General features: G+C 42.5%; 1 protein-coding gene and 1 long non-coding RNA gene across 5 annotated transcripts; one reads left to right on the forward strand and one right to left on the reverse strand.

Annotated features, from left to right (window-relative positions):
* Positions 1–2,574: 2,574 nt before the first annotated feature.
* LOC144015604 (uncharacterized) lies at positions 2,575–50,978 on the reverse strand. Of its 3 annotated transcripts, none has more exons than XM_077515736.1 (4): positions 50,815–50,978; positions 14,089–14,147; positions 13,681–13,998; positions 2,575–13,635 (listed from the first exon to the last, which is right to left on the reverse strand). In XM_077515736.1, exons 2-4 carry the CDS (start codon positions 14,129–14,131, stop codon positions 3,929–3,931), a joined length of 10,068 nt encoding a protein of 3,355 aa, XP_077371862.1. In that variant the 5' UTR covers positions 14,132–14,147; positions 50,815–50,978; the 3' UTR covers positions 2,575–3,928. The 3 variants fall into 3 exon arrangements, with proteins under 3 accessions (XP_077371862.1, XP_077371863.1, XP_077371861.1); XM_077515737.1 differs by having other exon boundaries at positions 2,575–10,017; positions 10,927–13,998; XM_077515735.1 differs by having other exon boundaries at positions 2,575–13,998.
* Positions 41,798–43,165, forward strand: LOC144015609 (uncharacterized). 2 transcript variants are annotated; one of them, XR_013282768.1, is made up of 3 exons: positions 41,798–42,211; positions 42,579–42,665; positions 42,747–43,165. It is a non-coding gene; the product is annotated as an uncharacterized LOC144015609 (long non-coding RNA). The 2 variants fall into 2 exon arrangements; XR_013282767.1 differs by having other exon boundaries at positions 41,798–42,665.
* Positions 50,979–72,089: the final 21,111 nt, after the last annotated feature.

Consider the following 72,089-nt stretch of genomic DNA (forward strand, 5'->3'; position numbering starts at 1 on the left):
ATTCAATTCGATTACGATTTTTGGGTCTACTATTCCATTCAGAATCAATTTTCGATTCAAAATTATTTGATTGACAAATGACTTCTGCTTCAATTTACAGATATGCACAACATTGTCATGATCTACTCCAGTCTGCTTTGCAAGACTAAATGACAAATAGACATTAAAGTGTTTTTTTGTTGTTGTTGTTTTTTTTGTTTTTGTTTAAACATTTATTAATTTTGTATTGTAAGTGCCTTTTTTCACAAAACAGCATGTGGGCTACAACTGCCTTTTCCCCTTCTGCTTAATTTCTAATTTAAATAAAATCGATTTTTGGATATTAAATATCGATTCGATTAATAAATGAGAATCTCGATTCTTTTATTAGTCGATTTTTTGGCACACACTGAGACTTAGACTTAGAATTTACTTTATTGATCCCTTTGGGATGGCTCCCTCTGGGAAATTTACATGTCCAGCAGCAATGAGAACAGTTAATAAAATAAAAAAAATAATTCAATCAATCAATAATTAATTAAATAATTAACAGAAATTGATGGGCTAACCTAATGTTGTTTTACTTCAGGAAGAAAAAATACAGTAGATATGTGTGTGAAACAAGCCAATTTCACAACAAACAATAGGCTGCATTTGAAGAGCAAATTAAAAAATTTAAAAAAAATTAAAATTATTAAAAAAAAAAAAAAAAAAAAAAATGAAGAGCAAGCAAGCAAAATGTATTTAATCTTACCATATCATGACTTTGGGTATTGACTCGCACCAGTCTACTACACAGGCCTCCAATTGACAAGGATTTGTGACATCTGTAGCGTAAATTGTTATTAAATTAAGTGACTGATTCATTAACTCATTTCCTCCCAAATCCGTATAATATGTTCTATTTTAAATAGGGATGCACGATAATTATCGGCAATTATAGACCAATTGGACGTCAAACAGATAATAAAGAAATCCACTGATAATTATTGGCAATTATTTAATGCTGCATTCACACCAAAACCGAAAAGACGATCTGGAACACTTCCTTCGCGAGCGTAGAGTTTTTTGGAACGATTACGTGTTTTCGTGCACACTGGAGCGGAGGAGGCGTGTCCTTTGGTCAACAATGACTGTAGAGCACTTAGGCGAGTCAACAAAAAGTGAGCACCACCGACTACTTCCATTCAATCAAACGTGGTCTCCCAGGCGGGGAAGCGAACCCTCTACCCAGACAGAGATCTGTTGCGCTCGGGGTGACGACAGACAGGACGCTGTGTGTGACGTAGTCCGTACTCGAAGCCAAGTGGCTACGGCGAGGCGAAATGTGAAAATGTTAAATATGCAAGTGTGCGGATTTTCGTCACGAATATGCAGATTTCGCTGCTGCGCACCGTGTCCGAGCGCTCCAAACGTGTCTTCTGCGCTGCCCCATGCACTTTCATTCTGGTCTGCGCGAAGTCCATTGACTACAATGCAAATGCGCCGCCGAAACGCCTTCCCCCGCTTTTGGTGTGAATGCAGCATAAGACGTCATAGAGATAAACCAGGTAATAAAGAAATCCACCGATAAAAATAATCTTGCCACGTTGGTCCATCTGTTGTGGTTATGGCTCAAGTTGTTCCCAACTCCTCAGCCCCTCCCCTCTCTTATGGTAGTGTTGCATATTTGTGACGTCTCCAACTCGTGTTCACAGAAGATCCATCATGGCGACATGGCAGTTGCCAATGTGGGCTTTCTTTAATGTGTCTCCCGAAAATGTTACCCTCACAGTTATCTGTTGCATTTTTAAAACATGATTGTTTTGTTTTGGTAAACTCAAAATAAGTTACTGGTTGTCTTTGAAGCAGAGATATCAAGAAAATTCTGTTTCATGGTGCTTTACACAATGTTTTCATGTATTTGTACATGTTAAGGCTTATAGTAGGACCCTAAAGTATATTTGCATTCAAATTAATATTGCAAACAATTATCGGCTTACTTCTCAGTTATCGACATTGGCACTTTCTAAATTATTGGTTTATCAGTATCGGTTGAAAATAGCATTATCGTGCATCCCTAATTTAAAATATTATCATGCTCCCAAAGACGTATTTGCACATTTTTTTTTAATGTTGTTTTTTATTTTTTATTTTTTTTTTTATTATTTTTTTTTTTTATGCTAGAGCTTTCTTTTGGTAGGTTCTATATTTTTATTGCAATAGGACACAATATTCTGTGGGCCTTGCAAAATCAAAAATCAGTCAAAATCAGCCCGGAGCGAAGGGCTGGGAGTGAATTAATTTGAGGAGCCTCAAGTTTAATATTGAAGTTAAACTTGAGCCCGTTTTTTGGAGCATCACATCAGTGTTTAGATAGTTTTATCAGGATAACAGATGATAACCTTGGTAAATCAGTCATTCAAGTAAAATATGCTAGATTTGAATAGTTTATGAGTTTGTTTTTCAGCTTAGGAGGTTAAAATAAATGGTTAAAACAGACAGTACACGATCAGATTTTGGTTATATGCATGTTTATTTTCTAATCTACCTGGGAACTTAAAAAGGCAAAACTCTAATTATTATCACAGGAATTAGAGTTTTGCCTTTTTTTTGCCAGGTTATTAATAGGAACAAATAAGAATGTGAATCATTAAAATACACAAAAATAACAATCAGCAAAAGAGGAACAATCTTAAATAAGGTCATGGAATTTCTCGAATCAAACATGGGACCAGTAAAGTTAACCTGACCACTCAACCCAATGTTCATGTCTGATATGGTTTAGCTCTTGGGGCCAAGACGTGAGAAGGGCTGCCTGGAGTTGAAGTGAGCAGGCAAGTAGACCAGTTAAAGAAGAGATGGGAAAAAAACAAACAGTTGAGCAGGGAGAGAGTTCGTCAAAACAAAAATTGTTCCCGTGGCCCAGATTGCAGTTTGCAATCCTTCCAGAGTCTGATCTGCTGGCTTTGGACTTGCCCTTTTGTCGGGCTTCGAGCGCACCTTGGAGGTCAACCTGATGTGCTGTTTGCCTGGCAGAGACAAAAAAGCGTTGTCCGCGCTTAGCCTGTTGCTTTGCGATGGCTGGGGGAGGGTGTGTGTGGGTGTTGTCATAACCAAGGAAAAAGTCCACCACCAAAAGGGAAGAAAAAATGGCGGGAAGAAGCTGGTAGCATTGTTCTGGCTTTCAGCTTGGTGGTGGTTGGTGGGAAATTGCCATTATATCCCTCTTTGAAAAAGGAAATTTTGTGAAAAATGTTCAGATTAAGTTTTGGTCCAATCTTTGATAAAAGATTTTGAAATCATCCTAAATCCTTGAGGTCAAAAGTCAATCAATTCACACACAACTAATATTCACAGAAACTAACCAAGACCTTCCAACTCTTACTCATCTATACATGCACTGATAAAAAGTTAGATTAATTAAGATTAAGATAATGCCAAGTGAGGAAATGCACACACATCAACATTTTAGAATGGCATGAACATAACATTTCATAATTCATTGTTCTGCTACAAAAGAAGACATTCTGAAAAGAGTTCCTTTGTTATCTTTGGGGGTCTTCTGTAAGATTCTGCATTCCAGAGATAGTGGAGATAGTCATCGTTGGAGGTGAACCAGTCTCTTTGGGTGAAGAATTGAGCTCTTGAGGTTGCAAGAATGAGCAACCCGACGATGTTCACTACACATCCAAAAATTCAAATCCCCAAACGGGCAAGGGAAAACTCAATATGACAATTTTGAGAAAGAAACCAAACCCGAGAAGAGAGCACCAATGAGTGTCCATGCGTGAAAACTAGGAAAATGCAAAACTTAATGACAGGTGGCTGCACAAATGTCTGTTAGTGGCTATTTGTGCTATAAATTACTTAAAATGTGTTCCAATGGTCCAGCTTTGCAAGGCGGTGGTCCAGATGGGTAGTTGTCATCTGGAGGAACAGGTTCTCTGGGTGCCCCTTGTTGTTAAGTTTATGGAGCAGCTATTCCTGTTTTTGATGGCCGAGGTGGTGGTAGCTCAGGGGGTGGTGGCCAATATGCCCTAGGTGGTGGTCGCTGGCGCTGTGGCCAAGGTCGGTGTAGCTGATAATGCCAACGTGGTGCCCTAGGTGGTGGTAGTGGGGGCTGTGGCCAAGGTGGGGGTGGCTCATAACTCCATTGTGGTGGCGACCAATATGGATACTGTGGTGGTGGCCAATATGGTCCAGGTGGACTAGGTGGTGGCCAGTATGGTCCAGGTGGACTAGGTGGTGGCCAGTATGGTCCAGGTGGACTGGGTGGACTAGGTGGTCCTGGTGGTCCAGGTGGTCCTGGAAGACCACGTAGACCCTGCCGACCAGATAAACCAGTAAATCCACGTAATCCCCTTAGACCATCGGCTCCTGATGGACCAGGAGGGCCTGATGGACCCTCTGGTCCAACTGGTCCTGGTGGCCCTTCAGATCCTGGTGAACCATCAGGTCCAGGTGGACCTTCTGGTCCTGGTGGACCCTCTGCTCCATCTGTTCCTGGTAGCCCATTTGGTCCTGGTGGGCCCTCTGGTCCATCTGGGCCTGGTGGGCCCTCTGGTCCTGGTGGACCATCTGCTCCATCTGGTCCTGGTGGACCCTCTGGTCCTGGTGGACCATCCGCTCCATCCGGTCCTGGTGCACCATCCGGTCCTGGTGGACCATCTGGTCCCGATGGACCATCTGGTCCTGGTGGACCAGCCTGTCCTGGTGGACCCTCTGGTCCATCTGGTCCTGGTGCACCTTGTGTTCCATCTGGGCCTGGTGGACCCTCAGGTCCTGGTGAGCCATTTGTTCCATCCAGTCCTGGTGGACCTTCGGGTCCAGGTGGACCTTCTGGACCATCTGGTCCGGGTGGACCATTGGGTCCTGGTGGACCTTCTAGCCCGGGTTGCCCATCTGGCCCTGGTAGTCCATCTGGTCCTGGTGGACCAGCTGGTCCTGGTGGACCCTCTGATCCATCTGGTCCTGGTTGACCATCTGGTCCTGGTGGACCAGCTGGTCCCTGTTGACCATCTGGTCCTGGTGGACCCTCTGGACCATCTGGTCCTGGTGAACCATCTGGTCCAGGTAGACCGTCTGGTCCTGGTAAACCATCTGGTCCATCTGGTCCTGGTGGACCCTCTGGTCCATCTAGTCCTGGTGACCCAGCTAGTCCTGTTGGACCACTAGGTCCTGGTGGACCCTCTGGTCCATCGGGGCCTTGTGGACCCTCTGGTCCTGGTGGACCCTCTGGCCCATCTGGTCCTGGTGGACCCGTTGGTCCATCTGGTCCTGGTAGGCCATCTGGTCCTGGTGCACCATCTGTTCCTGCTGGACCTACTGGTCCTGGTTGCCCATCTGGTCCTGGTAGACCATCTGGGCCTGGTGGACCCTCTGGTCCATCCGTTCCTGGTGTCCCATCTGGTCCTGGTGGACCTTCTGGTCCATCAGGTCCTGGTAGTCCATCCGGTCCAGGTGGACCTTCGGGTCCAGCTGGCCCTGATGGACCTTCTGGTCCTGGTGGACCATCTGGTCCAGGTGGACCTTCTGGTCCATCAGGTCCTGGTGAACCATCTGGTCCTGGTGGACCGTTTGGTCCTTCTGGTCCTGGCGGACCCTCTGGTCCTTCTGGTCCGTGTGGACCATCTGCTCCTGGTAGACCATCTGGACCTCGTAGACCATCTGGTCCATCTGGTCCTGGTGGGCCAGTTGCTCCATCTGGTCCTGGTGGACCCTCTGGTCCACTTGGACCTTCTGGTCCTTCAGGTCCTGGAGGACCTTCTGGCCCTAGTGACCCATCTGGTCCTGGTGGACCCTCTGATCCCTGTGGTCCTTGTTGACCAACTGGTCCTGGGGATCCATCAGGTCCTGGTGGACCCTCAGGTCCTGGGGAACCTTCTGACCCTGGTAGACCATCTGGACCTGGTAGACCATCTGGTCCTGGTGGACCCTCTGGTCCATCAGTTCCTGGTGGACCAGAGGGTCCTTGTGGACCCTGTATTCCATCTGGCCCTGGTTGACCATCTGGCCCTGGTTGACCATCTGGTCCTGGTGGACCCTCGGGTCCATCTCGTCCTGGTGGACCATCTAGTCCTGGTGAACCCTGTGGTCCAGTTGGTCCTGGTGAACCATCTGGTCCATTTAGTCCTGGTGGACCCTCGGGTCCAGGTGGACCGTCTGGTCCATCTGGTCCTGGTGGACCATCTGGTCCTGGTGGGCCCTCTGGTCCATCCGTTCCTGGTAGCCCATCTGGTCCTGGTGGACCATCTGGTCCTGGTGGACCTCCTGGTCCTTCTGGTCCTGTTGGACCATCTGGTCCTGGTGGACCTTCAGGTCCATCTGGTCCCGGTGGACCATCTGGTCCTGGTGCCCCATCTGGTCCATCAGGTCCTGGTTGACCATCTGGTCCCGGTGACCCTTCTGGTCCATCTGGTCCTGGTAGACCATTTGGTCCTGGTGGACCCGTTGCTCCGTCTGCTCCTGTTTGACCATCTGGTCCACGAGGACCTTCTGGCCCATCTGGCCCTGGTGGACCCTCTGGACCTTCTGGCCCTGGTGGACCATCTGGTCCTGGTGCACCATCTGGCCCTAGTAGACCATCTTGTCCTGGTGCGCCATCTGGTCCATTTGGTCCTGGTGGACCGTCTGGTCCTGGTGGACCCTCTGGTCCATCAGGTCCTGGTGGGCCACTTGGTCCTGGCGGACCCTCTGGTCCATCTGGTCCTGTTGCACCATCTAGTCCTGGTAAACCATCTGGCCCTGGTGGACCTTCTGGCCCTACTGCTCCTTCTGGACCACCAGGTCCTGGAGGACCCTCTGGTCCACTTTGTCCTGGTGGACCCTCTGGTCCACTTGGTCCCTCTTGCCCATCTGGTCCTGGTAGACCCTCTGGTCCAGCTGGTCCTGGAGGACCCACTGGTCCATCTGGTCCCGGTGGACCCTCTGGCCCATCTGGTCCTGGCGACCCATCTGGTCCAGGTGGACCATTAGGCCCATCTGGTCCTGGTGCACCATCTGGTCCTGCGAGACCATTTTGTCCATCTTGTCCTGGTGGACCCTCCGGTCCTGTTGGACCCTCTGGTCCTGGTGGACCCTCTGGTCCATCTGGTCCTGGTGGACCCAAAGGTCCATCTGGTCCTGGTTGACCCTCAGGTCCATCTGGTCCTGGAGAACCATCTGGTCCATTTGGTCCTGGTGGACCCTCTTGTCCATCTGGTCCTGGTAGCCCATCTGGTCCAGGTGGCCCCTCTGGTCCATCTGGTCCAGGTGGACCCTCTGGTCCTGGTAGACCATCCGGTCCTGGTGGACCTTCTTGTCCATCTGCTCCAGGTTGACCATCTGGTCCTGGTAGACCATCTGGTCCTGGTGGACCCTCAGATCCATCTGGGCCTGGTGGCCCATCTGGGCCTGGAGGGCCCTCTGGCCCATCTGGTCCTGGTGCACCCGCTGACCCATCTGGTCCTGGTGGGCCAACTTGACCATCAGGTCCTGGTGCTCCATCTGGTCCTGGTGCACCATCTGGTCCTGGTGGACCCTCTGGACCAGCTGGTCCTGTTGGACCATCTGGCCCTGGTGGACCTTCTGGTCCACCTGGTCCGGGTGGCCCCTCTGGCCCATCTGGCCCTGGTGACCCATCTGGTCCTGGTGGACCCTCTGGCCCTTCTGGCCCTGATGATCCATCCGGTCCTGCTTGACCATCTGGTCCATTTTGTCCTGGTGGACCCTCTGGTCCCGGTGGACCTTCTGGCCCTGGTGGACCCTCTGGTCCATCAGATCCTGGTGGACCCACAGGTCCCACTGGTCCTGGTGGACCCTCTGGTCCATCTGATCCTGGTGAACCATCTGCTCCATCTGGTCCTGGTGGACCCTCTGGCCCATCTGGTCCTAGTGGTCCCTCTGGTCCAGGTGGACCTTCTTGTCCATCTGGTCCAGGGAGACCATCCGGTCCTGGAGGACCTTCTGGTCCTGATGGACCGTCTAGTCCATCTGGTCCTGGTAGACCATCTGGTCCTGGTTGACCATCTGGTCCTGGTGGACCCTCAGATCCATCAGGTCCTGGTGGTCCTTCCGGACCTGGTGGACCCTCCGACCCATCTGGCCCTGGTGCACCATCTGGTCCTGTTGGTCCTGGTGGACCTTCTGGTCCTTCCAGACCTGGTGCACCATCTGGCCCTGGGGGACCATCTGGACCATCTGGTCCTGGGGGACCATCTGGGCCTGCTGGTCCAGGTTGACCATCTGGTCCTGGTGCGCCATCTGGTCCAGGTTGACCATCAGATCCTGGAGGACCCGCTTGTCCATCTGGCCCTGCAGGACCCTCTGGACCCTCTGGTCCTGGTGGACCCTCTGGTCCTGGTGGACCCTCTGCTCCATTTGGTCCTTGTAAACCATCAGGACCAGCTGCACCCTCTGGTCCATCTGGTCCTGGTTGACCATCTGGTCCTGGTGGGCCTTCTGGTCCATCTGGTCCTTGTGAACCATCAGGACCTGGTGGGCCTTCCGGTCCATCTGGTCCTGGTTGACCATCTGGTCCTGTTTGACCTTCTGGTCCCACAGGTCCTATTGGACCAACTGGTCCATTGGGTCCGGGTGGACCCTCTGGCCCTTCTGGTCCTGGTGCACCATCTGGTCCTGATGGGCCCTGTGGTCCATCTGGTCCCGGTGGACCCTCTGGTCCACGACCACCTTGTTGTCCATCTGGTCCTGGTAGACCCTCTGGTCCTTCTGGTCCTGGTGGACCAGCTGGTCCTTGTGCACCGTCTGGCCCTGGTAGACCATCTGGTCCTGGTGGACCCCCTGGTCCAGATGGTCCTGTCTGACCATCTGGTCCTGGCGGACCCTCTGGTCCTTCTGGTCCTGGTGGTCCCTCTTGTCCTGGTTTACCATCTGATCCTGGTAAACCTTCTGATCCATCTGGTCCTGCTGGACCCTCAGGACCATCAGGTCCTGGTGGACCCTCTGGTCCATTTGGTCCAGGTAAACCATCTGGTCCATCTGGTCCTGGTGGACCCTCTGGCCCATCTGGTCCTGGTGGACCTTCTGGTCCACGTGGACCTTCTTGTCCATCTGGTCCTGGTAGACCATCTGGTCCTGGTTGACCATCTGGTCCTGGTGGACCTTCTGGTCCATCTGGTCCCGGTAGACCATCTGGTCCTAGTTGACCATCTTGTCCTGGTAGACCAGCAGATCCATCCGGTCCTGGTGGCCCTTCTGGACCTGGTGGACCCTCTGAACCATCAGGTCCTGGTGGACCTTCTGGTCCCTCTTGACCTGGTGGACCCTCTGGTCCGTCTGGTCCTGGTGCACCATCTGGCCCCGGTGGACCTTCTGGACCATCTGACCCTGGCAATCCATTAGGACCAACTGGTCCTGTTTGTCCATCTGGTCCAGGTGCACCATCGGGTCCTGGTGGACCCTCTTGACCATCTTGTCCTGGTGGACCTTCTGGTCCCTCTGGTCCTGGTGGACCTTCAGATCCATCTGGTCCCGTTTGACCATCTGGTCCTGGTGGACCCTCTGGACCATCTGGTCCTGGTGGTCCCTCTGGTCCTGGTGGACCCACTGATCCATCTGGTCCTGGTGAACCATCTGGACCACCTGGCCCATCTGGTCCTGGTGGACCCTCTGGTCCAGGTGGACCCTCTAATCCATCAGGTCCTGGTGGACCCTCTGGTCCTGGGGGCCCCTCAGATCCATCTTGTCCTGGTGCACCTTCTGGACCTGGTGGACCCTCTGATCCATCAGGTCCTGGAAGACCCACTGGCCCTTGAGGTCCTGGTTGACCATCCGGTCCATCTGGACCTGGTGCACCATCTGGTCCTGGCGGACCATCTGGACCTCCTGCTCCTGGTAGACCATCTGGTCCTGGTGGACCCTCTGGACCATCCGGTCCTGGAGGTCCATCTGGTCCAGGAGCACCATCTGGTCCTGGGGGACCCTCTTGTCCATCTTGTCCTGGTTGACCCTCTTGTCCCTCTGGTCCTGGCGGACCCTCAGCTCCATCTGGTCCTGGTGGACCCTCTGGTCCTGGTAGCCCATCTGGTCCTTGTACACCCTCAGATCCATCTGGACCTGGTGGCCCTTCCGGACCTGGTGGACCCTGTGATCCATCTGGTCCTGGCGGTCCCTCTGGGCCATTTGGTCCTGGTAGCCCATCTGGTCCATCTGGTCCTGGTCCACCATCTGGTCCGGGTTGGCCAAATGGACCAGCTGGTCCTGGTGGACCAATTGGGCCATCAGGTCCTGGTGGGCCAACTGTTCCAGGTGAACCATCTGGTCCTGGTGGCCCCTCTTGTCCATCTGGTCCTGGTGGGCCCTCTTGCCCATCTGGTCCTGTTAGACCATCTGCTCCTTGTGCACCATCTGGTCCTGGTGGACCCTCTGGCCCATCTGGTCCAGGTGCACCGTCGGGTCCTGGTGAACCATCTTGACCATCTGGTCCGGGTGGACCTTCAGGTCCGGGTTGTCCCTCTGGACCATCTGGTCCTGGTGGACCATCTGGTCCTGCTGGACCTTCTTGTCCATCTGGTCCTGGTGGACCCTCTGATCCATCTGGTCCTGGTGGTCCCACTGGCCCATCTGGTCCTGGTGGACCCGCAGATCCATCTGGTCCCGGTAAACCATCTGGACCTGGTGAACCATCCGGTCCTGGTGGACCGGCAGATCCATCTGTTCCTGGTGAACCTTCCGGACCAGGTGGGCCCACTGATCCATCTGGTCCTGGCGGGCCTGCTGGTCCATCTGGTCCTGGTGGACCATCTGGTCCATCTGGTCCTGGTGCACCATCTGGTCCAGGTTGACCATCCAGACCATCTGGTCCTGGTGGACCTTCTGAACCATCTGGTCCTGGTGCCCCATTTGGTCCAGGTGCCCCATCTGGCCCGGGCGCCCCATCTGGTCCTGGTGGACCCTCTTGTCCATCTGGTCCTGGTGGACCCTCTGGTCCCTCTGGTCCCGGAGGACCCTCTGATCCATCTGGACCCGGTAGACCATTTTGTCCTGGTTCACCATCTGGGCCTGGTGGACCCTCAGATCCATCTGGTCCTGGTGGACCTTCTGGACCTGGTGGACCCTCTGATCCATCTGGTCCTGGTGGCCCCTCTGTCCCATCAGCTCCTGGTGCACCATCTAGACCTGGTGGGCCAACTGGACCATTTGGTCCTGGTGGACCATCTGGACCATCTGGTCCTGGTGGTCCTTCTGGTCCAGGTTGACCATCTGGTCCCGGTGGACCCTCTTGTCCATCTTGTCCTGCTGCACCATCAGGTCCTGGAGGACCTACTGGTCCATCTGGTCCTGGTGGACCCTCAGGTCCATCTGGTCCTAGTGGACCCTCAGGTCCGTCTGGTCCTGGTGCACCATCTGGTCCAGGTAGACCATCTGAACCATCTGGTCCTTGTTGACCATCTGGTCCTGGTGGTCCTTCTGGTCCAGGTAGACCATCAGGTCCTGGGGGACCCTCTTGTCCATCTTGTCCTGGTGGTCCCTCTGGTCCTACTGGTCCTTGTGGACCCTCTGATCCATCTGGTCCTGCTGGACCTACTGGTCCCACTGGTCCTGGTGGACCCTCAGATCCATCCGGTCCTGGTGAACCTGCTTGTCCATCTGGTCCTGGTGAACCATCTGGTCCATCTGGTCCTGGTGGACCCTCTGGTCCATCTGGTCCTGGTGGACCCTCTGGACCTTCTGGCCCTTGTGGACCCGCTTGGCCATCTGGTCCTGGTGGACCTTCTGGTCCATCTGGTCCTGGTGAACCATCTAGTCCTGGTTTACCATCTTGTCCAACTGGTCCTGGTGGACCTTCTGGTCCATCTAGTCCTGGTGGCCCTGCCGGTCCATCTGGTCCTGGTGGGCCATCTGGTCCAGCTGGTCCTGGTGTACCATCTTGTCCTGGTAAACCATCTTGTCCATCTGTTCCTGGGGCACCTTCTGGACCTGGTGGACCTTCTGGTCCATCTGGACCAGGTGGACCCTCAGGGCCATCTGGTCCTGGTGGACCATCTGGTCCATCTGGTCCTTGTGCGCCATCTTGTCCTGGTGCACCATCTGGACCAGCTGGTCCTGGTGGACCTTCTTGTCCTTGTGGACCATCTGAACCGTCTGGTCCTGGTGGTCCATCTGGTCCAGGTGCACCATCTGGTCCCGGTGGACCCTCTTGTCCATCTTGTCCTGGTGGACCTTCAGGTCCCTCTGGTCCCGGTAGTCCCTGTGATCCATCAGCTCCTGGTTGACCATCTGGTCCTGGTGGGCCTTCTGGTCCTGGTGGACCCTCAGATCCATCTGGTCCTGGAGAACCTTCTGGACCTTGTGGACCTTCTGATCCATCTGGTCCTGGTGGACCCTCAGGTCCCTCTGGTCCTGGTAGTCCCTGTGATCCATCAGGTCCTGGTTTCCCATCTGGTCCCGGTGGTCCTTCTGGTCCAGGTGGACCATCTGGTCCCGGTGGACCCTCTTGTCCATCTTGTCCTGGTGAACCATCAGGTCCTGGTGGACCTTCAGGTCCATCTGGTCCTGGTGGACCTTCACCTCCATCTGGTCCTGGTGGACCAGCTGCTCCATCTGGTCCTGGTGCACCATCTGGTCCTGGTGCACCATCTGGTCCTTGTGTACCATCTGGTCCTGGTGGTCCTTCTGGCCCAGGTGGGCCATCTGGTCCTGGTGGACCCACTTGTCCATCTTGTCCTGGCGGCCCCTCTGGTCCCTCTGGTCCTGTTGCACCATCTGGTCCTGGTGGACCTTCTGGTCCATCTGGTCCTGGTAGACCCTCAGGTCCACCTGGTCCTGGTGGGCCCTCTTGTCCATCTGGTCCTGGTGAACCATCTGGTCCACTTGGTCCTGGTGGGCCCTCTTGTCCATCTGGTCCTGGTGGACCCTCAGGTCCAACTGGTCCTGGTGGGCCCTCTTGTCCATCTGGTCCTGGTGAACCATCTGGTCCACCTGATCCTGGTGGACCCTCTGGTCCTTCTGGTCCTGTTGGACCATCTGGTCCTGGTGGTCCCTCTGGTCCTGGAGAACCATCTTCTCCTGGTGGACCCGCTTGTCCATCTGGTCCTGGTGGACCCTCCGGACCTGGTGGACCATCTGATCCATCTGGTCCTGGCGGACCAATTGTTCCATCTGGTCCTGGTCCACCATCTGGTCCTGGTGGACCAGCTGGACCTTCTGGTCCTGGTGGTCCTTCTGTCCCAGGTGCACCATCTGGTCCTTGGGAACCATCTTGTCCATCTTGTCCTGGTTGTCCATCAGGTCCCGGTGGACCTTCTGGTCCATCCGGTCCTGGTGGACCTTCAGGTCCATCTGGTCCTGGTGGACCGTCTGCTCCAACTTGTCCTGGTGCACCATCTGGTCCTGGTAGACCATCTGGTCCTTGTGAACCATCTTGTCCTGGAAGTCCTTCTGGTCCAGGTGGACCATCTGGTCCTGGTGCACCCTCTTGTCCATCTTGTCCTGGCGGTCCCTCTGGTCCTGGTGGACCATTTGGCCCTGGGGCACCTTCTGATCCATCTGGTCCTGGTGGACCCTGAGGTCCATCTGGTCCTGGTGGACCCTCTTGTCCATCTGGTCCTGGTGGACCCCCTGGTCCATCTGGTCCTGGAGGACCCTCTAGTCCATCTGATCCTGGTGGTCCTGCTGGTCCTGTTGGACCAGATTCCCCCGGTGGACCCTCTGGTCCATCTGGTCCTGGAGGACCTAATGGACCTGGATCACCCTCTGCTCCATCTGGTCCTGGTGGACCCTCTGGTCCGTCTGATCCTGTTTCACCATCTGGACCTGGTGGACCATCTGGTCCTGGTTCACCATCTGGACCTGGTGGACCATCTGGTCCTGGTGGACCCTCTTCTCCATCTTCTCCTGGCGGCCCCTCTGGTCCATCTGGTCCTGGTGGACCCTCTTCTCCATCTTCTCCTGGCGGCCCCTCTGGTCCATCTGGTCCTGGTGGACCCTCTTCTCCATCTTCTCCTGGCGGCCCCTCTGGTCCTGGTGGGCCCTCTGGTCCTGGTGGCCCCTCTGGTCTTACCTGTCTCCTTATCCTTAGAGACATACTTTTGGTCTCTGCAATGAAGAGTTAACACTCATGTTACATGGTTACATTTCACTTACTGTTTGACATACATTTCACTTACTGCTAAGTCAATAACTTACCAACCAGCAGAAGAGCAACAGTGAACACCTTGAGAATGATCATTGTGGCTGATGATGATCTGAAAGAGTGAAAAGGAATGGTTAACGTACATTTAGCGAAAGTACAACAGGGACACATGGTAGAGCTGGCTGTTTAGACAGTGTCAAGTTGTCATATCATATTGTTGTCATGTCGTGTCTTGCTACGAGGCATTTTTTTTGTCATGGTTTTTTAATTCAAACGTTCTGTAGCCAGAAATGTGGTTACAAGATTTGATGCTGCTTTTTATGTTTTCTATTCTGCCATTCTCTATGGAATGCAAAAATTTCAGGAGGACCCAAATATGACAGAAGGAGACCTCCAAGAGCTGAGTCTCTTGTGTAAAAACAAACAAATGCAACAAGGGATTGTAGTGGAGGAGCATACAGAAAGCCGAAAGAATTTGGAGACAATAGAGATAAATAATTTCTCATTTATGCTGATGATGTCTTGAAAGAGGGAAGGGAATGGTGAACGTACATTTAGCAAAAGTCCTGCAGACTAATGCTTCGTTCTCACCAAATCCGAAAAGGCTAACTGGAACGCTTCATTCGCGAGCGTTTCACCGCGTAGAGTGTTTTTTTAGCTCCAGTGTTTTCTCATGGGGGAGCCTCCACAGTGAGAGGGATGCTTGGTCTTCATCCATCTCACTGTGGATGAACTCCTCCTGGGTGCCTTTCCTTACAGGGTACATCTGTGCCCCGCCATGTTGTGGTTTTCATGTGTTTGTTGGGTTTTGGGTGTGTCTGTGGGTACGATCATGGGGATGGGGGGGCTTTTTCTTTCTTTTATTTTATTGCATTATGGATGTCCAGCACTTTGAGTTGCATTTTAAATGTATGAAAGGTGCTATATAAATAAAGTTGATTGATTGATTGATTTTTGGAACGGTTGATGCTCATTAGCGCTTTCGTGCTCATCGGAGCGGAGGAGGCGTGTCCCTTGGTGAACAAGGAAGTGGAGCACTTTAGCGAGTCAGCCAAAAGTGAGCAGGGCCAACTACTTTCACTTCTTTCCCGGGACTAAACAGCCGTGGCACTATTTTCTCCTTTTTTGAGGTACATGAGAGCACTTTCGCTTTTTTAGTGGTAATCGGGCGGCCGGCATTTGAGCTAAAAATAGCTTTGGCGTTAATAATAAGCACTGCTGCTAACTCGGTACAGTTCAAAAGCAAGTAAACAGACGTACCAGCACTTTCTGCATCATCATTCTGTCACGGCTGGCCGTGTTGTTGCGCTCAGGGTGACAATAGAGAGGACGCTGTGTGTGACGTGGCCCGTACTCGAAGCCGATTGGCTTCGTGAGGTGAAACGCAAAAAAAGTTCAATTTTTTTAACTTCGATGAATATGCGAATGTGCGGATTTTCGCAGCTGCGCACCGTGTCCCAACTCGCGAAACGCGTCCTCCGCGCCGCCCCACGCACTTTTGCGCGCGAACTCCATTGACTAAAATGCAAACGCGCCGCCGAATCGCCGTCCCTCGCTTTTGGTGAGAGCGCAGCATAACGTGTAACAGTGTTAAATGTTAAAATCAAGATAAAGCAAGACGGCCATTGAAAACAACTTCCAGGCGGCTTCGAGGAAATTCTGGTCCACCATCCGGCCTCTCAGGAGAGGAAAGGAGTGCACCATCAACACTGTGTATAGTGGGGATGAGGTGCTGCTGACCTCGACTTGGGACGTCGTGAGTCGGTGGGGGGAATACTTTGAAGAGCTCTTCAAATCTACCAACACGTCTTCCTTTGAGGAAGCAGAGTCCGGGGATTCTGAGGTGGGCTCTTCGATCTCTGGGGTCGAAGTCACTGAGGTGCTTGGAAAGCTCCTCTGTGGCAGGGCCCCGGGGATGGATGAGATCCGCCCGTAGTTCCTAAAGGCTCTGGATGTTGTGGGGCTGTCGTGGTTTACACGCCTCTACAACATTGCGTGGACATTGGGGACAGTGCGTCTGGATTGGCAGACCGCCTTTTTAAGAAGGGGGACCGGAGGGTGTGTTCCAACTATAGAGGGATCACCCTCCTCAGCCTCCCTGGTAAGGTCTATTCAGGGGTGCTGGAGAGGAGGGTCCGTCAGGAAGTCGAATCTTGGATACAGGAGGAGCAGTGTAGTTTTCACCCTGGAACAATGGACCAGCTCTACACCCTCGGCAGGATCCTCAATGGTGCGTGGGAGTTCGCTCATCCAGTCTACATGTGTTTTGGAACTTGGAGAAGGCGTTTGACCGTGTCCCTCGGGGGAGTCCTGTGGGAGGTGCTTTAGGAGTACGGGGTACCGGCTCAGCTGATATGGGCTGTTCGGTCCCTATACGACCGTTGCCAGAGTTTCATCCGCATTGCCGGTAAGTTAAAGAGTAAATAAAGAGTCTTTAGACGTTTTAGTTCTGCGTTACAAAACTAACCAGCAAAACACCTATTTCATAAAAAATTACATCGCCATGGTGTCAAAGGTAGGATTATATGCCTATAGTTAACTTTTGGAGGGGCTTAAAATACAGTGGTGTAATCCCTTTAATTATGTTTACAAGAAGAGACTTGTATATATTTATTATTGAAGAATTCTAACTGTAATTCAACAAAAGATGCCTCTGCCAAATCTAATATTGGGGTCTAAGGAACTGAGCGATAACAGAAAAAGACCACCCCGCAGCAAAACGACCCTCTACTAACAGCCTACGAGCTGTACGTAAACCTGCAACAAGATGGCCTCCCTGTCGCTTCAACAGCTTGCACAGCGTGTATAGGCTACCGCTTTCAGATATATTCAGATCAGTGAGATTGGGCCACAGGTTCTCATTCACATCTGAAACGATGCTTTTGTTTTCCAGACGCTTTGGAAAGTACCTATGCGCATGGCATGGTGGATCCAGGCTTGTCTGCTGTAATGTCATCACAAGGTGCGTTTCCATTACCCTTTTTCGCAAAAATAAAAGCGATATTGTACTATTTCGATAAAGTACAATTTTGAATTGTCGGTGTTTCCATTGAAGAGAGTTTCGCTTCTGAGGCGCAATTCTCGGAATGTCCCGCCTCGCGAGACCTCGCTGTTCTGCAGGAGGTGCTCATGATGTTTACGGAAGACTGACGCCCGGTATAGTTATATTACTTTAAAAACACTCATCCCTCATCGTCATCGGGCGGTTTCGGGCATTTAGTGTTGGTGTTGTTGTGTATGTCCCTCGTCAGTCGGCAAGCAGTTCTGACATGAAAGCGAGTGGCACCGTACTTCCTACTTCCTAAAATGTTGTTGTTCCCATGCAGAAGCTGGGTAAAAGGTGGGTTACAAATTGTTAAAAGTTTATGTTTTCTGCTAAATTAACCAGACATGGCAGGACAGGATTTCAAGCTCTCCTCTCCTTAAACTTTTCGAAGGCGACTCGCTTGCTTACACCTCTCTCTCTTTTATGCTCATGACGTGCAGTAACGAATACAAATCACATCAGCATGTAAAACTAAAATACAAACCCGAAATTAATAATTCTCAAAACAAATAGTAATTGCAAGTTTAATAAAAATACACATAAACAACGTGTTACATTCCTTTCCTCCGTGACCGGGCGGGTGTCACATGACTACTAATGCGCAAAAAGTGTTTCCATTACCCTTTTGCGAAATACTTCTTTTTCGATACGTCTCAAAAACCACCTCATGAGAGCGCAAAAACTTTTTTGCAATATTTTAGTGTTTTTTCGCAAATCCGGTGTTTCCATTACCAGCTTACTTTTGCGAAACATGCCTTTTGCGCAAAACTGAGGGTAATGGAAACACACCTACAGGCATTTCTCCACAGATATGGAATGGGACTCAGTCTAGTGTACTGTACAATATAAACACCTGAAGTGTGGTAACCCCCCCCCCCCCCCAAAAAAACAAACAAACAAACAAACAAACAAACAAACAAAAAACTGTGTATCAAGCAATTACTGTTATTTATATGGTATTGGTTAGTGTTAATATACAACTAAACAAAAATAAGCAATTAAGCAATAACTGCTGATAATCGATGTTCACAGAAGTCTCCGAAAATACATTAACATTGATACTTAGGAACAGGGTTCTAATAGTTTGGGATTTTTCAATATCCCTCGATTTTCGCTGGTGATACGTTCCATGTTCTCCCTGTGCCTGCGTGGGTTTTATTTGAGTTCACCAGTTTCCTCCCACATTCCAAAACTATGCACAGTAGGTTAATTGGGTACCCTATAATTGTCTGTAGGTGTGAATGTGAGTGTGAATGGTTGTTGGCTGCATCTGCCCTGCAATTAGTTCAATTGGGTAGAGAACATTGCATAACATACTCGTTAAGTGTAACAGACAGTACCCATAACAAACGAAAGGAAAAAGTACTGTACTGTATTTAGATTTCATCTCATATGTGAGCTAAAAAAAAAAAAGAAACATTTAAGTGTTGTTGAAGAATTGGTTTTGACTTAGTTGCTCAAGTATTTTTAATTTCTACAAGATCATATCAATGCATACTATTTTGATGAACCTTTTAACTCTGAACTTAGTCTTGTTATATGGCTTTTCTGTAATTTACTCCAATGCTCAAAGGTTGCATGCACAGTTTTAATGTACTTACAATAGTATAATTTAACGGAGGTGGATTCTCAGTTTTTGCATTCATATTTGATTATATTTCACTTTTCAAGAAATATAGGTGACCAGACGCAAACTTTAATTAAGCATTCAAGAGCTGCTGTTCATCAAGCTTTCGTTCATCAAGCTAACTGACATGAGCTTCTATTTTGAAAACTCATGAAAGATGGCCGCTCTTTTTTGAGGTCCGCATGAGTGCCAAGGTCTCACTGCATGCATAAAGTCATTTATTAATACAAAGTATATTTATTAAACCAGGGATGGGCAACTGCTGTCCCACGAGCCGCATGTGGCTCACTCTTTCAGTGGCCCCTTGATTCAGGAGTTATAATCCCGTTGGTCTACTTACAGTGGACCCCTGAATACTGGGAGCTTGGTACCCACAAATTCACTCAGCGATGTGGAGGAATTCCACTGCACACGAGTGCATTGTGAAGGGTTCTGCCACAAAATGTCACCACTGGCAGAACCTCAGCCAGTAGTTTTGCAGCGATTCACATTATGAATTGTGATTGCATGATGTGGCAATGTTGCTAATTATAGCCAATCAAACTGTACGGTGATTACACACAGGCAAATGAATCAATTCGTGCATGGTTTATGAGCAAACACCGGGACACAGGCGGCAACAAAGCGCCACCTAGCGATAGAAATACAGTATATACATTCCACATATTGTTTATATGTTTATATAATACAGTATATTTTCAGGTCGACATGATCCGCACAGTGGCTCTTCCCTTCTGGGACATGGATTTGAACAGGGAATATGCAAATTCAGCTTTTTTAATGATGAAATCATTTCTGTTTGAAAGTGTTATATAAATAAAGATGACATTATTGGATTGAAAATGAAAATCAATGTAAAACACTGACTAGAGAACTAAAACGCGGTCTGTACTGACCCCGATGGACGGACATAAACCTGCTTCAGTCCGTGTCTTTTTATGACTGGGGCTTCATGTTATAAAGCACTGGCTGAAAATGCATCAGTTTGTGACGGGCCATTGCAATGATTGATTTGCCCATGTCTGCTTTTTAATGAATCATTCTTAGGTTTTTTTTTTGTTTTTGTTTTTTTGTGCTGTCAAATTTAAAGCGTTAACTCATTGATTAATCACAAGAAATATTGCATGAATCATGTGTTAATCGCACAACTAATTTTGACCGCAGATGATCCTCATCCTCTAGCTTGACAGCGGATGGTTACGTTAAGTCAGGGGCGCAACTACCTACTTTCTGAGGGGTATGCAGACACATGAAAGGTGCCCCCCCCCAAAAAGGAAAGAAATGCCAACCATTTACTTTATGAGGCTTGGACACGATGCCAGTAATATTACAGGCAAGTGATCACCTTAAAAGGAACTTGAGTAGTGTTTTATGATTTTCCAATGTTGTTGTTGTTGTTTTTTTGTTTTTTTTAGCGTAATCACTAGTTAAATTACATAGGTAGTGACAATCTTTAGGTTGTTTCATTCTATTAGGTCACCACTAGATGGCACTAAATTCTACACACTGTCACTTTAATAAAAAAAACAAAAAAGATATATCTAGTAACTATTTGTATTTATTTATGTATTTATGAAAATGTTTTTTTAATTTTTGTTTTTGTTATTTTGTTAATTTTTGTTAACTAAAATAACCTTGGTGCAAAGACACAACAACAGAGTGCAAACTGTTCTTCAAATCTCATAATTTCACATTTCCACTACAGAGAATACGTTGTGCACTAGGTGCTGCTGCTGTTATTTGTTACTGGATATATCATATGGATATACATAACTATATTTTATTTTTACAAACCTAATTACTGTACAGTGAAAATGTTCTTTGTTTTCATCTTTGATAATTTAATACATGAGCCTTTGGGATTGTTTTAATTATGATATTTAGTATATTTATTTCTATAGTAAGCAGAATGAGAACATTTGAAAGTGTCGCACACAAGTAATGTCTTGTATCAGCAGCCAATAGAAAAGCACCTTCAGATGACATCGCGCCTTAGGCAACCATTTTGCGTGCTTGACTTTCCGCTCCAATGACTCGCCTCACCTGCTTTTTCATTTAACTCAGCTGAAACACACCAATTAGGTAAGAAATGCAGTACTTTGTTTCATTTTACCATGATGCTGATTAAATCATTTAAATAAATCAATTCATTAAATTATTTTTTATTTTACATTTGTTTTTTAATTAAATTAATTAAATAAATCACAATCATCAAAAATTACTCAAACTAAGAATTTTTGAAATAACTATGCATCCATCCATCCATTTTCTTGACCGCTTATTCCTCACAAGGGTTGTGGGGGGTGCTGGCGCCTATCTCAGCTGGCTCTGGGCAGTAGGCGGGGGACACCCTGGACTGGTTGCCAGCCAATCACAGGGCACACAGAGACGAACAACCATCCACACTCACAAGCACACCTAGGGACAATTCGGAGCGCCCAATTAATCTGCCATGCATGTCTTTGGAATGTGGGAGGAGACCGGAGTACCCGGAGAAGACCCACGCGGGCACGGGGAGAACATGCAAACTCCACCCAGGAAGGCCGGAGCCTGGACTCGAACCCAAATCCTCAGAACTGGGAGGCGGACGTGCTAAGCAGTCATCCACCTTTTTGAAATAACTAAAACTCATAAAAACTAACAGAGCTGCCCTGAAAACCAAACTAATTCAATTAAAAAATAACAAATAAATAAATAAAAGCGAGAGGAGGCGGCAGTCACGGAGCAGAGGACCACCTAATAAGTGACGTGCCTTTCTTATTTGATCATTACACGTGCTCCAAATAATTTGACTCCCATCGCTTTGGCGAAGCGCCCCTATGCGGTGCATATCCTGTATACCAACCTTTTTGCTCCACTGCGATAAGTTCTGTTTGATCAAAGTAAAGCATTTAATAAATGTTTGCGTATGACATCCAGAATATTTGTTCATGTCAATGTGTTGGGGTCATTTTTAATTAATTCATTTTAAAATTATGCAAGTAATTAACTGATTAGAAAAGGCGGAGGATGAGAGTGCAGCGGATCAAAAAAAAAATGTTGAATATAACCTCATAACATTAAATGAAAGTATTAACACATCCCAGGTGCTCTTGAAGTTTGGCGGGCAACATTTTTTTGATTAAAAAGTCTTTTAATTAAGTGATTATTCATGATTCAATCAAAATTGTAAAACGTCATTAATCTGATTTTTTTAAAGTAATCATTTGACAGCTCTAGTTTTTTTTTTTTTTTTTTAATTATGTACATGCAAGGCTCTGCCTCCCTCGCCTGCCCTGACCACACTTCCCTGCTTTACAGCTTCAAATGGACAAGCTACCCAAAGTGCATGAAGCAATATCCATCCACTTTAACCTTAGTCGAAATTAGTGTTGTTCCGATACCGATACTGGCATCGGCAGAGTTGCCGATACTGCGTTAAAACAGTGGTATCGGTATCGGTGAGTACTCACAAGTCACATGCCGATACCATTAATTCTAACCCGAATATAGGATTTTGGATGCAGCATCTTGTGTCTTGCTCGTGCATGACATTCACTGGTATGTGACATGTTCACTGCATGCCGAACTAAGATATCCTATTGGCCCTTGAATGCTCTGAACCAATAGCAGGACAGCTTTTTCATGTTGAGGAAAAAAAAAACTTGAGTATCGGTATGGTATCGGTATCGGCTGATACTGCAAAGCTGGGTATCGGTATCGGGGGCCAAAAAATTGTATCGGAACAACGCTAGTCGAAATGTATAGTCCCCACTTGATTTTAAAAAGTACAACTCTAAATATGTCCAACCTAGATATTGCGTACCCTGAAAATACTTTAACATGGAGAAACTACTCACCACGCTCAATCAAGTCAGCTCTTGGAGCCACTTTGCGTTGGTGCTGGGCCTGCTCCCGTGTCTCTTCTGTCTGTCTCTGCCTGTTGGCTATTAACGGGGTTCTTAAATCACTTGTCTAGCCGCTGTTAAGGTGGAGTCCTTGTTCAGGTGAGGCACTTGATTGGTTTGTCCTCTTCTTTCATATTTGCATACTTGCGTTGTTTCTATTAGGCGGGCCTTGTCAAGCGGCATTTCTTTGTGATGTTTCCATGCTGGAATTAATCAATTAACTGAGTCACCTTGGTAACCTTCTGATACAGAGTAAGTCACTCCTACTGGAATAGTATGCACTTGTTCAACTCAGACAGTTTTACCACATGGTTCAATGAGTCAAAGCCTTCTAAATGGACAACAAATTCTGCCCAAAGTTACTGGTACTCATTTTAAATAATTAACCTTCAATTTTATTATTGGTGTGTTCACAGCAGCATTTGAAATTGGGAAAGTTATTGATTGTGACATCTATCAAGTGGCCTAGACGTGACCGTTTGACCTCCTGGGTACGCAAGCTTTTCTTGCTTTGATGAGAGATGTAGAGTTAACGCTTGTTTACGTGACAGCACGTCCACCAGTGAGTTAGGATTTAGTGTAACACAAGTTTTAATGTACTCTAATAATGTAATGTAAATAATGTACACAATGTTAACTACTGGTGACACATCATATACGTAATTGATAAATCAGTTTGCGTACTACCACCACATTTTTTCACTTACAGTAATGCTCGTTTGTATATGTATTCCGCTGTCATTACTCTGCTTGGTGTCTAGGCTAAGCAAGGCAAGTTTATTTGTATAGCACATTCCATACACAAGGCAACTCAATGTGCTCCACACAAGGAAAGACAACACCTATAAGCATCAAGAAACACAGTAGTTAACAACATTTAGAGCAAAGAATAGAAAACAAAAGTAGGTTGCAGGCGGGGTACACCCTGTACTGGTTGCTAGCCAATAACAGGGAACACAGAGACAAACAACCATTGACACTCACAAGCATATCTAGGGACAATTCAGAGCGCCCAATTAACCTGCCATGCATGTCTTTGGAATGTGGGAGGAGACCGGAGTACCCAGAGAAGACCCAGGCAGGCACTATGTTCGCCAATGAATAACCTCTTTCTGTGACGTGTTGTGTTCGAGTTAGACTGAGATGAGCCAAGTGGACTCCGAGGCTAATTTGAGAGCACAACACTGTCAATAGAGAACACCACAGATAGCGCTGATGTGACGGTGCTGCAAAAGGAGACTTTTCACTTGGATCACATAACATGGGTAACGCTTGTACAATAACTGTAGGGCCATTGTAGGATGGGAAAATGTAACGAGTTAGAAGTTACAGCAAAAAGTAGTTTTGTTATGTAACATAACAAACCTTAAGGGCGTTAGTTCCAACACTGCTTGGCGCGCTATCGTGAATTTTTTCGATCAAAGGCATAAAGCGCTATCATCTCCACCCATTGGAATGAGTGATCCAAGTCTGCCGCCTAACCATAAGAATTTAGTGGCAAGGCAAGTTTATTCTAATAGCACATTTCATAGACAAAGGTAACTCAATGTGCTTTACACAAGTTAAGATAACACCTTTTAGCACCAACAAACACAGTAGTTAAGAGAAGCAAAGAAAGGAAAACAAAAGTAGGTTACAAAATTTACTAAAAGAACGAACAACACTGTACATTGACAATGTTAATACATTAGGCAGCAAACAAAGCATTTACACTCGGGGCTGACTTCACATATGTTGGTAGCTTATTCCATTTGTGTAGAGCACAAATTGAAGTGAATCCAGTCTGTACTGGTTGACAGACTGGACCCCCTTCAATTTGCTTACAAAGCGAAACGAGGCACGGACAACACTAGTCATATGCTCTTAGAGTAACTACACAATTGAACTCAAAACACCAAACAAGGATTTTATTTATTTATTTATTTATTTACTGCTTACCATCTATGGTCAGTAGGGGGAGCAGGTGGACAATTTTAAATATTTGGACTTAAGCTAGACAGCTGTTTGTCTTTTGAGCCTCATGTGGACTCGATCTTCAAGATGGCACAACAACGTCTCCACCTGCTGAGGAAGCTCAGGTCGTTTAATGTCGGCAATTACATTTTTACATCCATCATCACTTGCAATATTTCATCCTGGTTCAATGTTCTCATTGTCACATATAAAACAAAACTTTCCCAAATAATCAGGCCAGCAAAATAACCCACACACCACACACACCTCTCTCAGAACTATACAATGTCTCCGGTTCCAGGTTGCGACGTGTGGACCGCGTTCCAACACTCGCATTCCCCACCCCTGCGCCCCCCATCTGCGTGCTTGCGTCGATGTGCGGAAGCGCATTGGGTGTCTCAGCTCTCTGAAGTGCTTCGGACAACTGACAGACACACTACCCACTCGCACCCGTCGACGGGAAACTGTCCCGCCTCTTCCATGGCATATATCCCATTGTATAAACTTAAAATTTGCGCAGTGAAGACAGCAATGTTTTGTGAAAACTAACAAACTAAGAAAATGGATGGATGGATGAACCCAATAAACATTGGACGTCCTGTGGACGTGCAGATCATGTCTGTATTACGTCGGTTGGTCGAAGACCAGTGCTGGACTACTAAGTGACGTGCAAATTAAGTCCATTATTTGGACGTCTAATTATGACCCCATTTGGACCATGGAGTGCGTGACTTTTTTTGGACGTCACAGGGATTTAAATATCAATGTTATTGTTATCAATATTATTTAAACAATTTAGTATAATTTTTTTCTGTGATAAAACTAATGTATTATGTATTTTTTTGAGATTTTATATCTAATGCAGGTATTCACATATGAACATGATTTGTCATGTTCGTTGCTTTAGGTGCTTCCGGGTGGTGGAGTGGTTACGTCACTTGCCTTCAATGCAAGTGGTGTGGGTTCGCTTCCCCGTCAGGGAGATGATGTATATGTGTCACACACATAAAGCCATACAATAAATGAGCCTTCAAGAACAGTCTAAAATTATTTTTAATTTAGTGTATTTAAATGATCTAATTTGGACTTGCATTAGCCCTCATTTGGATGTCCTGAAAACGTAAATACGGATGGTCCAGAATACGTAAATACGGAACGTCCAGAAGACGTTGAAAAAAGACGTCATCTGGCGTCACAGTCTTCACCTTCAGCGGACCGAGATTGGACGTACAAGAATTACCTTAAAAAGACGTCCTTTCAACGTGTCTTTGCGCAGTGGGAAGTAACTCAAAGTAGTTACTTTCATAATTGAATAACTAGTAATTACTAGTTACCAGAGAAGTCAATATAACTACAACTCTTTACTTTTCAAAAGTAACTTGAACAACACTGTTACGCACCTTCATGAAACGTATATCCAGTATCCACATCTATATATCTAGGTGGAACGACATGTAAATAAGGGCGTCCCCTCTTAAATCTCGCGGTGCTGAGGGACATTGAAGCATCTTTTTTCTTGCGCACTCCGGGCTGTACTAAGGACTGCGCCTCTGGAAGGTGAACCATCCAACAAGTTCTCCAACAATAACAACCATGTTGGCCATTTTACCATTCCCCAAATACGAGCAAGTGTTACTATTGTTGTTTAGCGACCGTTCGCGGTCATGTTAAATAACGAAAAAATACAAAACAGAGACTCAAACCTGGATCGTCTGTTTGACATACTAACGTCTAACTTACTGAGCTAACAGTCCAGCAATGATTAGTGTTGACAGGTATCTCAATTCGCCGTCAGACTAATGCTTGGGGTTAGGATGAGGCTTTCAGTGAGGTTGTACAGTACACGTTACGTCGTTACATGGGACACTAATGGTTGCGATTAGGAAAAGGCAGCGAGGTTGTATGTCGTTACAAAACATGTAGTCAAGCACTAAAACATATAGTCAACACTAAAACAATCATGCCCTGCGATTGGCTGGCAACCAGTCCAGGGTGTCCCCTGCCTACTGCCCAGAGCCAGCTGAGATAGGCGCCAGCAGCCCCCGCGACCCTTGTGAGGAATAAGCGGTCAAGAAGATGGATGGATGGATGGATGGATAAAACAATCATTGGAGAAATACCTCAGTCAGAGATAAACATTCTTCTTCCGACCAGACAGACCTGTTTCTGATTTTAGTATTTCTGCGCTATTTAACTTGGTCGATAGAGGTCACTAAACTAAAATACGTAACAGTTGGTCATAATTTGGCACTTTTCACAATGACCTATGTGGTTGTATTCATTGGAGGACTGTCTCCAAATATCATATTGCACTTTTTGATTCAATTAACTGCTTCCGTCCTCCATTGGTGACGCTGGCGTGCGCCTCACACCGAGCGGCGCCGACTCAATCGTGCTGTTTGGAGTTTGTCTAAAAGCGCAGTTCATAGCAACTACTGTACAGTCATTCTAATAGTGGCAATTGTGACTTTGATTGGCAAACATATGTCTGTCCAGACAGTCCTGATATCCTCAGTGCCACCCAAGTGTGTCCGTTGCTTAGCAATTCTTAAACAACAGGCGCATACTCGCGTTTCCACGACAGTAATTTACAAATATGCATTCAGGGACATGTCCTCCCTGTTGTGCTTAGGTCTATTGGCTATCCTCACGCACTCCAAACACGCAGCCGTCTCGACGTACGACACACCCATCATGCTTAACCTGAAAATATGTGCACAACCACCAAAGAGGCATGAGTCGGTGAAGTCTGAGGGTGGTCCTAATTTACGGAGCGTGGTGTTTTCACGAGACACGAGAATTCCATAGAGATCCATTTTGAAAGTTTGTCACAATTGGTTGTGAAATTAATTTGCATGGTGGATCCGGATGTTGTTGCCAGTGACGCGTACGATTATCTCTTACATCTGCAGGCTACTTTAAAAGAGTGCTTTTGAATTCACTTTTCCAATATGAGCAAGTTAATGAGAATACCATGCTCAAAACGGAATGTTTAGAAGACGTTTTGTTGCCAAGCAACACACTATGCTATGCGCATACGTGGCCCATCATGGATGTATTGTAGTTCAAGAGGACATGAAGGTAGTTGGTATGAGAGCAGAGGATGCAGAGGACAGGGTTAGATGGAGGCAACTGATTCGTGTTGGCGACCCTTGAAGGGAAAAGTCGAAAGAAGAAGAAGAAGATGGGGACAGAGAAACGTGTGAAAAAGTTGAGAACAACATGATGAGAGTGATCTGTTCTGTTTGCGACACTAACCCTAACCATCCACTAAGTGACTAATTAGAGCGCACAATTCCAAAGAAGAAAACACCAGGCAATTACTAAACAGAATTTGTATGTGTGACAACAAAAGAAAACACATTTAAATGCCTCACCCTAATGACATTTCCAAAGTATCACCACCTATCATTTGCAACTGAGAAAAGCAACGTACAAAACAAGTCACAAAGTACAAACCAAAACTGGGAGTAAACTCACTAGTACAAACCAAACAAACTGACAGGCCACACAGGAGCAGGGTGTGACAAAGATAATGCACCCACACAGACTAAACAAAGTCAGCAGATTAGACATTGATTGACTCAACAGGACACACCTGGACGAGACGTGGCTGAGGGCACAAAGGCAGTGTTCAGACTGCCAGCACAAATCTGATTTTTAGCCCATCCAGATTGAAAGTGGATGGCTCTTTTGTAGTCTGAACAGTCACAAAGCACATGAAATCCGATTTTTGTGGGACGGATTGAAACCACATGCAGGAGGTAGTTTCATATCTGATTAGAACAGCATGCGTCTGTCATGTGCTGAAGGTTGGATCCCAAAGCACAGACACAAATAAGAGTTTAACTTCACATTGAGAGGCATGGAACAAACTGGACTAGATGAGAACCAAAGAGAGTTGCACAGAGAGACAGTGGTAACAGAAGTAATAATCAGACAAAGATATACTTTGTGAGGAAGGCCAAAGCCCGGTCTCGATCTCGCATCCTCTGCACCGGGTGGCAGACATGCTAACCAGTCATCCATTGTGTCGGCCCCAACATAATTCATTTTTGGAAAATTTTCCCAACATTAATGTGCTCTACATTAACCTTTATATCTCAGATAAAAAAAAATAAATAAAAAAAATAAAGTAGAAGTTAAAAAAAATAAACATTTGAGATAATGTGCAAATCGCAAATAACGAGTTGTTCTAACGGCATTTTCCTGACTTATTTATTTATTTATTTATTTATTTATTTTTAGCTACATCTGACAGCAGAAGCCATGGTCTCCAGAGCGCCTCGAACGCTTCAGAGGCATCTCATTCAAGGGTATCGGTCAAGAGAATGTTACAAAAGAACTAGACTAAGTGCAATTTCTGGAGAAATTGCATGGGAATGCTGAAAGCTGAATGCTAGTAGCCAAAAGCTAAGCTGAATCCTTAAGAAGTAAATTACAAAGTTTTAATTGAAGTTGAAAGATAAATGAATAAGAAGAAAACCATCCATCCATCCATCCATTTTCTTGACAGCTTATTCCTCACAAGGGTCGCGTTGGGTGCTGGCGCCTATCTCAGCTGGCTCTGGGTAGTAGGCGGGGGACGCCCTGGACTGGTTGCCAGCCAATCACAGGGCACACAGAGACGAACAACCATCCACACTCACAAGCACACCTAGGGACAATTCGGAGCGCCCAATTAACCTGTCATGCATGTCTTTGGAATGTGGGAGGAGACCGGAGTACCCGGAGAAGACCCACGCGGGCACAGGGAGAACATGCAAACTCCACCCAGGGAGGCCGGAGCCTGGACTTAAGAGGAAAACTTGAACTGCAATCTGTCTAAAGTGGGATTGAATCATTTCAGAGAAATTATAATCCATTTCCTGAAACGATAGTCAGTTGTTATCAAACCATCAAATGTACTAAAATGTCGTCCAAGCAGGGCCCAGGTTCTCCATCGGGGAATAAATTGGTCTAATGACTGAGCTCACTTGCCTTATTCAAATTCATGGCTAATGGCATATTTATTTTAAAACAGCCATCTGATGAAAGCCAACGTGCATTTAATAATCCATCCATCCATTTTCTTGACCGCTTATTCCTCACAAGGGTCGCGGGGGCTGCTGGCGCCTATCTCAGCTGGCTCTGGGCAGTAGGCGGGGGACACCCTGGACTGGTTGCCAACCAATCGCAGGGCACACAGAGACGAACAACCATCCACACTCACACGCACACCTAGGGACAATTCGGAGCGCCCAATTAACCTGCCATGCATGTCTTTGGAATGTGGGAGGAGACCGGAGTACCCGGAGAAGACCCACGCGGGCACGGGGAGAACATGCAAACTCCACCCAGGAAGGTCCGAGCCTGGACTCGAACCGGAGACCTCAGAACTGGGAAGCGGACGTGCTAACCACTCGACTACCGTGCCGCGTGCATTTAATAATTTCAGTGAAATTGTGATGCATTTCCTGTTATGATAGTAAGTTGGTATTCAGTTATCACTAAGCATAATTGCCATGGATATATTTGCAATGTACAGTCAGAGGTGGTATTCGAATTCGGGACCTCCTCGTTACTGGACAATGCACTTAACCAAGTAGGCCACTGAGCAGCGTCAGAGAGCTGGTAATGATGATCAGTTGTATGTATGGAAATGGGCATGGAAATCAGTGTCAGTCCCATTGAAAATTAATGACGGAAAAGTTGATATTTCATGTTAAATTGTGCGAGTACTGTAAGTACTGTGGAATTAGACGATATATACCTCGCAACGCGTGAATTTTTGAAGCAAGTTGAAATTTGAGCACTGTAAATCGCAAGTATTATGTGGGAGTTGTTTCTCGGCAAATAAGTGAAGAGAATAAAAATCCGAATAACATATGTGGGATGCTTTCAGCATTCACAATTAAATACACCACGAAACACGGTCAAAACAGCCATCATCAACTGGAGAAAATATGACAACAAAATTATTCATAACTTGACATCTCTCCAAAATTGATGAAAAGACGAGAGGAAAACTAGTAAGAATTGCCAATAAGCTGACAGCAAGGAGACACCTATTCCACCAGGACCACCTGGGATGCTGCAAAGGTATGGGAAGAAATTTGTCTCAAAATTATTCGCACAAATAAATTTGTCCTTTGCACGTTTTTCAGATCCACAAATACATCCATGATTTTCACGTTTTTCAGGTACACAAACATTTACATGCTTTTCATGTTTTTCAGGTCCACAAACATTCACGTGATTTTCACGTTTTTCAGATGCACAAACATTTATGTGATTTTCATGTTTTTCAGATCTACAAATACGATTTTTATATGGCTGGTATAAAAAAAATAACGGCAAGGATTCAAGCAGAGAACTTTTAGCGCAGTATACTTAAGGGTCTTACCAACAAGAAAAAACAAAAAATGTGGAACGAAATCCTATTTCTAGCCACATCTTCCTTCATCGCTGATGGCCTATTACAAGTTACAGCAAAAAGTAGTTTTGTGATGTAATGTAACAAATGTATGGGTGTTACTTCCAACACTGGTGCGTAATCGACACACTTAAGTTGGTGGGAGAATCTGAGCAGCCAAAAAAGTGCGCAGGGAGAATATGCCCCTTTAGTGACTTCTAGCAATTCTCAGGACAGCTACTCTTCAACCTGATGAATGTGGCAATAAAGCCTGTAGCTATCTCACTGAATGGCGAAAGCTCGTGAGGGTGTGTGCTTGCACGTATAGCGAGTGTTGTTCTTTTGGTCAGGGTTTATTTATGGTTGCAAACACACATTACACACACACATATATATATATATATATATATATATATATATATATATATATATATATATATATATATATATATATATATATATATATACACACACACACATACAGGACTGTCTCAGAAAATTAGAATGTTGTGGTAAAGTCCATTATTTTTAGTCTTTTAGTCCTTTTGCTTTAATATTGCTGATTATGGCATTTTCAGCCAAATATCTTATCTCAAAATATTAGAATATTTCCTCAGACCAAGTAAAAAAAAAAAAAAAGCCATAATCAGCAATATTTGTCAAGTTCGGTGTGGTGGAGATGGACCCAAGTGCAGGGAGGCAAACGAGGTGTGGCAGGGGTGCTCTTAAATAAGTTTTAATTTAACCAAAACAAAGTGCAACATAAGATACAAAGTACAAAACAAAGCAGGGAATAAAATTACTAATAGTAAACACAAAAGGCAGGACTCGGAGGCACGGGAAACAGGGCAAGAATCAGGACAAAAACTGGCAGCTAGGCGTGACGAAAACAACAACAGCAACAACACAACAATGAACCAACCAGAACTGAACGGAAAACAGGTGACTAAATACACACAGACTAATTTCGCATAAGCTCTGCCCCCCTTAGTTACTGTTGCTAGTCCGTCAAGCTTGGTGACTCCGACAGCACAAGCCATGACGGGAAGACTTACACCGGCGTGTATTAGTGGTTTCTTTTGGAGCAAAAACCAGTGCAATATCCTCCAGATCGAGGCAAAAAGGTTTACAATATGCAGTGGAGGGTTATAGTCATAATATTAAATTAGCCAGCGAAGGGGAAACACACGCACGCTAAAACTGAAAAAAACCCATGACCTATACTTCAGATGCAACCAGCACAGCATTATGGACCAGTCGTGCTCTTGTACTGCCGGGTAAGTTTTCTTACTTATATTAGTCTAGTATTGTTAAAATATGAGGATTACTGTTAGGTCAGCAAGTTAGCTAAACCTCGGTGTTTATAGCTAGCTAAACATGAGTGTTTGTTTGTTTTTTGTCTTTGAAAGCATCAGATCAGTCATTGTTATTCTTTGTCCATCATAAAAAAAATATTTATGTCACCCTAGCCATGGATGTAGTTAAGGTTATATGGCTGTAACTAGCTAGTTAATGCTACATTGTAATAGTTTTTCCAAAACAAATACCTAATGCTATGTGTTTTCAATCAGTTCACCAGGTTTTTGAGCTCACATTGTGGGCTGCACACCCTGGACCTGCACTGTGCAAGAAGTGATGACATTTACCCCACAAGCATGCCTCAGCAGTGGCACAAAGCCAGGGGTAAAATAAATAAATACTGGTCAACCTGTGAGCAGTGTGGTGGTAGCCAAGGCTAAAGGCAAGAGCTATATGCACAACAAGCACGTTTTCTTTTTTTAACTCATTCACTGCCTTTGACAAGTATACTTGTCAATTGTATTTTTTTAGAGCGGTGCTAAATGGGGGCGAATCTGAGCATGCTCCACTGTAAATATCAAACTTGGAAACAACTTTACTGATGCCCAACCACCGGTAGATGACATCATTTCCCCATTTTATAGGAAATAAACACAGTTTCAGAGTCCATGGGAGAAATGGCTGTATTTTGGCAAACCTACATTTTTCTGCTGTCAATTATAAAAGAACGGGACGGGACAAAAAGTAGGGAGTCTATTCTGTTATTTGGTAGATTCGGTTTATATATAATTATTGAATGTAATATCACGTGAGTATTGAAAATGTAAAAATTTTCTATAATGACTGGCAGTGAATGAGTTAATCCTTCCATTTTACAGAAACACCATCAATCACTCCATGAAACTGCACCTGAGATAGAAATTTGAGGCAAGAAATATGCAGTGGGGTGCGGTCTAAGCCACCAGGTGAGATTACAGTAGGTTGGATCAGCCAGTCAGAATCAAGTTGCTGTGAAAAAAATATTGTATGTTTTCCACAGGGTTTTATTGAGGTTTCATTAACATTTGATATTTACACATTCTGAATGGTCTTTACAATCTATAACAGGAGAAAATACACAAACACATAAAAATATTAAACAAGGATAAAGCCACATATGCATTTTTACAGCATCTTCCATGTTTCGGATTTGCAAAATGCTTCACAGTAAAAATATCAACTTAAAATGTTAGTACTGTAATGTAGTTGTCATGTGATGTGATTACTGTCTCTAGCTGTAGGTCACTACATACCAGATGTGATGTTTGATTACCAATCTTGTATTAGGAATTTGACACAATATTGAACTTTTTTATTTTAGAAATTTCATTAAAACAAACAGCCGATTTAGTTTTCTTTTTAAGTGTGCTAATTTGTGTTTTCGGACTTTCTATTTCAGTTTCTTTTAAGGACAATTTAATTTCATATTGTCATTTTCTTCTTCCAATTTCTTCTCCTCTTCAGTGCTCTGTCCCTCCTCAGGGTCGTTTTCCAGCTGGCTTCTAGGAAGTAGGGGGTGTTCATGATTTTCTGTTTCAGCATCAGCAGCTGTGGACCTGGAAACTCCTGGCTCCTGCACATGGACTCTGCATCTGTACACATTTTTTGCAAATGAAATGGCAAATTTTATTAATTCATTGTCACTTTACCTGGTACTCGAGTGTCTCACAAGCTGTTCATATTTATTTTAATATTTTACTTGCATTTCAACTCACGTTAGAACGTTAAGTCTACCGTTTTTTTTGTGTGTGTGTGGCTTTCAACAGCCTTCGAGCTGCTCCCTTGTCTGGTTCAACACTTGTACAGCAAGCACAAGGTTGGGATACTCCGGAGACGGGTGTCCGTTCACAAAATGCTGCATGAAAAATGAAAACAAGATAAGCTCGGGGCACTTATTAGGACGCTAAGTTTGCCAAAATTGACGAAGCTTTGTGTTAACGTTAACTCGCAACATTTAGACAAATGCAAAAGCTAACAGAAGACATTAAACTAACATTAACCACTGACTGAACAAGCTTAACTTAGATGGCAATGACATTCTAGTAATATATATCATTCATTAATAGTAACTACAATATTTGATATCGTTTTGTGACAGTTATTGCCCCGAAAGCAAACTACACTACAGCTAGCTAGTTAGCCCGATAGTTAGCAGAGTCTTACCTTAGCACAGTCCGATTTACATACTCCGTAGGCACACCGCTTCATCATTTTGGAGGTCCGGAGCTTGTTAATGGTTGTCACTCTTCTTCCGTAAAGTTTTATGGTGGTTAGCAGTCTCGTAAGCCATCAAATAAAATCAATCAGACTGTGGACGTCATCGAGAGCTGAGTAAAGCTTGACGGACTATGCTTACATAGCAACGGTTGCTAAATGTGCGATTGGTCAATGCTCGTTTGGGGGGTGGAGTTTGCGAAAGGTCAATTGACAATGACTAGACCCAGCTGGGCAAGACACAATTGGCAAGGGAAGCTGATTGGTAGATACACTGGGAAGGGAAGACACACGCAGGTGGACAAGGTTAACAATAACGAGACTAGGGGAAACAAACCAGAAAGCAGAAACAAACATGACAAACTCAAAAACCCAACAAAAGTAGCAAAACCCAAACCCCAAACCATAACAATATTAAAACAATAAAAGGCTTGCAATATTTCAGTTGATTTGTAATGATTCCAGAATGTATGGCATTTTTGCTTATTTAATTGCATTACAGAAAATAATGGACTTTACCACAATATTCTAATTTTCTGAGACAGTCCTGTATATTAGTGCTGTCAAACGATTAAAATTTTTAATCTGATTAGTCACACTTTTCAATTTTGATTCATCACGATTAATCAGCTAAATTACTTGCGTAATATAAAATACAAAATATCGTAATATTTTGACAATGCATTTTATTATCTGAATGTCATTTGCAAACATTGATTAAATGCATGTACACAATTGCATGCATGCGTGTATTGCTCAAAACTATGGAGAGAAATTTGTGTCTTTATTTTCAATCAAACAAAAAAGGAATTTGCAATCAAATTTTTTTTTCGATCAAACAAAAAGGGGATTTGCAATCAAAAAAAAAAATTCAATCAAACAAAAAGGGGATTTGCAACCTCAAATAAATTTTAATCAAACAAAAAAGGGTTTTCATATAAAATAAAAATTTGCAAACAAAAAAAAACATTTCAAACATGGATTTGTATTTTAATAAAATCTTTTGTAAGTATTTTTTTCGTTTTGTTTGCGAATCTGTTTTTTGGTTGCGAATCTGTTTTTTGGTTGCGGATCTGTTTTTTGATTGAAACCTGTTTTTTGGTTGCGAATCTTTTTCTGTGTTGTGTGGGCGGGGTCCTCCGTTCAACCGATGATAGAAGCCTTGTCATTGGTCAGCTTGGAAGCCGCTGCGACAACTTTCATTGGTCAGATAGGAATGGGGGTGTGACAATGTTCGTCTGACTATTTCCTGGTTCATTTTGTCCAGTCGCCGCCAGCATCGAGGTAAATATGACCCCCCCCCCCCACTTCTAGTTTTCCGTTTTGTTTATCTGACATTTATCTAAAAGCAACCCTTGATCTATCGTTTATCCGGTGATTTGTTCTAACCATTACAATTAACGTAATCACTCACTCAGCATTGCTTAGCCATGTTAGCTAGCTAGGTAACTGATGGTCCGATACATGAGTCAGTCATGAAGCTATGTTGTTGGCAGTCAAAACACAAATATACGGCTAATTTGGGATAGCTGTTAGGATGAAGTTTTGTTGTTGTTTTTTATACTCATAAAGAAACCTTTGCATTTGTTTCACATACAGGCAGGGCTGGGAATCGAATTTATTTACACTAGCTGCTTCCCCTAAATCTTGGATGTTTGAAGTAGAGATTAAATTCGTGATAATTCTGTGATTATTATTTATTGGTCCTGGTTGTTTACTGTATGAGTCAGATTGAAACAGAAGGGGAATCTGAGTTGTAGGTGTACTTTTGCAATTACACTGACTAGATTTTTTCTTTTAGAGTGCGAGCAGACCAAGGGGTAGAAAATGTAGACATAGCGAGATGCATGTTTACTGTAAGAGGAGCAGGCCAGGGCAGTTTTATTGCTGGTAAAAGCGTACATAACCAGAGGAAAAAACTTTATATGAGTAAAAGTTCTTGGAGTTACTGTAGCTTTCATAAATGTATTTGATATTACAGATCCAGCAAGCTGAAGAGACACTACCCTTGGACCATCACGGTGAACACGGGATCGTTATACCTGACATCCACTGTCGTTTACCTGAGGAAAGACTTGTTGCTTTACGGCAAATCAATCCAAACAAGGAGTCCTTGAGTTTTGGTCGCGTCATTTATTTGCAGACTCTCAATGTTGCCTCTAGTGCTAGTGTCTCGCGGCCCAAAGGGTCATTTAAATTTATGTGAAAAATGAAAATAAATTCCTGTGTAAAACAGTTTGACTTTTATTTCATCAAAAAAAACATGCATATGAACTAACAACCAGTCAATTATTCAGCATTTTATAGATTTTATACAGACATTTTTCTCAAGAAATGATTGGCCTGCCAACAAGAAATCAAGAAAGCTCAGAAAATGAACTGTTAAACTTAAAACAAACATTTTGGTAGGAACAGCCTGTAATTACTCAAAAAAAATGAAATGGATGTGATTTTTTTTTTTTTTTTGCCCTTTCAATTACACTGTGTCAAATCTGGCATCAAAGGTGATAGCAGTCAGTAGATGTGATTTAAAGGAATGGTAATCACTCATATGAGCAGTTGGAAATGTAATGGTGTTTGTGCAGGGGGTAACATAATGTGTGACCTGGCATTTGTACCTCACAATTGTGGTCAAAGTTTATTGATATTTTAAATTGCTCTCTGTCTGACATAAGCAGGTGCTTGTGGCCCTGCTCAGTTATCCACAGCATCACCTCATGAAGAGAGGTGACCAACCACCAACTTCATCTTCTGCATCTAAAAAGTAAAGAAAAGTGTGCTTGAATTAAGTACCAAACATGTAAAAAAAAAAAATCTGACAAAGTTATGTTTGACACATGTTTTGAACATTATTGAAACAGGAAAACTACAATGAAACAATCACAGGAACTAAATGTATTTATATTACGTAATCTGTCACTTCCTCTGTATTTCAAACACCCAAGACATAATAAATGTAGCAGAGGCTACTTATTTCAATGACCAGAACTTCTCATAAGTGATTAATAATTAGCATTTTATTAATGTAATGATGTAATGTAATAAAATAATCATGAATAAGCATAATAACAGCTATCTCAGCAGGCCGTTTATTTGGGCCGTTTCTCGTACCAACAAAACATCACGATTCATGACTAGACTAACCAAAATCAAACGTTTACGTGGCCTGGATCCTAGTAGTAGCAGTGTCACCGCTTTGACGGTGCATGAGTTCCCCCTCTTTTTCAACCTGACTCGTACAGTAAACAACCAGGACCAATAAATAATAATCACAGAATTATCACGAATTTAATCCAAGATTTAGGGGAAGCAGCTAGTGTAAATAAATTCGATTCCCAGCCCTGCCTGTATGTGAAACAAATGCAAAGGTTTCTTTATGAGTATAAAAAACAACAACAAAACTTCATCCTAACAGCTATCCCAAATTAGCCGTATATTTGTGTTTTGACTGCCAACAACATAGCTTCATGACTGACTCATGTATCGGACCGTCAGTTACCTAGCTAGCTAACATGGCTAAGCAATGCTGAGTGAGTGATTACGTTAATTGTAATGGTTAGAACAAATCACCGGATAAACGATAGATCAAGGGTTGCTTTTAGATAAATGTCAGATAAACAAAACGGAAAACTAGAAGTGGGGGGGGGGTATATTTACCTCGATGCTGGCGGCGACTGGACAAAATGAACCAGGAAATAGTCAGACGAACATTGTCACACCCCCATTCCTATCTGACCAATGAAAGTTGTTGCAGCGGCTTCCAAGCTGACCAATGACAAGGCTTCTATCATCGGTTGAACGGAGGACCCCGCCCACACAACACAGAAAAAGATTCGCAACCAAAAAACAGGTTTCAATCAAAAAACAGATCCACAACCAAAAAAACAGATTCGCAACCAAAAAACAGATTCGCAAACAAAACGAAAAAAATACTTGCAAAAGATTTTATTAAAATACAAATCCATGTTTGAAATGTTTTTTTTTGTTTGCAAATTTTTATTTTATATAAAAACCCTTTTTTGTTTGATTAAAATTTATTTGAGGTTGCAAATCCCCTTTTTGTTTGATTGAATTTTTTTTGGATTGCAAATCCCCTTTTTGTTTGATTGAAAATTTTTTTTTATTGCAAATTCCTTTTTTTTTTTTATTGAAAATAAAGACACAAATTTCTCTCCATACAAAACGTAACAGCATCATATCAACTGGGTGCAATTCAGCAATTATATTGCAAAGAACGTGCTAAATACTGACGGAAACTTGGTAACAGCGTCATATCAATTGGGTGCAATTCAGCAATTATTAATTAAATGCAAATTACTTTTGTTTTGTCTGAAGTCCCGTTGGGGTGTTTTTTAAAGCGACATTTACCACTGAGTACACCAACTGGAGTCACCCCGCTCATTGTGGAACAGCAGGCGTAGGAAATGCCGTGCATTGACGTAATCACTGACCTGCGCAGCCTTCAATGTAACCATCCGCGGTTACGTTCAACGCTCAAGTGTGGTCAAACAAAAAAAAAGGGCGATATACGTGATTAATGCGACAATTTTCTGTGATTAATTAATCTATTAACACATTAATAAACTTTGACAGCTCTATATATATATATATATATATATATATATATATATATATATATATATATATATATATATATGTATGCATGTATGTATATATATATATATATATGTATGTATGTATATATGTATATATACATATACATATATATGTATGCATGTGTATATACATATATATATATATATATATATATATATATATATATATATATATATATATATATATATATATATATATATATATATACATACACACACACACACATTTGAACAATTGAACAAGGGTGTGTACACTTTCTGTATGCACTCCAAATCAATTATGTGTTTATTGAGTGCAGATCAAGGTACTGCAATCGGCACGCCCAATCAAGTATGCTTTTGGAGAACCGCTTGACTCTTCTGACGTTAGTTGTGCTTTGATGTTTTCTCTGTTACCTCACAGCTGGTAAAAAAATATGAAACGTTGGAAACGTTGTGAGCGTGAGTCAGTTAATTAGTTTTCCTTTTGTAGTCACACAGGTACCATTGCTAATTTGTAATAGGTAGGTGTTTGCTATTTGTAATTGTGTTCTCTCATTAGGTAATTAACTGCAGTCAGTGTGTCGAGAGCACACCGGGTCACTGTCATTATGGTGTTCTCAACTGTTACAAATGTCTTTGTCTACCTGCCACTTTGGCTTATCTATTTTTTTTTTCTCATGGGCTAGGCAGTCATGATTGACCTCCATAACTCCTAGTAAATGTGATCAATCAATAAGATGTAATACCACACTCCCAAAAGTCTTGGTCTTGTCTTTGTTTCGCACCGCTCAGTGTTGCCCACTTGGGCACTTTTTTTGCTAAATCTGATAACTTTCCAAAGCCTCTTGGCAACGCTTTCTTTTTTTTTTTTTCCTCAAAAGCGGCTAGTGACAAATCCAACAACTTTTTTTCTAGTGTTCTTCAGATTATGTGTATGCGTTTTTTTGTTTGTTTGTTTTTACCTACTTCTTGCCTCTCCCACAAAGTTAATTCCTTTCCTACAGCATCCATTTAAATTATATGCATATTGCCAATTATACAAATGAGTCAGTGAGTGACTTCTAGCAACTTTTAGGACTGCTACTTTTCAACCTGATGAATGTGACAATAGAGCTTGCATCTCACTGAGTGGCGAATTATCTTCAATTCATGTGCTTCTAGGGTTAGGGTTTTAGCATCTGCATTTTCATGATGCGGCAAATCTAGTTTACAGTTTTGTTTTGTTTTTTTTAGAATTTGACAGCTCGCACAGCACATTACTGGCCTCAGGGACTGAGGGTATTGTATCTTACTGGCCTAAGTGCAACTGGCAATTTGGTGACAGAAAATGGACTAGACCTTAGACCAGCTGAAAGCAGGTCTAAGTTGTAGTGCAAGTAGTATAAAGCAATGTTGGAGGATTTGTCAGATTCTGCTTTCCGTTGATATGTGCGGTAAATAACAGCATATTTCTTTCCTAAATATGACCACAGTGTGAATCAAACTCGATATAATAGACTTTACTTCCTCATGAAAAGGCATGTCCATGGAACTGAGGAGGTTTTCAAAGTATTCTCCCAGGAACATGCAGTCAGGGCACTGCCTCACTTGTGCCCCCTGCTGTTCTTTATTATCCACTGCATGTAAGTTAAAAAAACAACAACTCATTATTACACTACATTATGCTCCATTTTAGTTCTTTGGTTCGTGCTTTTTATTTATTTTCTTTTTCAATCCAATAATTACAATGATTTTATCACTAGAATAGCTGAATATACACATTTCCTGTTCAGGTGCATCAGAAGAGCAGCTGTGAGAATCAGATGAGTCATCTTGTTTCAACTGAGCATGTACACACTCGGGCAGTGAATGGAGTATGGCGTCACACAGGAAAGATTGGTGTTTCCTCATTATATTGCCAAATAACTAGAGCTGTCAAACAATTAGTATTTTTTTTTAATCCGATTAATCACATCTTGGAATTTTGATTAATCATGATCAACATGTTTTTGCACCTGTCATGTGTTATTTGTTCGACATGTTACAAGGACGTCTTCAAAAAAATTTAGCACTGCAAACATTCATCTTAATCTTTTTCTAAACAGTTAATTACTTCTATAATTTAAAATTGAAAAAAAATACCCCAATACTTTGACATGAACAAATATTCTGAATGTACTCCCTTCTTGCTTCAACTAGTTGTGCTTGAAAGTTTATATACGCTTGCGGTATGTAAACTTTTGAACACAACTGTAAATGTGGAAAAGGTTCCTACATAAAAATGCCATAAATCATCACTAAAATTCACATGCACATCGTGACACATCAACTTCAACCTCTTAAGTTACCAAAACAACTGCCACAAAATTTTGTACTTTATTGGCATTAACCTTTTTTCTCATTATACAGTGCACTCATAAGTATGTAAACGTTCAAGCACAACTGAATTTTAGTATTACTTATCAGTCAGAAAAACGACTCAAAGCATACAGTGGTCATAGAGTGGAGTGTGGTATGTGCAATGTCACAGCCAGCATAAGGCAGTGTTGTGCTCCACGGTTGCAATGAGCAATAAGAAGCCCTTGCGCAATAAAGAAGCGCATCCACAGAATCGATCACGTAGCTATTAACAACCTTACCCGACCTGTACAACGCAAATTTGTTCATTTTTGGAACCGGGCTCCATAGTGGAAAAGATTTCGAAACACGCCCCTTACGTTCCAATAGGTCGCTTGCACATCGTAATGCATCATGGGAGTTTTTCCTTCGGGCGCCATATTGGGTGTCCTCCGGTTCACAAGGTACACTCGCGAGTTACACGGTAGAGCTTATCAACCTGATGTAATTTTCGCAGTATTTTCACGATTTACCGGAAGATCAAAAACAACGATACAAGCAGAAGGTGTCTCTGTGTGGCGGGATTGATCCTAATTACGTCCTGACCAAGGGTGATTTTTTTTTTTGACGGAGAAAGCTTGCTGGCCAAATGTGACATCTCTGGACATCTTTCCCTACCTCGTGTTGACAACATGCTCCATAACACGCCAACAAATCCCTGGAGGCTTACAATTATTTTGTAAGCGGGTGGATACAGAGTGTAAACTTTAACATCGCATCAGAAGAAACGGTTGCTGTTGCACGTAAGTAAACCACATGGTGTTGGTAATTCTGCACACAAAAATGTTGATTTGTTCTCAGGCTTCCTGTTATCATTGTGTTTACATGCACAGCTGGCTTTACCTGATGTGGTTTTTCTAATAATTTTATAACAGGCAAATATGGCAGAGCGTATAAGAATAAAAAGTAACTGCACAGCCTCCCCGTGGCTTAATTAAATTTAATGCTACCCTTTCACTAGTTACATGTTACTTAATCAACTTATTCTAAATGGTTAAGGTTAACCACTCTCAGAGGACGTATTTTTAGTTTCAGTTTCCAGTACAATAAAACGTGTTCATGGTAACTACTGAGCATACTGACAGCTTTTCTTATGATCTCACGGTTAAGGAGGCTGTCACAACACCCAATTTCTGTCTGGTGCCAGATGGCAACAATTCCCATCACTTGTCACGACAACACCAATAGTATTACCAGGTATGTATGGCTTTACTTTTTGTAGTTTCTTATTTAATTCTATGTTTCATATTTTCATTACAATGTTTGTAATATTTTCAGATTCAGGCACAGATGAGTTTAACTGGACGGGACTTCTGCGACTTTGTGGTGTGGACAAAGTGTGATTGAGCGAGTCCACCCAGATCGCTCGTTTTGGCCAGTTGGAAAAGCCAGAGTTTTTTTTTCCCAAAGTCCCCTCCTTACCTGAACTGCTCGGGAGAGCATTTACTAGATCAGCAGTGGACTTCCAGTGTTCCTGCTCAGCCGCTGTCACCTACCACTTGCTCATGTACTTCAAAGATGCGGAATAAAGTAGTTTTTTGTGCTGCAGCAGATTGTAAAATCAAATATCACCCTAAGTGTGCCAATCTAGACTGCCAAAAGGACAGTGGTTTTGTGACAAGTGTGAAACAAGGATTATTGGGAAAACTGTAACACAGTACTGGTACTTGTCTTACATTAAACAAATTTAAAAGAGAGCAACTTTTTCCTCTGTACATAGCATAATGAAAGTCATTGCGTACCCCATCAACATTACATCATACCATCATCTCAGGATGGTAGGCACCTGTGCTAAAATAAACTACATTAATTAACAGTTCAATTTTTAACCCTGAAATTACTACATCTAATCATTATTCACTTCATTTTTTGTGCTTTTAGAAATAATAGAGATTTATGCCATTACTTTAAGAGGGACCATATTGCACATTGAGTCAAATCCTGTCATTTGTATCATGTATAGCTTTGTAAACAAACCCAACAATAGAATTTGTATAAACGCTGCCTTTATTAGCGCCAAACAAACAGTCGCATGTTGTCCTCCTCCAATGCTTTGATGCTCGCCTTCGTTTCCATCATGTCATTGGCAATCAAGTCGGTGTGGCATGAGATCCCTAAAGAAAAAAAATAAAGAAAAAAAAATCACAAAAAAAAACGGTACCAGTAATAGGTTTAATATAGTAAAGTAGTATAGTTTTTTTGTCAGTGTAAAAGAAATGTACACATTTTGTTGCATTTTTTAATGTATGAACATTGCTACAGGCAAATACTTATTTCTATAAACACTTCCAAATGTCTCTAAAATATAAGGTGCGTGTACACACACAAACAAACACATACATTCACTCATGCATACAATATATCATGTAATGAATTCTGAGTGGCATACCAGAGTCAATGATGTCAGCAGTACTTGAGGGTACAGGTTACTGGAGCCATCTGGCTGCATAACTGCAACAATCTCTGCCACTTCGAGTCGTCTTTTCTTTGCTTGTCTCTCCTGTGCACGTTCATATCTTGGCACCGACTGGGCTGAGACATAGATGTTGTAACTTGGGACCCAACTTTAATGTTGGAGCCCAGTCGGGATGATTGGACAGAAAAACGGGCGCAGGGCGACCTGTTAAAATAAACAAATATATAAACAAATAAAATATGGAAAGACTGGTTATTTTACCGCAGTAGGGTGGCCGTGAATAAGTTCTTTAGCATGATGTGTAGGCTACCGGGTTCTGTTTTCTTGCATCACCCCCGGGGGTCTGTTTTCTTGCATCAGCCCCTTCTGTCTCTTTTTTTTCCAAGTTTACATTTTGCCACCAAAAAACATGTTATCGGCATTAAAAGCCCAAGACTAATCAATCCAATTTCAGCAGTAAACACTTTGCACTGTCACTACTTGGGTGAAAATGTTCGATGTTAGCTTTCGGCTAACGTCCGCTAGCCAGCTTGTACTACCGAACTTGCTTGCTCATGAATCCAAAACATAAGCAACTTGCCCATATATGGGCGGTCGAAACGTTATTAATCCTCATGCATTAAATAAAGGTAAACAAGCTTACCGCTCACAAAGTGATCGCTGCACACACGAGCCCAAAGTAACGACTTCCCTCCGGAGTCCGCACTCCTCTGTCTCCAGGCCCTGGTTCCTAATTATTTTCGGAATTCGGAAAAAAGACCGACCATTTTCCCCCTTGGCTTTGTTCGAACAGCCAACGATGCAGCAACAATGTACCATTTTAAACGCAGAAAACAAACGTGATAGATACGTGTTAGACCGAATCGCTACGTAAATGGAGGCCACCCAGCATGGCGACTACAAGAAATCCGAGGCGGAAGTGACGACATGTGCAAGCGACCTATGTGGACACCATATGCGGGATACTCCTACAGTGATGATGTAATTCTCACGTGACTGCACACGAACTGCTGGTCTGTCAACAACAATGGCGGATAGCCGGGTCGTCGTTTTGCGCAACCTCCTTAGCTTGTTTATGCTTTTACAGCAAAATGCTTTGTGTGATGTTGTATTTGAATCACCCGGCATTGTCACTACTCCTGTGTTCGTCTCACTGATCTGTATATATTACTGGATAGCCAATAGACCATATACCCCGTGCCAGCCGTTGAAGCGACAGGGCAGCCATCTTACTTCTCCCATCTCGCAAGCAAATTACCATTTAAACTACTTTTAAGACCGCCTTTTCTTTTATCACTGTTCCTTAGACCCCAATATTAGATTTGGCAGAGTCATCTTTTGTTGAATTAAAGTTATAATTTTTTTTTTATAAAAAAAATATATGAAAGTTTCCTCCTGTAAACACCAAGTATATAATTTATACATGAATGTAAGACAAGTTGTAAAATGACTGAAGTCCTCTTGTATATGTTTAACAAATTTAAAACAAATCTTTTTTTTTTTTTTTTTGTACTAAGTATTGTCGCAAATGTTCTCTAATTTCGATACTGTAAAAATAGGACCGTATGCCGAGAAACGTTTCTTGGGAGGAGTAATAGTGGCCTCGCGGCTTCAAAGTCTTGGACTATCGGCTATTCAGGTCAGTGGTTCATCTTCTTCGCTGATTATTCTTCTACGCGTTCCATTAACTCCCTATGGCAGCACTACAGCGCCACTCCAGACTTGGCATGTATATTACAGCCATTAAACGTCCTCAGTGTCTTCTTTTGGACACTTGCATGTCTTGGAACGTTTTTATCTGTACAAGATTTGTCTGAGGAACAAAGCCAGCTTTGCTTCTGTAACCCTGTGAACAATTAAGGGTTGAAATACAAAAAAAGATAAAAACAGAAAACTCATTCACTGCCAGTCATTATAGAAAATTTTTACATTTCCAATACTCACGTGATATTACATTCAATAATTATATATAAACCGAATCTACCAAATAACAGAATAGACTCCCTACTTTTTGTCCCGTCCCGTTCTTTTATAATTGACAGCAGAAAAATGTAGGTTTGCCAAAATACAGCCATTTCTCCCATGGACTCTGAAACTGTGTTTATTTCCTATAAAATGGGGCAATGATGTCATCTACCGGTGGTTGGGCATCAGTAAAGTTGTTTCCAAGTTTGATATTTACAGTGGAGCATGCTCAGATTCGCCCCCATTTAGCACCGCTCTAAAAAATACAATTGACAAGTATACTTGTCAAAGGCAGTGAATGAGTTAATATCATTAGAATATTATTTCAATCCATAAAAGTATTTTTATTGTGTTATTCTTTTAACACAATCTGCCGTTGACGTTTATTTAAACCGGAAGTCCCTCCCCGTAGTCACTTGATTGACAGGCAGAGAGAGAACGTTGGAGAGAGAGAGCGCGAGGAACGAGCACGCTGGACGGAGTCACCGCAGCAGAGAAACCGAACGCTCAGAAACAACTTTAAAGTGATTAAAACCCATTTATACACAATTAAGTCAACGAAGACAACTGTTGAAGACAGGAGAAGTGATCAGGAACCGGGCGAATCCGCGTTTTGATCATTGTTGGCCTCGGTCAGGTCTTTTGAATGGATCAAAAACCTCGTGGAAGATTCTTGGACCATTGATGGCGAGCCACCCAGATTGAACAGTGAGGAATCATCATTCACCGATCTCTACAGTGTGGTAGGACAGTACCAACGAACAGAACTTGACACGAACTTTTGGAAAAGGATGCAAGCGAGAAAACAAGTGATCACAGACTTTTAAGACTTGACTTAACGGACTACTTAAGACGACTCTTTATTGTTTAAAGGGCCCAATTTTCTTTTTCTTTAATGGTTCATTTTGTGTGTTATTGTTGTAATTGATGACATATTGTTATTAAAGTGTTTTGTTAAGTTATCTGCTCTGATGTATTCAATTATGGTCACAGCCCACTGCACTTAGCTCCGTAATCTTACCTAGAATCATTTGCGTTGTTCTGCTACACTGGTTAGACTCCCGTTTGAACAGGGCCCTATAGTTCCAGGTACAGTACTTGGACTCAACCGGCAGGTAAATGAGGTAATTGCGATAAGCACCTGTGGCTAAAGACAAACTCTGGCAGGGTTTTTATTTTCTTGACCTGGTTTTCCCATCTCTGGATATTACTGGATAGCTGATAGGCCAAAACTTTTGAAGCCACTCACAATGGTGTACGGATGGTGCGAATGTTTGGTGGCGCTTTTGTTGCTCAGGGGAAAAGCTGGATTTTAGTGTGTGTGACCTGGGCTGGCTGCCATGATGGTTGCCCCGGGGCTGAATGCTGGTTTTGCTACAGATTAGATACTCCGCCCTCTTCAAAACAGGTGTGACATTTCAGTGGTGATTACTATTCACTCACGCGATCACCTGTGTATGTATTTGTATGACAAGCTGGATTGAAGTGAAACATCAAGAGATCGGAAACCTCAAATAATCAAGGTCAGTTAAAATTTATTTCAGCAAGTGTGACTCCAGGACCCTTAACGGTAGACGTTTTTATGTTAACATTTGTTTCTCTTTTGTAGACATGAGAGTTTGGACCCAAAAAAAAGTTTGCCACTGCCTTCAACAAATGGATTAAGGGTGACCAATGAACCTCATTTTCCAGTAATTTATTTTTACTTAAGAGTATTTCAACTTTATTCAAAGTAATTAATATAAAAACCTTTTGGGGTTCCTTCACTTTCACCTGATTTTGTGCCAATGGAGGCTCTTGCTATAGGAGCTGGAGCACAGGCTTCTCCAGTCTGTCCTGCTATCACCATTATGATGTGTTGATAAATAAACGACTGCATACTCGGACTGCTCTCATTCGACCATGCATGGCTTTTCTTTATTTTTTATAAATGCTTCATCTGGTGTAGTATGTATGTATGTATGTATGCTACTAACTGTCTTCTTTTTTTTTGGTCCTTTTCTATGTCGCGATTGCTGGAGATGATATGTATCCACCTGGTGAGGACAGCTTGGTGTGCATGGCTTGCATGCGTTTCGCTATCATGTTGCTGATTCCACTGGACCTGTGTCTTCGCTTCTGTCCTGCCTCCCTCCGGGCCATATATATATATATATATATATATATATATATATATATATACATATATATATATATATATATATATATATATATATATATATATATATATATATATATACAGTGATACCTCGGCTCACGAACTTAATTGGAGAGTGTGTGTAAGCCGAAAAGTTCTTCTTCCGAACATTTATTTCCCATAAGAAACCATTAAAATTAGAATAATCCGTTCCCAGGTCCCTATAAAACATAATTTTTTAAAACTACACAAAAATATACCTTATTTTATGTATAATAAATGTGCTATTGTATTGTAATTAAAGAAATAAATTGTACTGTATAATAAAGTCGTTTTATTTTACTTTGTGATGGTAGTTCTTAAGGATAGTAGCAATGGTAGACTTACTTCATTTGCGAGCGTTTCACCGCGTAGAGTGTTTATGGAACGGTTGCGGCTCATTCGCACTTTCGTGCTCACCGGAGCGGAGGAGGTGTGTCCCTTGGTGACAAGGAAGTGGAGCACTTTAGCGAGTCAACAAAAAGTGAGCACCGCCAACTACTTTCACCTCTTTCCTGCGACTAAACAGCCGTGGCACAATTTTCTCCTTTTTTGAGGTACGTGATGGCACTTTCGCTTTTTTTAATGGCGCGAACTCCATTGACTACAATGCAAACGTGCCGCCGAATCGCCGTCCCTCGCTGGTAAGCATTAGGCTTAACACTAGCCTGTGGTGGGGTCTTTTTCGGTCCCATAATAGCAAAAGTACACTCAAAATGTCTATCAAACACAAACCGCGTCCGCACTAAAAGAAAGGGGGTGACGAACTGGGACGCCGTGAGCGTGCGTCAGCTTCTCGTGGCCGCCACCGTGGCGCTGTTCGACCGCGTGGTTTGGTTCGTCCGCCGAAAACTAGTTCGTCAGCAGAGACTAAATACTCACGAATTTAATGTTTGTGAGGCGAAAAGTTCGTGAGGTTAAGCGTTCTTCAGCCGAGGTATCACTATATATATATATATATATATATATATATATATATATATATATATATATAAAGACATTTGTGTGTGCGTACTGTAAGTGTATGTTTGTGTGTAGATATATTAGTGCTGTCAAAGTTAAAGCGTTAACTAATTAATTAATCACAAAAAAATTATCGCATTAATCATGTATTAACGCAGATTAATCGCACTATTAATTTTGTCTGCAAATGATCCTTTAGCATGACAGCGGATGGCTACGTTAAAGGTAGCACAGGTTGTGTTTGAACAATAAACATAACATGCATTAAAGTGAAGCATTTAATAAATGTTTGCGTGTGACATTCAGAATATTTGTTGATGTCAAACTATTGGGGTCATTTTTTTTTCCCACTTTAAATTATGCAAGTAATTAACTGATTAGAAAAAAAGGAGGATGAGATGTCCTCTTAACATTAAATGCCGAAAAAAATTAACACATAAGAGGTGCATTTTAAATTTGGTGGGCAAAAAATGTTGATAAAAAGAATTTTTAATTAAGCGATTAATCGTGATTAATCAAAATTTTAAGATGTGATTAATCTGAATAAAAAAATTAATCGTTTGACAGCCCTAACACACGCACACACATATATATATATATATATATATATATATATATATATATATATATATATATATATATATATATATATATATACATGATATTAGGGCTGTTTAATCTGATTAATCACACTTTGATTAATCACGATTAATCAGCTAAATACTTGTGTATTGGCGTAATATAAAATAAATACAAAATACCGAAATATTTTGACAACGCATTTTATGATATGAATGTCATTTGCAAACATTGATTGAATGCATGTACGCAATTGCATGCATGCGTGTATTGCTCAAAACGTAACAGCATCATATCAACTGGGTACAATTCAGCAATTATTAATTAAACGCAAATTACTTTTGTTTTATTTAAAGTCCCGTCGGGGTGTGTGTGTGTGTGTGTGTGTATATATATATATATGTGTATATGTGTGTTTGTTTGTTTTTTGGGGGGGGGGTTCTTTCTCTCTTCTAGGATCCGTGCACATTGGAACAGGTATGTTTCTTTTAATTTTTTTTATTTTATACGTATGTTATTGTGTAGGAACAATTTGTTAGTATGTACATATGATAGAAATAATGGGGAATATGACTAGATAAGTACGTGTACATCTTCCTACTCCTTGAACATGTAAATTATGGAATTTATTGTTGACAAATTTTCCTTTCTTCCTTTACATTTTTATTTTATTTTAACATTTTTTTTGTTACACTTTTATTGTATTTGTGTAAACCAATAAACCAAACCAAACTATTTATCATTTTCGGATGGAAATAATTAAGTGTTGTTCCAATACTGTTTTTTTTGCTCCCGATACCGATTCCGATACCCAGCTTTGCAGTATCGGCCGATACCATACCGATACCCAAGGTTTTGTTTTTTTTCCTCAACATGAAAAAGCTGTCCTGCCGTTGGTTCAGAGCATTCAAGGGCCAATAGGCTATCTTGGTATGCAGTGAGCATGTCACATATCAGTGAATGTCGTGCACGTGCACGACACAAGATGCTGCATCCAAAATCCTATATTAGCTTTAGAATTAATGGTATCGGCATGTTACTTGTGAGTAGCCACCGATACCTATACCACTGTTTTAATGCAGTATCGGTATCGGAACAACATCAGAAATAATGATTTCAGACAATGCAATCACGTGATCAATGAAGCCATGTTTTTTTTGTTTTTCCCAGTGCTCTTCCAAGCTCACCAATCAGTTCCGAGTTGGCTAAAAAAAAAGAAAAAAAAAAAGTAAACTATATTGTCTTACCCAGATGCTCGCAAACTTGTTGAGAAAATTGCTAGACAGGCGCTAAGTTACATACACCATGTCATGGCGATAGCCTACACCAGGAGTGTTGTGTGCTCAGAGGTAGGATCCCAGAATGCAGACACAAATAAGATTTTCTCATCGAGACGCAGTACACCCAACAGTTGAGCAATAATCCAGCAAAACACACACAATTCTCAGACCCTTAAAGAGACAGTGAATCAACCTCATTGGTTGTGGCCAGACATGTGATTACCAGTACTGACATGGAATTCCCTGATTGGCTGTTAACCCAGTAATTACCGATAGTTCCGGACATCAATAAACATCATATAGCATAAAAGATACCTGACATCACAAAGTCTAAACATCATATAGCCAAACTAGTTGAAACTGGATGGAGTTACATTAATACCAAAACAGACACATAACAGGTCATGAACTATGGCACAAGGGGTGGCCAAGTTCGGTCCTCGAGAGCCCCTATCCAGCGTGTTTTCCATTTCTCACTCCTTCAGCGCAGCTGAATCTAATGATCAGCTAATCAGCAAGCTTTGCAGAAGCCTGATAACAATCCTGATCATGAATCAGGTGTGTTAGTGGTGAGAAACATGCACTCTTAGAAGTAAAAGTGCTTGTTAGAACCTTTTTAGGTTCCCCAGCTTGTCCTCATAGGAGAACCCTTTTTGGGTTCCTGTTAGAACCATTTATGAAGATTCCACCTGGAACCCTACCAAAGGGTTCTACCGAGAATATAACAGGTTATACCAAGAACCTTCTTTAAAAGGTTCTACCCAGAACCCTGCATGAGGTTCAACAAAGAACCTTTTAAGGGTTTCACCCAGATCTCACACAGGTTATTCCACTGAGAACCCTCTTATGTTCCAAGAGTTTCATCCAGAACCTTCACAGCGAGTTCCACTGATAACCATTTTGTATTTTTCAAGGGTTTCATCTAGAACCTTCATAGAACGTTGCATTGAGAACTCTTTCATATTGCAAGGTTTCATCTAGAACCTTAATAGAATGTTCCAGAGAACCCTTCTATATAAAAAGGGTTTCATCTACAATCATCACTGCGAGTTCCTCAGGCTTCTTTTATATTGCAACGGTTTCATCTAGAACATAATAAATTATACTGAGAACCCTTTTATTTTTCAAGGGTTTTATATAGAACCTGCACAAGGAGCTTTGTTTTTATGTTTGTTTGTTTTTTAAATAGGAAACACACTATTCTACAGATCAAAATTACTGTTTATGTTAATCATTATTGTTGACGCTGAGAAACATACATTTTTTTAAAATGAGGATTTTGTTTTTATTATTGAAAAATCTTTAAATAATGATGGATAAGGACAAGCAGACTCTCGAATGAAAAACTATTATGTAGGTCCAGGAGGGAGGGCAGGACAGAAGCGAACACAGGTCCAGTGGAATCAGCAACATGATAGCGAAACGCATTCAAGCCATGCACACCAGGCTGCCCTCAGCAGGTGGATTCATATCATCTCCAGCAATCGTGACATAGAATGAGAGGACAAAATTTAAAAAAAAGGAAGAAGAAGAATACAGTTAGTAACACCAATACAAGGCATACATACATACATACTGCACCAGATGAAGCCATTTATAAAAATTAAAGTAAAGCCATGCATGGTTAAATGAGAGCAGTCCGAGCACGCAGTCATTTATTTAATTCATTTATCAGCACATCATAATGGTGACTAGGGGTGTTAAAAAAAATCGATTCGGCAATATATCGCGATACTACAGCACGCAATTCTCGAATCGATTTAATAGGCAGCCGAATCGATTTTTTAATATCCATTATTGATGGAAAAATATTCAACAAAGCGTCTAAATTTCACACCTTAAGCATGGAAGAATGTTATATTAATGGAACATTACGCCTTAATATTTTATTTCAACGCTGTTCAAACATGAAAAATTTTACAACCTGTTTGTTAAATACAGTAGCTTACAGTTATAAGACTGAAGTTTGAGATCAATAAATAATATATTTTCATACAAATCTTACAATGTACATGTATAAGTTTACTGAATGGTATTTTCTAAATTTGAGTAAAAAAAAATCGCAACAATCCACTTGTAAATTCATATCGGGATTAATCGGTATCGAATCTGACCTATGAATCGTGATACGGATCGAATCGTCAGGTACGAGGCAATTCACACCCCTAATGGTGACAGTGGGACAGACTGAATAAGCTTGTTCTCTAACAAGAGCCTCCATTGGCACAAAATCTCGGGTGAAAGTGAAGGAACCTGACAAGGTTTTCATATTACTTTCAATAAAGTTGAAATACTTTTCAGTAAAAAAAAAAAAAAAAAGTCTACCGTTCTCCATAAGGATCTGTCACTTGCTGAAATAAGATAGTAGATTTAATTTACCTTGATTATTTGAGCTGGCGGCACGGTGTTTGAGTGGTTAGCACGTCCGCCTCCCAGTTCTGAGGACTTGGGTTCGAGTCCAGGCTCCGGCCTTCCTGGGTGGAGTTTGCATGTTCTCCGTGCGTGGGTCTTCTCCAGGCACTCCGGTCTCCTCCCACATTCCAAAGACATGCATGGCAGGTTAATTGGGCGCTCTGAATTGTCCCTAGGAAAAATAATAGACTTCAGCACCTGTCAAAATTTGATGGATGACCAATCAGAAGCCGTTATTTTGAATTAAGCCCCGCCCACTTCCCCGCCCCCATCCAATCAGAAGCCGTTATTTTGAATTACGCCCCGCCCCCTTCCCGCTCCCCTAACCAATCAGAAGCCGGGGACAGCACCTGTGAAAATTTGACAGGTGCCCTGCCCCCCAACCAATCACAAGCCGTTATTTTGAATTAACCCCAGCCCCCTCTCCCCCCACCCCTCCACCCCCCTATCCCCCCAGCCCTCCACCCTATTCACCACCTCCTCCCCTCCCCGCCTCCCCGTGTACGGTTACGGCGTGTTTCCGACAGATAATGTCGTGTCCCCCCTCTGCTATTCAAAATCGTGACAGGAACGACAGATAATGTCGTGTCCATAATCTTGATAGTTCCCCCATCTGTTAATCAAAATCGTGGGTAGTCGTTATCGTCTTGTCAAAAAGTTTTCGTCAAACTGACAGCTCTCCCTCACGTCGTGTCACAGGAAGCGCCCCCCCACCCTCCGCTATCGTGTGTGTGTGTGCGTGCGTGCATGTAAAATAGTGTGAGGCTCTCTTATTCGAACGAAAGTGTTGTGAATATTAAAAAAATGTAATCCATTTGCTTCAGGGGCGGGGGATGCTGTCTGACCCATGGCGAACGGCTCCATCTAATAGTCATAGGATGAGTTTCCTTAAAGCGGGGTAAAGTTCTTTTTATTTGGACTGACAGACGTGGAAGGTAGGTATTAGAATGTGATAAGTTTGTCTGTATTTTTAATTTTAAATAGCGCGAGGTGTGAAATTAATCGGTTGATGTTTTGTGCATTGTATTTGATAGCAATGCAATAAAGAAATTTTGGCAGGATGAACACAATAAAGTTAGTCTAATTTTGTCTACAAAAGTAAATTAGGGTATTAAAATGTTGATAATGAATGTAAAACCTAAAAATTTTATTCAAAGGTATTCAATTTTGTAAATTATACATTTTGGATGATGGAACAATGCATGGCATTAGAGAGTAGGGTTGCTCGGTTATAAAGAAAATATTAATTTTGATTAATTTGGTAATAATCGAAATCATGATTAGGACAATTTTTTTGTTTTTGTAAGACAAATACATTTTTTGAAGCACTATAATTAAGTTACATTTGGATCAAATAAGATCTATTAAATTAGTCATTTAAAAATAATACAGTTGTAAATATATACATTTAAACAACTCAAAACCAGTATTAATAATCTTTTATTTTTGTTTACGATTATGGCGATTTTATAATTATGGAGTACAATAACTGAAATTGTCATTGAATTTTGATTTACTACGCAGCCTTAGTGGAGAGAGAGAGAGAGTGAGAGAGAGAGCGAGAGAGAGAGAGATTCTCTTATTTTCTTAAAACCGGATGAATATGTTATCATACAGAAGCCAGTAATTTACTGAGAATATTGGTAATGGTCAGCCTTTAAATATTAAGTGGGGTTAATTTTAAATTTTTGGGGACTGCAGATCGAAACTAGCATTGTACTAAATCTGCCGCAACCATCTTTCTAATGTTACTGAACACTGTCCTTATAATAAACTAAACTCAACTCATTTTCGTTTCGGTCACAAATGACATGTTTATTTTTTTTATATGGTATCTAATACAAGAGGACGGATGCTAGAATTTGTACATTTTGTATATACGTGATGTTTACAGGCATGCTTAGACGGGTATGTTTTTATTATTTTATGTTTATGATGTGTATAAGAGTGCGCTGGTTGGGGAGGGACGGGAAAATTTGTTTACCTTTTTTTGTGTTTAAAAACGATAATAATTGTTCTAGTTTAAAAAAATACTGATTTCTGGAGAGAATCTGTAATCACAAACTCAAGTAGAAACTGCATGTGGACATTAACGGAGGGTTGGTCAGACGTCTGACAGTGTGTGTGTGTGTGTGTTTTGGGTTTTTTGTGTGTGTTTTTTCCCCCTTAGTAAAACAGACTGTTATATCTGATGCTTTAGTCTGAAGTATACTTTGTATTATCACACAAGCGATTCTATACCTTCTTTTTAAAACTAAGAGAATTGAAAGTATGAAACTTTGAGTTTCTTGATACGTTAAAAGATTTATACTCTACTTAACCCTTAATCTTTAATCTTAAAGCTGTTCTTTGCAACAATTTAACCAAAGACATCTTCTTATTAGTAGATTAAAACCTTAGTCTCTTACAAAGGGTATTCCTGTAAACCCTTGGCTAATAGTTTTTTTAGAAAGGATCCACGGTTTGAATTTATGACGTCATAGACGCATTATGTACATGAAGAAGGGTGTGTACAGTTTTATTTTAGGGCTGCAGCAATTCAAAATGGAATTTTCCACATTTACCAGATTAAAAGACACACTTGTATGTTATCCTAAATGTGATTCACTGTGCAAAATAATAATACGAATGACACTAAATCACGAAAAGACAAATAATTCCTACAAAATAAAAGAGGAACCTCACGGCGGGGCGTTGCTCACGTTCTAGTTGTAAACCTGCTTTGGGCATATACATTTTCTACAAACGTACCACTGAGAATATTTACGAGCTTGTAAATAAAATACTAAAGGGGCACCAACATGAAAAATAAAATTTTTGGAGCTTTTAGCTGTGTTAAAATGCTCTTACCTCACCAAATACATGACCGAATTGGAGTTTTCCTCCATTCTCCCCTCTCTGACAAATTCTGCTCTACAAACACCAGCCCCTCCCAACCTGAGAAAACAAGCTGTTGGCGCTCTTCGACATCATAAGGTTTGGACCCACCCCCCGCACCGCCTCTGCTGACTAAACGCACAACCAGTTTCTCTGAGACCTCTGCGAGATAGTGATAAAAGTAGTCTTGATCAGTAAACAGTCTGTCTAAATGATTTCAAAGCAAAACAATTATCCTTCACATTTGTAAGATGGACGTCTAGCTATGTGTTTTATGTTTTTGAGCTGTTGTATATAAGACTGCGTTGTACATAAGAATTTTACCCTCTCTCACGTTTCTGTTGCGTTACAAAACTAATAAATGTACTGATTTAAAAAAAAAGGATTAGGGTTAGAGAAGGTGTTGGTGGCACACTCATGAGCAAAGTGCGCAAGTTGTTTTAGCTCCTCTGTAGATGTGTACTTGTATAAACAGTTATTTTTCTGTTTCTAGTTTTGTTACCGCTAGTGCTATGTGTTATAATTTGTGTCTATACGATTTTTATCGGATGTCTCTATGTATTTTTGTTGTTGTTTAAGTTTATGAGGTTTTGTATATACGAATGCACTATGTGAAAAAGGGTTTTACCCTCTAACGTTCTTGTAATATTTAAAAAAAACCCGAATATATATACTGTTTTGAAATCTTTAAGCTGTTGTTTGTAAGAGTCTTCTGTCTTGATGTTAGCCTTTTTATTTGATTATGTATGAATGAAATATCTTCTAATTATTACCTTGGCTTCTTTCAATGGATACCCCTGTAAGGCTTAGGATTGTAGTTTTTTAGAAAGTATTCGGGTATGAAATATGTTTTATTATGTTCGGGACATGGCGCGTACGTGAAGAAGGGTGATGTAGTTTTATTTCTGTTTTGTTTCTGTTTTAGTTTTTTAGGGGGGATGCAGGCATCGTTTTAAGGTGCCAGATGTATTTTGTGCAAATAATATATGGATACTTACTTTTTATTTTTGGTTCTGTTTTGTTACCGATAGTGCCTTGTTTTGTGAAACCTTTGTGTTTTTTGGGGTTTTTTTTTTTGCTGATGAGGTGAATGAAGAAGAGGTAAAAGAGGAGGAGGGGTGAGGAGGACAATGTCACGTTTTTAGACTTATCGCTAGCGAAGATGTAGCACGTTTAACACTCTAAATAGTTTTATCGCTGTACGACGTATTCGAACTAAGAGATCCCAAGTTTTTGTGAGTTTTTTTTCTCTTTTAAATACTTAGAAATACCCATTGTTAAATTAGCCTATAAGATATTGAATATGATAGTCTGTAAGATTAGCTATGCTAAATCACCCCCCTGGGGCTAAAACACAAAACTACGAGATTTAATCAGAGCGTAGCAATCTACCGCGAGGATCTTTTTTAATCTTAAAGCCGCTCTTTGCAACAATTTACCTAAATATATAGTGAACAAACATGTATCTTGTATGACTATGGGAGATTTAACTTTTGATTGAACGATTTATTTTTTTTCCCCTACGAATCGCGCTTACTTTCTGATGGTACGCTTAGGTAAGCAATTTTTTACACTCATATTTACATATCGGGACTCTTTAATTTACCGACTACGCGTGTTTTTTTTTTTTTTTAGGAATTTGGGAGAACACGCAAAGTCTACCCAACAAGGCCGGAGGCAGGACTCGATCTCACAACCCTCTATGCTAATAAGCCAGCTAACGTACCGCCCTGATTGTGAAATAACAGCTACTATATTACTTAATTTGATTGAATAATATTATTTAAGACGTCTACCCGTCTAACGCTTTAAAAACAGCGACATAATTCAGACAAAAATATTATTCGTACTATATTGTTTTTTTACAATAGTTTCTGAGTTCCCACAATAGATGTTCGATGACACTATTTTATAGTGTTATGTTTTTCTTACCGGTATGATTAACTTGTATTACATTTATGACACTTCGCTATCATCTTAAAACACATCTCTGACAAAAAAAAAAAAAACATCTATCTTTGCATCGTTTTAAGGTGGCCGGTGTATTTTGTACAAATAATATATGGATACTTATTGATTTCTGATCAATTTTTACTCGTACATTTACCTACTTTTGCTTTTAAGCGTATGTTAGTTACTTGTATATGAGTGCGTATTCTAACTTTCCCATTCACTTCTTGGTTCCATTCCATCACCCCTGCGAGACCGGACTCGTCTACTTAATATCACTAAAGTCTGTTCAAAAATCATTGGATACCCTGTCAGAGCCTTATCTTCCTTTTGTGACCGAATCCTGCTCGATCTCTCTCACTCACTTCATCGAATGTTTGAGTGGCTTCCATCATCTCAGCAGGCTGAGACGCCCACTCTGACGAACACAGCGGCGGAGGAGGAGGACTACATTTGTCCCCAGAACACTAAATCTCTTGAACAGTGACCCCCTCCCTGCCCAAATTGCGACAGACTGACTGACACGTAGCACTTTAGTGTGAAGCACGGAGCACTTTCTTTTGTTTTTTTATTGTTATTTATTATTTTTCGTATTTCTTTTTTTTTTTTTTAATGTTCATTGGTTTCATGTTTTTTTTTTTTTAACTTGCCCCTCGAGGACAAATAAAACGTTTTTGAATTGAATTGAATATTTAATTACTTGTGGTATTTTATTCATTTTTAAGTTATTTGGTTTACTTGGTATCATTTTAAGCTGTCTGATGTATTTTATGTTAATAATATATGGATACTTATTTACACATCTACTTCTTATTCATTTCAGATCCGTTTTTATTCGTATATTTACCTACTTTTGATATTAAGTTTACGATGGCTCAGGCTGTTTGAAGGCGCTGTATAAAATAAACTCGAGTTGAGTTAGTTAGGTACTGTTTTTTTTTTTTATAAAGTCAAATTAATACCTTTATGAAACTTTTTAGTTCTCCTTACGGTTTACTATGAAATGTTTCAAAATACTCGGTCCCTCCAAAACAAAGCAAAACAAAACGTGTTTACACATTTTTATGGTTTTTACGGATTTTATCGTTTAAAACTCTAAGCGTGACTTTGCCGAGTATTAAATGCCTGCTTGTATTTTTACTGAATGCGTACGTCTACCGTTAAAATTTGTAATCAACATTTACCTACTCGATTCCTGTATTGACTAATTATTCGTGAGGCTAACGTTTTACATTTTAAAGTTATGCCGAGAGTTTACTCTTTAGCGACGTCTTTACACGCTTTAAACGTCGGCTTAGACTATAGACCCCTTGTGTTTTACTGATGAATATTATCGTCAAATATTTTATCTTTATCCCGGATTAAAACAGGGGGACTTATTCAAAGATGTTTTATTTTACGGTAAATGTTTTATAATAGTCGCATACTGTTTTTAATGTGCGAAGGAATCAAGGAGACTCTTTGACTTTCATTTAAAAAAAAAATCTGTTGTTTTAGCGCCACCAACCTTTTTTTTTTTTTTTGATAAAAATCCACGCCCCCTGTGTGGGTCTCCTGCTAATTACCGTATTAAGTATTTAACCGCTCGGCCGTCATCTAACACTCCCCCTTCGAGAAAAAAAACAACCTAACATTGCGAACGTTTGATAATCTTTGAGGAGATTCACCAGTGCCACCACCTCCGGGGGATCGAGTTAGAACGTTCTGGACATCCCCACGACTCTCCAGAAGTATGCAGACTTTCTGCGAGCCGCCAAATCTTACAACATCTAGTCCTGAGCGTTCGGACGTCGAAGAGGATGAGGCAAACGTAACCTTTATCGACGGACCCTACCGGAGTTCCAGCCCCATGACCGCTTGCAACTTGCCATCAACATCGTCTGCTGACTTCGGGTCTACGGCATCCATCCCGGTAAACTACTTTTGACGAATCGATGTAGCCTAATAACATCAAGAATAATAATAATAATAAAAAAGGAGGGTTACCTACGTTTATATTTACAGACGTTAGACCCTATTACTGAGGAAGAGGGGAACAACCCGCCGCCCGGGTCTCCTCAAACCGACGATCGCCCGACTGAGGACGGTATGGAAAGTGACGTTTCCTCTCTTGAGACCTCCGCGGACGACGACGACTCGCTAACCAGTCTACCGACAGCTTCTGCCGGGCCTAAGGAGAGGGAGGGTGAATTGGTTTGGGACTACTCGCCGGACGTCTGGGTAATAAATGCAAGATATAATTGTATTAAGCAGACTGTTAGCTATATGTTGATGAGCGCTATCCATAAATATAGCAGAGAGAATTGCTCCGGATGTGATTTAAAATTACCGACCCAATTAAGACATCCTTGCTTATTTTTTGATCGGGAACCGTATTATCTTGCTAGAAATTTTGAAGGTATCGTGAAACTACTGTGTAACGGACGTTTTCTGTCGACGATTCACCGCATCTTAACCATAACCCATCGTGAGATGACTACCGAGGAAGTCCGACGCATCGTAGAATTTGTTTTACACGACTACGTTCATGAGCGTATGGTGTTAGACAGAATTAAGGTCGTTCTCGATAACTGTTGGGACGGAGGACTGAGCCGTGAACAGCTAGATCTGATCGCAGATTGGTACCTATGAGATAGGGAATCTTTTTCGAAAGCTTATGATTCGATATTACTACAGCGTGCATAATTGGATAGAAATTGTAGAGAAAACCATTTTACACACATCCGTTGAGAACAAAACTGTCGAAAAAATGATTTCGATGAATGAAATAGTAAGATCTTTATCATCCAAGTTATTTGAAGAACCGTAGGATACATTAGTGAAACAGGCTCTTGATCGAAATCGTGTAAACATTACTAACACGATGGAATATGTATTGAATAATTGGTGTAACCATGATATTAAAGCGGGACATTTGGTGACCGTCATGACATTGTTTATTGACTGTGCTAAATATTGTTACAACGACGACGAGTCTTTTAATTTAAAAAATGAATTGAAAAATGACTCGTCAACAGACACGGACGATTTAGCAACCGCCGACGTATCGGTGAGTATGCTGGATTCCATAAATAAAAAACTTGACGTCCTCTGTCTTATCCGCGAGGACGTCAAAGAATTAAAGGCAAGTTTGGAATTCGTTAGCCAACAGGTAAGCGATCTCCAATGCGATAACTCCGAGCTACGCTCCTCTCTCGTCGCTGTCACAGCCGAGTTGGAGACGATTAAAAAGGAAAATAAAATGCTAAAGGAAACGGTCTTAGATGTTCAATCCCGTAGTATGCGGGAAAATCTAATATTCTCAGGTATATCCGAAAATTCTCCAGATAATCCAGAGGGTGAGATAAAAAAATTCATGACATCATCGCTAAAGATCCCACAGGAGACGGTAAATAATATCTCTTTTCACCGTGTACACCGGCTCGGAGCTCGTAAGGGCAATAAGCCCCGTCCTATTATTGCTAAGTTCGAACATTTTAAACATAAAGAATTGGTAAAAAGTAAAGGACGGGAGCTCAAAGGGACATCTTTCGGGATGAATGATCAATTCCCAAGAGAGATAAACGAGCGGCGAAAAGTACTGTTTCCTATCATGAAACAAAATAGACAGGAGGGTAAACGGACTTCGATGGTCGTTGATAAATTATATATCGACGGCCAGCTATTCCGAAACCCAACCTCGACCCCTTGGCTGTTCTAACTGACAATTGGTAGAGCCGAGCATTGTGTGATTATTTGACGTAGGTATATGTATATGTATGTGTATGTATATGTGTATATATGTATATATATGTATATGTATATGTATGTATATGTATGGATAATGGGTTACGAAATAGAATATGAATTTATATTATGCATAGGCTATAAAGTAATAATAATAATAATAATAATAATATAGAAATATATTCTTAAAAAAATAAATTAATAATAATAATAATAATCTCGCTTAGGTCACCATTTACTGGTGTATTGTTATGTTGAATCCCCCACAGATTTCCTTCACACTCACTTCCCCCCACGTTTCTTCACTATTATACTTATCTACTTGCTATCTCTCTCTTTATATAAATTATATAAATTGCCTAATTACTCTTTTGCTATCCTACAATATGTTAATATTAATAAGCAGCTTATATAGATGTATACATAAGACTGAGTCTATATTGCTTGTATGCAGAAATTAGCTCTGGTCTCCTGGAATGTGTGTGGCGCTCGCTCCCAGGCAAAAAGAATAAAAATTTTAGACCATCTCTCAAAATTTAAGGCAGATATTTGTCTCCTACAAGAAACCCACTTACAAAAATCAGAAGAAAAATTATTTATAGATAAAAATTTTAGTCAAGTTTACTCTGCCTCCTATAATAGTAGACAAAGAGGTGTCTCTATACTTATACATAAGAATTTATTCTTTACTCTAAATAATATAGTAACAGATTTAGAGGGCCGATATATTATTATCCAGGTAACTATATTTAATAAAGTATATACAATTGGTAATTTATATGCCCCAAATAATGATGACCCTGATTTTTTCCATGAATTTTTCTCTCGGTTACTCGATTTAGCAACAAATTCTACTATTATTATTGGAGGTGATTTTAACACGGTCTTGAACCCGTTAATAGATCGTTCTAATAATACGATATATACAAGGCGATTACGATCCGCTAAAGTAATAGATGAGTATATGGAGGATTTTGGCCTCAGCGATGGCTGGAGACTTCAAAACCCAACTAAGAAGGAATTTACTTTCTTCTCTGCTGTGCACCGATCATTCTCAAGAATTGATTTTTTCCTTACAAATAATTCTATTGTTGATAAAACTGCTATAAAAATACATTCTATAATTATAAGTGATCATGCACCAGTCTCCCTCACTCTACAAATTGACTCTACCTTTAAACCTCCCCCGATATGGCGTTTTAACATCTCATTACTGAAAGACGTAGAGTTTGATAAAATTATTAGAAGGGAGTGGGCAGATTTTTTGGAAATAAATGACTCTCCAAATATATCTCCATCTCTTCTCTGGGAAGCAGGGAAAGCGGTAATTAGAGGGAAAATTATATCATATTCAACTTATAAAAAGAAACAGGATCAAAAATTAGAAAAATACCTGGAAGATAAAATTAAACAACTAACGGATGAATATGTATTAAACCCAAATAATCAAATATGGATAGAACTACAGAATATAAAAATACAGTTAGATAACATGTTATCTAAAAAGACAGAGTTTATAATACAACAGTTGAGATATAATAATTTTGAACATAATAATAAATCAGGTAAATTCCTGGCAAATCAACTTCAACGGAATCGGGAAAAATCTCTTATAACGGCTATTAAAGATATAAATGGTGAATGCACACAATCACCAGAAGAAATTAACCATATTTTTTATAACTATTATCGAAATCTATACACAGAAATTAATAGACCTAACCCTGAATATATTGAGGAATTCCTAAACAGCTTAAATATACCTCAGTTATCTATTGAACATAAAGATATTCTCGATACCCCGCTTACTATAGATGAGTTGTATCGTGCTTTAGACAGTATGCCTAATGGCAGAGCACCTGGTCCAGACGGCTTTCCGGCTATATTTTTTAAACATTTCTGGTTAATGTTTGCTCCATTATTTCTAAGAGTAGTAACTGAAATTAAAAGTAAAGGTGATATACGTCAAGATATGAATATAGCAGCAATTAAACTTTTATTAAAGCCAGAAAAAGACCCTACCCTCCCGTCAAGTTACCGACCGATATCACTAATTAATACCGATATTAAAATTATCGCTAAGGCCTTGGCATCTCGATTAGAGACGGTAATCTCGACAATTATTCATAGTGATCAAACAGGTTTTATTAAAGGTCGTCATTCTACTAATAATATTAGGAGACTCTTTAACTTGATTAGTATGTCACAGCGGCATGATAAAAAGGCAGTTGTTATTTCGCTGGATGCAGAAAAAGCATTCGATAAAGTTAACTGGTCCTTCCTCTTTGCTGTCTTAAATAAATTCGGCTTCGGGGAGTCATTCATTCAATGGGTCTCAATATTATATGATTCTCCTAAAGCTACAGTTACTACTAATGGGATTACATCACAGAGTTTTACTTTACAAAGGGGAACAAGACAAGGGTGCCCAATTTCTCCTTTATTATTTGCTATATTTATTGAGCCGCTTGCATTAGCTATACGTCAGGATAGACGGATCCAAGGAATCCACTCCGGGACAATAGAACATAAAATTAATCTATATGCCGATGATATATTACTCTATTTAGAAGAACCTGCTATTTCGCTAGGGGAAGCATTTAAATTAATAACTAAATTCTCTCACTTATCAGATTACTCTATTAACTGGACAAAATCAACATTATTACCTATTACAGAAAATTCATGGAATCCTACAAGTCAGGATCCACACTACTCCTTTCCTACAGGTAATTTAAAATACTTAGGTGTTAAAATTTCACCTAAGTTAACTGAATTAACTTCTTTAAATTTTTCACCATTATTGGATAGTATCCGTAGTGACCTGGAACGCTGGAATAATCTTCCGATCTCTTTAATAGGACGGATAGCTACTATAAAAATGAAAGTTTTACCAAAGATTAATTATTTATTTTCAATGATTCCATTTAAACCTACGTCTAACTGGTTCCAATCGCTGGACTCTGCTATCATAAAATTCTATTGGAATAAAAAAAAAGCCAAAATTAGTCTATCTACTCTTCAGGAAAGTAAATCTAAAGGAGGTTTAGAGGCACCAAACTTTATGTACTATTATCTAGCTAATCAACTACAATATCTTGTGCTATGGACACAACCCAACAGAGATACTAACTGTTGGTTGGAATTGGAGCAGAAGGATTGTAATAATCTTAGACTGTCAGATTTACTCTTTATTACAAAATCAATAAGACGACATAATTGTTTTAAAAACCCAATGATAGCCGCCACCCTGACTGCCTGGTGGAAGGCATTAGAAATTACAAACTCCCAATTGGCGCCCTGTGGGCTCTCTCCCATTTGGCATAACCCCGACTTTCAACTTAATAATCAGTCGTTCCATTTAAGCCTATGGGAGCAGAAAGGAATTACACACCTTCATCATCTTTTCTCAGATAATAAGTTTATATCATATACAAACTTGGTCCAGAAATATGAAATAAAAAAGGGAAATTTCTTACATTATCTGCAAGTTAAAAATATGGTTAAGAAACAAATCCCAACACTTCAAGATACGCTCCAACTGCCTGTCTTAGCTAAAGATATTATAAAGCTTTCTCCAACAACAATAAAGAAAATATCAAAAATATATAAGTTATTTTTATACACAAATAAAACGTATTTACCGACTTTAAAATGGGAAAAAGACTTGTCTATAGTTCCGGAACCAGACTTTTGGACCCAAATCTGTGAAAATGTATTTAAAATGACCAAACAGACAAATTTGCAACTTATCCAATATAAGATACTTCATAGAACATATATTACACAATATATGATGAAAAAAATGGGACTCTCTGACTCCGACATTTGTCTCCAGTGCTCACAAAACACTGCCGATACTTATCTTCATGCTTTATGGTCATGTACTCCAGTGCTGCATTTCTGGACTAAAATCTTGGAAAAGCTCGCTGATATATTAAACTGTAGGCTTCCTTTATCTCCAAGACTGTGTTTACTAGGTGACTTAACAATAACTGAGCGACCATGTAAACAATCTCAATCTATATTTATAGCCCTTACTATTGCTAAAAAAATAATCCTTGTCAATTGGAAAAATAAACAATCTCTAAATATCGACCACTGGTTAAACTTACTAATAAATTATATCTCAATGGAAAAAATCTCTGCCTTAAATAAAAATCAAGTATCAAGATTTAAACAAATATGGTCTATGTACATAGAATATTTTAATCTCAATTTGGCAACTTAATCCTGCCAAGATTCTGCCTGTTAACGAGAGCCACCACATCGTTACAACTTCTGTTTTCGCTGCTCCTGTATTTGGTATTTTGTATCTGATTGTTTTTATTTTTATATAGTCAGGAACCTAGTTGCTGCTAGTGGGCTCGAGCATACCACACTATACGACACTATACTCAATAACTCCTTAAGATCTATTTCTAGTGGGCACTAAGCATCAACACTTGGTGTTACTGCATGCTAATTAGTCAATTTTCTTGACGCCGTCCCCTGTGGTCGGGCGGGGGTGGTTCTGCCCCCCCCCCCCCCCCCCCCCCGTTGTCTGCTCGGTGGCGGTTGCGTCTTGGCCGCTCCCTGGGCCCCCTGTGGGGTGCGGTGTTGGGGTGCTTCCCCTGGTGCCCGGGGCGGTGCCGTCCCGGCGCGGTCCGCTGCTCCGTGCCCGGCGGCGCGGTTCGGGGTGGGTGGGCCTCCGGTGTGCCCCGTGGTTCCCTCTCCCCTCCCCCTTCCTCCCCCCCGTCGCCTCTCCCTCCTCGCCTCCTCCCGCCCATCCTCCTCTGCCTCCCGGTCCCTTTTCCCTTGTCGCCCTCCCTCCTCCTCTCCCCCCCCGCCTCCTGCCCTGCAGCCGCCCTTTCGCCTTCTTGTCGTCTTCTCCCCGCTTCCCCCGCCCCCCCCCCCCCCTTCCCTGTCTGCCCTGCGGCCCCTCCCCCTCCCTCTCCCTGGGCCTGGGGCTCCCTCCCCGGCCCGGGCGTCGGGCTCCGGGGGCCGGGCGAGGGTTTGGGGCCTGCCCCGCTCCGGTATAACTCCTGGTGCCCCGGGCGGGCCCCGGTGGCTGGTGGGCTGTCCGGTAGCCCTGCTGCGCTGGCTGTCCGCCCATTGTGGTGCCGGGTGGATGAGGTGGGGGGCGGCGGGGGGTGGGGGTGCTGGGGGGCGGGCGTGCCACCTACACCCGCCGGGTTGGGTGAGGCCCCGCTGGTCGCTCCTCTTACTCACTTCACTAGCTTGCACTATACACTTTGTAAATATACACATAGGGCACACAACACATTTCTTGGTGGGGTGGGGAAGGGTGGAAACACCGTCTTCACCCTTCAACTCCCCTCCAATTTTAATGCACCTCACGTCCAAGGGGAGGGGTGAGTTGGGGCGGGGAGCCATCAGAGGGGATGGACTGCAGTGCCTGGCAGCGCTGTGGTCCCCCCCATTTGTGTCCCTGCCCCACCACTTTGTCCCTCCATTCCCTTTTTTAATGCACCACACATATACATATTCATTTTTTGGGGGGGGATACGGGTGTGTCGGAGTAGGGGAAATTTTTTCCCTCTGCTCCGACTCACCTGCTCCCAATTTTAATGCACCACACGCACACACTTGTATATACACTGGGTGGGGCCACATTCACGGTGTAAGGGTAGAGCTCGCCAGTCGGCGAGCTGGCGGACTCAGTAACAGGGTTAGGTGTCACTTGTACTCTGGCGTGACGACCGGGGCCTCTCCCCACCGGGCTCGGTGTTCTGGTGTCCCGCCTTCTCCCCTGGTGCTTCCTCCTCTGCTTCCCCCCTCCCGCCGCGGTGCAAATCTCGCGCGGCTGGAGGTGGGGTGGGCACATCTTCCCTCTCTGCGCTGCTGCCCGGTGCCGGTTTCCGGGGGGGGGTGGGGGGTTCTCGCGGGGGGCCGGGTTCGCGGGGGGGGGGGTGGCGGCCGTCGGGGGGGGGCGGCTTGTTTGGGGGGGGGGTGGAGGTATGGGTGGGTGGGGGGTTGGGTGCTGGGGGTCGGGGTGTGTTCGGGGGTTTGGGGGTCGGGGGTGGTGGGGCCTGGGTCGTGGTGGATGGCGGGTTTGGGTGGGGTGCGGGGGGGTCGTGGGGGGATGGGGGCTGGGGACCGGTGGGGCGCTGTGGGGGCCCGCTGGGCCTCGTTCTGCGGCCTTGGGCTCGGGGGTGTGGGCCGGGGCTGGGGCGGGGGTGTTCCGGGTATCTGGGTCGGCTCGCTGACCGGTGTCCGCTCGGGTGGCTTGGGGGTGGCCTTGGTGCTGCCGCGGCCTGGGGATTCCGGGGGGGGTGGGGGGGGGGGGGGGGTGCTCGCTTTGCTGGACCGCGGTTGACGGCTTCTCTCTTTGGTGGTGGTCCTTATGCATGCCAGATCCGTCGCACCAGCATCTACTGAAACTCAACAGAAGTACCCTCTCCCTCCCACAGCCCCTTGAATCAGTTGGTGCTGGTGTCTGTGGTTCTCACTTTTCTTTATCTATCCTTCCCTCCTTCCTCTCTTTAGTTTTTCCTCTGGTCACTTGAGATCTTAATTTATTAGAAGTATGAGGTTTCTGGGGTTGGCATAAGACTCCGGTTTTGTAACCACGCAGGAGGGGTCTTGTTGGTGCTGGACTTCACTTTGATGGATTGGATGTACTGGCTTCTATTGATCTCACTCTGCCTTATCGATCCTTCCCTCCTTCCTCTCTTTAGTTTTTCCTCTGGGCTCTTGAGATCTCGCTAAATTTGCTGGAATTTAGAGGCTTCCGGGGTTGGCGTAAGACTTTGATTTTGTAATCATGGGGAAGGCAGGAAGTGTTTGGTCGGTGCTGGATGTCACTTTGATTTACCTTTCTTTTCTCTTTATTTCTTTTTTTTCTGACCTTTTCTCTGGTCTCCTGACCATTTAAATCTCACGACTCTGGCAAGATTCTGAAGTACCTGGTTAAGGCGAAGGGTAATGGATATTTATAAGGTTTTAGGTGAATGAATGAGTATAAATTTATACGTATTTGCACGCACGCACGCAAACGCACGCAAACGCACACACGCAAACGCACGCACGCACGCAAACGCACGCACGCAAACGCACGCACACATACACACACACAACCGACATAGCTCAGGTGAGGTGGTTATCTCCCAACCTGAAGGTCTTGAGTTCGGTCCTCAATGCTTGTGTAACTTTTTTTTTTTTTTTTAAACTGGTAAAAATTTACTTAATACTCTCGTTGTCATATGCAAAGCATATGACAGAGACCATGCAAGAAGAGACACCATGAAGAGGAGATTGAGAAGCCATACTAATCACTAATTAAGCTGCATATTGTGAAACACCATAATAAGTGTTTAGGTGTGGGTGCATACCTACAGTATGATTTATACAAGTCTGTCTGGAGCCGCATTAGGGCGGAGAGTAACCACCTATTGAAAGCAAATTAGCATAGCGGTCCATTCCATTCCATTCCATTACCTGGCAACCAGTTCAGGGTGTACTCCACCCAGGGCTGTCAAAGGTCACGAAACCAGCGTGAGTGTCATTCCGCCCTTTCTCACGCTTAACTTTAATTTCTCACTGCGAAAAAGTATCAATGTAGAAAACAGCGCTGTTGTTTCTGCACACTAATTGGACGTTGCAACCGTCCGTTAAAAGTCCATTTCGTCGCGTGCCCAACCCCCCGCCTCCCTCGAACTTGTCTTTTCTTATTGAACTTATTGAACTCTCTCTCTCGTACGAGGCTCGCTTGGTTACACCTCTCTCTCTCCCTTTGTTGCGCTTGGTCACCAACTGTCCCGCATAGCGCAGGCACGCACAGTGTTTGAAGCTTAATTCATGCGTCCTGCAAATTTGAGTCATGTCTCTCAAAATCAGTGCTTGCCCTAATAATAATAATAATAATAATAATAATAACTTAATAATTTTAATGAGAGTTAAAGAGTAACCACGCCAACAAGGCCTTAGGTAGGGGGGCATTATTGTGCCAAAATTACTTACAAATGCGTATTTCGATCCCCAAATATGTAAAAAGAATTTGTATCCGTAACCAAAGTTACAAACGTGTAACAAGAATCCACAAATGTGTAACTGAAGTCACAAATGCGTAAAGGAGAATCCACAAATGTATGAATGAAGTTACAAAAGTGTAACTGCTTTCTTTCTGCCCACTTTGAGGTCTCTGCATGTCAACCAACGTTTAAGCTCTTCCACACTGTTTCTGAAAGTTGTTCCTTCCCTTTCCTAAATGCAGGGTTCACACAAAAACAAATAAGCGCCACCCCGTGGCATTTATATATATATATATATATATATATATATATGAAACAAAACATGTAACATGTAAAAATACATTGGAATACATTCAAATGTATCAGTCATTGATCCATGTCTTTCACCGATATCAATGTTCAAGTGTGCTTTATGTGTCCCCGGAGGACATTCTTGGAGGTTTCCCCTAGCACATCAGTCGGCCATGTTTTTGTCGCAGCTTCACACCTTGGCTCATTAGCGTGTGATGATGACAGCGGCTTGCAAATTATATGTGTTTGAAAACAACACAACATGGAAAGCAATACTTGTGTTTCTCCTGGAAAACGGACAAACGGAGAGATAAACTGCAACCTTGTTATTCTTCATTAACTGGACAATGGTGAAAGCATTGTCTTGTACTGTACCATAGACAAATTGACACAATGACCATTACAATACCTTTCAACTTCCTTTTTTAAATGTGTGCTTTTTTTAAATCATCTCCTAAGCAAATATGCTCAGAAAATGAAAAAATCTAGTCATAACTCAGCTAATGATTAGTTTGAAAATGTAGTTCCCGAAGCCATTTTGACTTTCCAGCCATACTGATTAGACTTAGTTACACCAATTATTACACCGACTATTACGTACCTTCAGCACATGCGCAAGAAGTAATTCCCCACCAGACCATCGGTGACAATAGTCATTGTTCCCAAAGGCAACCGGAAACCTCTTTACTATGGAATCAGATTTGTGCCAAAAATAATCAAGCAAAACATCTTGAAGCGTAAACAAAACTAAAAGAGTCAAGAGTCAAAACTTTTAGTTTCAAACAAAACTTTGTGAAGTGCAAACAAAAGCAAAGACTTTAGAAAAATATTTGTTCTCGATGACATCATTTTTCATTTACGCTTCCTGGTTTTCCATTTACGATTCCTCGTTTTTCGTTTACGCCATCTTGTTCGCGCTTCCTTCTTTTGCGTTGACCCTCAGAGTTTTGCTTCTGACTTTTGGCACAAATCTGTGTGAGGTTTGTCCATTGAGAATCAAACAAAACATAAAATACAGAGCCTAGGTGACATGGTAGAAAAAAAAACAACAACAACTTTGCCTTCCCTCGCAAAGATTGCGAGGGAACGTAAAGATGGCGTTCCCTTGCAAAAAACTTTGCGTTCACTTGCAAAGATTGCGAGGGAACGCAATCTTGGTGTTCCCTCGCCATCTTTGCAAGAGAACGCAAAGTTTTTTGCGAGGGAACGCAAAGGTCATCTTCCATGTGACCAAAGGCAACGAGGACGGAACGTTTGTAAACATGAAACAAAGCAGTGGAAAATCTTTCCCAAAGCGACTAGGATGGAGCATGTATTTTCCCACGGCTTTGTTTACATGATTGCGAGGGAACGCAACGATGTTTTGCGAGGGAACGCAATGTTTTTTTTTATTTTCTACCATGTCACCTTAGGGGCTCCGTAATAAACAAAACTAAAAGGAGTCAAGCAATTTTTTTTTGAAGTGCAAACAAAAACTATGAGTTAGAAAAACGTTTGCTCTCGATGACATCATTTCTCTCTTACGCTCCCTGTTGATGATTTTATTTTTATTTATTTTTTTAAAAGCACACATTTAAAAAAGGCAGTTGAAAGTTATTGTAATGGTCATTGTGTCAATTTGTCTATGGCACAGTACAAGACAAAGGCAAGACAATGCCATCCTGCTTTCACCATTATCCAGTTAATGAAGAATAACAAGGTTGCAGTTTATCTCTCCATTGACAAACTGCAACCTTGTTATTCTTCATTAACTGGATAATGGTGAAAGCAGGATGGCATTGTTTTCCAGGAGAAACACAAGCATTGCCTCCCATGTTGTTTTCACACACAAGCCACTGTCATCATCACACGCTAATGAGGCAAGGTGTGAAGCTGTGGCAAAATGATGTGCTTGGGGAAACCTCCGAGTATGTCCTCCGGGGACACATAAAGCACACTTGAACATTGATATCAGTGAAAGACATGGATCAATGACTGATACATTTGAATATATTCCAACATGTTTGATGTTGA

This window comes from Festucalex cinctus, chromosome 3, assembly GCF_051991245.1.
Source record: "Festucalex cinctus isolate MCC-2025b chromosome 3, RoL_Fcin_1.0, whole genome shotgun sequence".
Lineage (NCBI taxonomy): Eukaryota > Metazoa > Chordata > Actinopteri > Syngnathiformes > Syngnathidae > Festucalex > Festucalex cinctus.

Excerpts from the sequence above, each read along its gene's own strand:
- LOC144015604 (XM_077515735.1), bottom strand. The coding sequence starts at position 14,131 with ATGATCATTCTCAAGGTGTTCACTGTTGCTCTTCTGCTGGTTG. Across the intron at positions 13,999-14,088 it reads TGTTGCTCTTCTGCTGGTTG|AGACCAAAAGTATGTCTCTA; the intron begins GTAAGTTATTGA and ends TCTTCATTGCAG.